This window comes from Antedon mediterranea, chromosome 1 (assembly GCF_964355755.1).
Source record: "Antedon mediterranea chromosome 1, ecAntMedi1.1, whole genome shotgun sequence".
NCBI lineage: Eukaryota > Metazoa > Echinodermata > Crinoidea > Comatulida > Antedonidae > Antedon > Antedon mediterranea.
In genome coordinates, this window is record NC_092670.1 from 33,072,472 (window position 1) to 33,144,560 (window position 72,089).

At 35.6% G+C, this 72,089-nt stretch overlaps 2 protein-coding genes and 7 non-coding genes across 9 annotated transcripts in view; 3 read left to right on the forward strand and 6 right to left on the reverse strand.

Moving 5' to 3' along the window:
* Window positions 1–631, reverse strand: part of LOC140044293 (ATP-dependent DNA helicase pif1-like) — a 654-nt gene extending 23 nt beyond the window's left edge. The window contains exon 1 of the mRNA XM_072088774.1: window positions 1–631. This exon is cut by the window's left edge and continues 23 nt beyond it. Coding sequence (XP_071944875.1) covers window positions 1–631 — 631 coding nt within the window.
* Window positions 632–30,427: 29,796 nt separating this feature from the next.
* Trnad-auc (transfer RNA aspartic acid (anticodon AUC)) lies at window positions 30,428–30,499 on the reverse strand. The gene has a single exon. It is a non-coding gene; the product is annotated as a tRNA-Asp (tRNA).
* Window positions 30,500–30,791: 292 nt separating this feature from the next.
* On the reverse strand, window positions 30,792–30,863 carry Trnad-auc (transfer RNA aspartic acid (anticodon AUC)). Its single transcript has one exon. It is a non-coding gene; the product is annotated as a tRNA-Asp (tRNA).
* Window positions 30,864–31,155: 292 nt separating this feature from the next.
* Trnad-auc (transfer RNA aspartic acid (anticodon AUC)) lies at window positions 31,156–31,227 on the reverse strand. The gene has a single exon. It is a non-coding gene; the product is annotated as a tRNA-Asp (tRNA).
* A 143-nt stretch (window positions 31,228–31,370) lies between these two features.
* On the forward strand, window positions 31,371–31,442 carry Trnad-auc (transfer RNA aspartic acid (anticodon AUC)). Its single transcript has one exon. It is a non-coding gene; the product is annotated as a tRNA-Asp (tRNA).
* A 203-nt stretch (window positions 31,443–31,645) lies between these two features.
* On the reverse strand, window positions 31,646–31,717 carry Trnat-ugu (transfer RNA threonine (anticodon UGU)). Its single transcript has one exon. It is a non-coding gene; the product is annotated as a tRNA-Thr (tRNA).
* A 295-nt stretch (window positions 31,718–32,012) lies between these two features.
* On the reverse strand, window positions 32,013–32,084 carry Trnat-ugu (transfer RNA threonine (anticodon UGU)). Its single transcript has one exon. It is a non-coding gene; the product is annotated as a tRNA-Thr (tRNA).
* Window positions 32,085–32,198: 114 nt separating this feature from the next.
* Trnat-ugu (transfer RNA threonine (anticodon UGU)) lies at window positions 32,199–32,270 on the forward strand. Its single transcript has one exon. It is a non-coding gene; the product is annotated as a tRNA-Thr (tRNA).
* Window positions 32,271–42,318: 10,048 nt separating this feature from the next.
* On the forward strand, window positions 42,319–42,738 carry LOC140044303 (uncharacterized). The gene has a single exon (XM_072088784.1). The coding sequence runs from the start codon at window positions 42,319–42,321 to the stop codon at window positions 42,736–42,738; it is 420 nt and encodes a 139-aa protein (XP_071944885.1).
* Window positions 42,739–72,089: the final 29,351 nt, after the last annotated feature.

Below are 72,089 nucleotides of genomic sequence, written 5' to 3' on the forward strand. Positions count from 1 at the left end.
GGAGTGTTGAAAATAGAACCATCATTGGATGTTTTGAACTGCAGATTTGTGCAGGAATCTCTATTAACTGCTCTTGCACTTCTTCCAATTTGGTGTTGTTTATAGTATTTACATCTTTGTTTGTACATGTTACAAAAAGGGCATCTTTTGGAATGTCAGGGTGGTTTAAAGGTCTTACCCTTTCTTGCAGTAAGGTGATATCATTTTCATTCTGACTTCCAGTCCTTACTCTGTTTAACAGATCAGCATAGACATGATCTTCACCTTGCCTGTGATTAGTTAACAGATGAATTACTCTGAAGGTATTCCATAGTGATTCTATGTAGAAAGAGGCGTGGTAGTCGGATGATATAGGCAAATCAAACACATATTTTCCCATTACAGGCTTCAACTGCAGAATATCACCAAACAATAGGACTGCACATCCTCCAAAAGCCTCTTTTGAAGCTTCCATCAATTCGCGTAGACGAAGGTCAATTTGGTAGAGCATGTCGGCCTTCAACATACTGAATTCATCAATGATGATCATTTTCAGAAGTTTCAGCTGATCTCTCTTTTTGTCTCGTAATTTGTCTGGTAAAGATAAAAACTGATTGTTGAATGGGAAATTGAAGGCACTATGCAGTGTCATTCCATCAATGTTTGCTGCCGCTGTTCCAGTAAATGAGAGTGGAAGAACATAAGGATTGTCAGTATTATCTCCAGATTATCTTAAGAGTTTCTCCATTAACTGCACTACCACATGAATGACGGAGCTTTTTCCAGCACCAGCTCCACCTTGGATTATAAATAAGATTGTTGCTGGTTCTTTTCTGGAGATAATTGTTTCTTTGATGTATTGCATTACTTTATTAACCACTAGTCTTTGTGCATCATCCATTTGTCGAATGAGTGGAAAGAGAGTGTTATCTGAGCTTGGTGTAACTCTCTTGAATAATCCAGTTGATGGAGTGGGGTCCTCAGTTTCAAAAAGGCCTTCAAAATCCTTTGCTGCATACTCAGGATTATCTTCAAGCCCAATTTCCTCACATTCAGCTTTATCTTGCTCATTTTGGGGATCAAGGACATCCCCAATGTCCTTCCTCATTTCTTGCGCTGATTCCATACCTTTTTCAACATTTTCTAAGTACGGCATTAACATTTTTTTCACCTTGTAAAATTCTGATTGACTAAACGTTTTTTGACAGGCATTTAGGTCCTCTTTTTCTTGTTCAAGAGTGTAGCTTGGACCATCCATGGGATTGTTTGTATGTGGATGGAACAACTGAAGTTCAGAGAAAAGATGTTCATGGAGGTTTTTGCTTTCTTGAATTTGTGAAAACGAAGGACAAGCTCTCTTCTTAACTTGACAAAAGATGGCTCATCATGTTGAGTGTTTTTGATCCTGATGTATATAGGAAGATTATTGATTTTCTCATTCTCTTTTATTCTTTCAGTGATGATGATGTTGTTTATGATTAAATTTTCATTTATGTCATACATCTTTGAGGACTCCAATTGCTTGTAGTTGAAGGATTTTGGGACAGTCCTAACGGACTTGTATGGCTTAACAAATTGAGCATAGCATAGATCTTTAATCTCAGGTTGCAAATTACAATCTCTTCTTGGATACTTTTCATACATTGAAGCCTTTTCTTGATATTTTCCTTCACGACCTTCTACTTCAATGAGATTTTTACCATCAACTTGAGCATCATCATCAATTCTTTTCAGAAAATGACTAGGATTAAATCCAGTAGGGGCAAAGACTGCCTCAATATTTGAGTCCTTCAGATGCATGTGTGGGAGAAGTCTGTAGTAAGCTTCACTTTCCCCCATTTGTCTGTGTGTAAGAAACACTGAAGCAACCGTTTTCAATTTGGTCCTTAAATCCTCATTTTCGGCATCTTTTAGAGCATTAATGAGCATATCCATGGTTCCAGAGTCATCCTTGGAATAGTAGTCACTTATGTATGTAATGATAGCATAAAAGTCAAGGCACAACTGAATGTCCATGTTTCCATTCTATGTAGATATCCATTCAGCATTGTAGCTGTTGACCATAATTTCAGCAACATCTCTTTTATAGAAAGGCATGTATCCACGATTGTTGACAGATAAAGCATTTTCATATTCCTCCAATTTGGAGCATACATCAGAAAACTTTTCAATTGAAAAGTTATCTTGTTCAAGAATGAATTCAATTCTCTTTTCTAACAGCTCATCAATTTTAATTTTGTTGTTTGCCATTGCATCATGTACAGCTTTGATTTGAATAACATCTGCCATGCCATTTTCCTTGATTTTTCCTTGAAAATGATGATGTAAATTAGCTGGAACAGAACAGTGTTTGTTGTTATATTCTGCATTTTGAATAATCTGGCTTATTCTCCATTTGTCTTTGTCAAGATTAACAAGTGTTTGTAGTTCTTTCTGTTTGTGTGAACACACTTTTTTCATCTTATCATCATCCTCTAGGATCTCTTTTACGGCATCTAAGACTGTTTTGTACCTTGTCATTTTTGAGTTTTTCTCTTCTTCACTGTTAAAAGCATAATTAGAGGGTGAACTTATCAAAGTTTTTCGTGTTGGAAACTTAGGAAAGTTGAATCTGCAAGTTGTTCCATACTTTCGGCAGGCTTTATTAGTATGGTGATGAACTTGCACTTCTTTCACTATTTCAGACACAGAGGAATCTCTCAGTGACACAGATATAGCATGATCCGCTATCATTGCCATAGAATCTTTGTGTTGATCAGACAGTTCACTGTTGGATCTTATCAGTGTTTTGGCTTGTTTGAAATTTTCAACATGCTGTTTTGGAATCTGGGTTACTTTGTTCCAGTCCACCCATAAAACTCCATGTGTATGTGGAGGTCCTCTGAACTGGAATTCAATTCTGTAGTTGTAGTGGTCAATTGGCAGCAGTGCATGTTTGCTCATGACAATATGCTTAATGAACATTTTTAGCCGATGATTGAAGTTTAAAGTTGAGTTTAACAAGTTTGTTCTAATCATGCTGTGTTTGGTAGGATACGCTTTCAGGAAGTCATCCAAGGATTGTCCATCAACGGTTATCTCTTCCTCACAATGTTTGTTTTCATAGACTAAGTTGTGACCATCTAATATGGATGTAAAGTTTTCAGGCCACCTTATATCAGCACAAGATAATGTAAAGAACATGTCAAAAGGTCCAAGATTTTCAACTTTTGCGTTCAGCTCATATCTTGCATTTTGCCAGTATTTTGGAGTGTTTTTTATTCCATCAAGAACCATGTGTGGATCATCTAATGTGTAGGTTAATTGACCACTACTAGAGAGTCTCTTGTTTCCTCTTTGAAAGGCCAAACTGATATTGTTGTTGATTTGTTTCTTTTCAAAATAGGCATTAGCTGCAAAGATATAAGCTGGATCATTTGCAAATCTGGGGTAATAATTCATTGCCCTTTGAGTGAAGTAAACTGGATCTCTGAGCTTAACTTGTCTTTCCTCATTTTTATCATTTCTCCCATTAGGAAAATGAGTTGGAAATGATAAAGCTTCCCAGTTTTCAGGAAAATCTGTAAAAATTTTTCCCTCTCCTGGGGCTAAGACAAGAGGTTTGTAATCATCAACTTTATTTTTAGCGCTGATTTCTGGCATATTTTCCCCAAAGCAACTGCTGGAGTTATAAATGAATTGGTGTTTCCTGATGGAGTCTTTTTCAATGAATTCTTTTTCTTCTTTATTTTCCTGTTCATCTTGGCCATCTGACACTTTCTAATAGCCTCCACTAGGGTTCTGGTCACTGTCATCTTGATTGTCACACTTAGGCTCAAACAATTCTTTTTCAAATGAATCCATATCACTGAAAGCCTCTTCTGCATGAAGATTTTCTTTACTGGCATCTTTTTCACTTACTGATGAGAAGAGAAAGTTTTCATCATCTGCCTCATGACATTTCTTTGTGTATTCTTCAAGATTTGCATTTACATCCTGATAGAAACGATTTCCCATGTTTTTCATTCTTTCAATGAATTTAATGATTTTTTCACAGTTAACATATTCCTGCTTATGAGTGTTTTTCATGCTCTTTTTTCTTTTCAGCTGCACTGGTATAACATGAGCCTCTTTTGGAGTTTGAGGGAGGTGTTCAATTGTGTGGCTTATTTCCTCTTCTGGTATAGGCACACTGACAGTTTTGTCAATCATTGCATTCCACCTACTTTTTGGCAAAAGTTTTATCTTTTGAAAGATTAGGTTCCGAGCAAGCAGCTGGTTTTCCAAATCTTTTAATTTCAACTCGGGATGATTGCTGATGTCTACTAATTGTAAATTGTTTTGATTGGACATCGGAGCCATTTTGCCTTTTATCATATATGTATGGCAAGTGAAACAAATAAAGTCAGAACTTTGATAATCAGGAGAGTTAAGTTTGTGAGGACGGGGCATTTTCTTTCTTATTATTGGTCCAAGGCATTTCTCTTTATATCCGGGATGATGTTCTTCTAGCTCAGATTCCCAATCACTTCTTAAGGCATGAACACCATTCTTGTATAACTTGCGGTGACATGAAATGCATATGTATGTCCTACCATCTCGAATTGATTCAAGAAATGCTTGTTTCCGTTTGAATGCTGAATCAGCACTTTTCAGTCTACCTTTTTGTTTTTCATCTCCACGTTTCAACTTGAATGACTGTTCATCCTTTTGTATCTTTCTGTCTCTCTTTCATTTTGCTTTTCTTCTGCCCTTTTTTGCTTAAAAGCTGTTTCATTTTTTTGTCTTTTACAATCTCTTTCACTTTGCTTTTCTTCTGCCCTTTTTTGCTTAAAAGCTGTTTTATTTTTTTGTCTCTCAGATTCTCTTTGCTTATGTTTTTCTTCTGCTAGTTTTTGTTTAAACAGAGTTTCATTCTTCTGTCTCTCAGATTCTCTTTGCTTGTGTTTTTCTTCTGCTAGTTTCTGTTTAAACAGAGTTTCATTCTTCTGACTCTTTGAAACTCTTTCACTTTGCTTTTCTTCTGCCCTTTTTTGCTTAAAAGCTGTTTTATTTTTCTGTCTCTCAGATTCTCTTTGCTTATGTTTTTCTTCTGCTAGTTTCTGTTTAAACAGAGTTTCATTCTTCTGTCTCTCAAATTCTCTTTGCGTATGTTTTTCTTCTGCTAGTTTCTGTTTAAACAAAGTTTCATTCCTCTGACTCTTTGAAACTCTTTCACTTTGCTTTTCTTCTGCCCTTTTTTGCTTAAAAGCTGTTTTATTTTTCTGTCTCTCAGATTCTCTTTGCTTATGTTTTTCTTCTGCTAGTTTCTGTTTAAACAACGTTTCATTCTTCTGTCTCTCAGATTCTCTTTGCTTATGTTTTCCTTCTGCTTACAAATGATTGTAAGTCAAATAATACAAAAACTGAGATTATTAAATATGCAGACGACACTGCTCTGATTGGTTATCTGGATTCAAAAGATGATTCAATGACAGGCTTCTTAGACAGTATTAATATTTTTCACAAATGGTGTAAAGATAATTTTTTAGATCTAAATATAAATAAAACTAAAGAGATGGTTTTTGATTTTCGGAAGAAGATAAACTACCTTCCCAAGATCAAAATCAATGGTGAGACCATTCCGGAAGTTAAAACTTACAAATATTTAGGGGTTGAAATTGATAATAAACTTAAATTTGATGCAAATAGTAGGTGCATATACAATAAATTACAAAAACGTCTCTTCTTTCTACGCAAATTAAACTCTTTTAAGATTGACCGTACTATTTTACAACTTTTTTATACTTCTATCTTAAATAGCGTACTTAGTTTTTGCCTAATATGTTATTATGGTAATTCACGTTTTAAAGATAGACTTTTACTTAATAAAATAGTTAAACAAGGCAGCAGAATAGTAGGCTCTGAACAAATTCAACCTGAAGTTTTATATAAGGAATTAGTAATTAAAAAATTGAAAATTATTTTAAAAGACCACGCTCATCCTCTGCACTATAAATTTAACAAAAGTCAACGTTGTGACAGACTCCTTCAAAGAAAAATTAAAACAAATAGATATGGCAATTCATTCGTACCTGCCGCTATACGATTATATGATGAATGATAATATCATTCATTATATAATCGTATAATCGTATTTTATGCGCTAGTTTTATTTTTTGTAGTATTTTAAATCGACTTTTTAGGATTTTATATGTATATTTTGTATGGCTTTTTTTTTTTTTTTTTATCGTATTTTATATTTTATGTACTGTATCCATTTTATATTTGTATGTACTGTACTTTTGAAAAGGCCAACAGAGTTTCCCCATGGGGATAATAAAGTTTTAATTGAATTGAATTGAATTGAATTGCTAGTTTCTGTTTAAACAAAGTCTATATCGTGCCTAGCTTACCTGGATAAACCAACATAAGCCTCTCTCTCCGTCGAGAGGTAAACATTACGAAAAGAAGAACATTAATAACATTAATTTTTCCCCACCCCCGTCGGATAATGGATCAGTCCGCCACCAGTACGCCCTCAAGTGAGACACACCCACTTATCATCGTCATCATTTCTTTTCGTAACGTCGTTGTGTACGTACGTCTTTTTCTGAACACATTCCTGGAATTCCTGAGGAATTTGCGATAAAGACTTTTATACTGTAGACTGGAAGAGAAGAATAGAGCAAGAAAACGAAGCTAAGTGTAGTAGATCGTTATCTTGTGGTTGGATACGTTTAGAATCGTTACCCTTGGCTAGTTGCCAGGAGTTAAAATTTAGCGTTGTAAGCCGTTATCCAGTGTGTTTCACCTGGATAGAAATACTGGAAGATATTTTGTTGTTCGTTAGGCTAGTGGGTAGAAGTAGGTCTGTTAGATCACCATGCCTAAGCAGGAGTGTGTTAAATGTAGGGGTCCCCACTCTACCGTGAAGTGGGACCGCCACTTGGAGTGCATACATTGCCGCACGTGTACCGAGTTGTCGCCGTGCGATGTTTGTGTCCGCTGGACACCGTCCAAGTTCAAATCGCTCCCTAAGCCTAAGGAGCGCACGGAAGCTGTACCACCTCCGGAGGTGGGTACCGCCGATACGGCAGGCCCTCCTGCCGTCGCGCCGGAAGTTAGCCTTCCAGATATGCCTGCACCGGCTGCGGCCTCTGCGGTTCCGGGGGTGAATGAGATTTCTCCGGGGTTACTGCAAGCCATTGTTGCAGCTGTGAGAGCTCTGCCGAGGGATGAGCCTGAGGTACCCTCTCAGATTAGACTTCCTCCCCATATTCCATACATTGATGTTGGCCCACAGCAGACCTCGTTTTTCGATGGTTCGTCCGTCCGGCAAAGGGATTACGATAGTGACAGGACGATGGCCTCGCTCTCTGACGATGATAGAGATAGCTTACGAGAGCAGGCCGGGCCAGGGGAGGAAGGTCTGCAGGCGCTAGTTATGCGGACGGTCCCCGCGGTGCTGTCCTTTCTCGGCGTCGATTTCACGTATCGAGAGCCTAAGCATACTCCTTCGTCTAAGCGGTTTTCCACTTTTGGCGTACGCACGCCCTTTAAGAAGGTATCTTCGTGCCCGGTTACGCCTCTCGATCCAGAACTTGTGGAACGTGTGGAGCTGATCGCTAAGGAGTCCAAGATTCGTAGGCCTATGCCTTATAGCCTGTCATCGGCTTTTCCGGTGCCGCAGAAACAATTCGAACTGTACATCGCGGCGCCGAGCGTCCCGGAGGCAGCGAAGGAACGGGTCCGTGAGGACCAGAACCTGGACCCGTCCAGGACTAATTTTTTGAAGCCTTCGGAATCCCGGACAGAGGATGTCCTTACGTCCGTCGACAGGGCCGCACGCGAGACGCTTAGAGCCGCCTCTATGGCCGGGTACTTGCTATCCTTTCTGGCTGATCCAGAACATCCGCCTCAGGGCGATTCGGACGTGATAGCTCTACTACAGCAGATCATGGGCCTGGTTGTTGATCAACAGGCAACGATCTCATTATCTGCGGCCGCGGCCCGTCGCGTTAACGTCTTGGGTGCAACTGACATCGCACCGACCGATTTCCGTAGGTTTACTACGTCTGACTCCTTCGGGGCGCAGGACTTGTTCTTTGGCTCCTTCTCACAGAAGGAGGATAAATGGGCTCGTGAGAGGGAAGCTCGTCGGGAGACAAGAGCGCGCTTCCCGCAAAAACGCCGAGCTAGCAATTCACGCTCAAGGACAGCCGCACGACCGCCGCCTGTCCCTGCTGCTCCTCAGCAGATGCAGCCTCCCCCGCCGCCACCGGCTCAGCCTATGCAAAGTCAGGCTTCTACATCAAGACAGGCTTCACACCCCCCTCGCGGAATGCGAAATAGGGGTGGCAAAGGCGCCACCAACAGAAGTGGTCGCCGGTATTATAATGTGAAGCGCCGGTGACGGCCCGGGGACGCCCGTCCCTCCAAGCGAGGGCGGGCAGGTGGGGGGTCGCTTGAAACGGTTTTCACGGGTTTTGGAGACCCTGACCACAGACAGATGGGTTCTCTCCACCGTGACACACGGGTATCGTATCGAATTCTCGAGCCCTCCGGTGAGCGGAGGTGCCCGGCAAACGAGGATTCCGTCAGAGCCGGAAAAGAGTCAAGCGCTCATGACGGGCCTCGAAGCACTGCTCCAGAAAGGAGCTGTGGTGCATGTTCAAAAAGAACAACTTACGATCCCGGGACACGAATCCACCGTTTTCCTCGCCCAGAAAAAATCGGGCGATTGGCGACCCATCCTAAACCTCAAAAGTCTGAACAAGCGGTACATCCGGCACACTCAATTCACCAGGGACAAAAAGTAGTGAGCCCTCTATCGGCAGCGAATCGTTTTTGCACACGAGACAGCGTTGACAATTACCCGGAAGCAACTTTGTTTTGAAAAGTAAATCTTAGGTTTTTGCAAACTGGCCAATTGGAACTTTTGGTTTTATTTACTAATGAATAATTCATGAAAACCTTTGACAAGGCATCTACGAACCACGTGATATTGTTTTTTAATCGACGAACCCATTATATTTTTATGAAACAAGGGTGAATTACACCGATGTTTTTTAAACAATTTTAGGCTATTCGAATGTTAAAATTTCGTCTAATTTGTTGAGGCTGTAATAAAACAACGCAATTTTTTGAGAAGGTGGGTTTTATAGTTTCTGAATATTTGATTTTTCAATAGTAGTTAATAAAAAAATCTCGTTGGGGTTATTTTTTATTTTTTTTTAATGGCTGCTTAAACATGTGCCTTCTTGGGTATTTCACTATCGAAAATGGAACATATGGTATGTAGCTAAAATCATTTTTTACGCCATAAGATAAAAAATGTGGTTTTGTAAATTAATAAGGGCAACATATAATATATAGGAAAGCTGTTTTAAATCATAAAACTCTACAAAGCCTCTTTGTTTTATTTATAAATCAATATAGTCTAGGCCTAGTAGTACAGTAGGAGAGCCAGGCTTTAGCCTATAATAGTGGGGTAGCGCGTGCATTATTGGCGCGTGTTCATTGTCAGGCGCGCGTTGTTTATAGGCCTAAGAAAATAAGAATAAATATACAAATATAATTAAATGATTATTATTAATTGAATGTTGTTGTTTTTTTTACAGACCACAGAAGATTGTTCTACATACTTCAATACAAATAGCATTAAATCAACAACAATTTCTTATGAGTCATATTAATTTACTTCTGGCATATAATGTGAAAAAGCACTATTAATACTGTAATTATGGATGTATTGCCAAAAAGACATTTATTTTGTAAAAACTTTAACTTATCCTAATTTACTTATTTAAAGGTTCAAGTGGCAGTTTGTTGTTGTGCAGTAGTTTAATAAAGTTTAAATGTACATTTCAAATTGGCAAATAAATAATGGTAATAGGCCTACTACAGTAATAGTAAATCTTTTGAAGATTAGGCTTAGTACAAATGTTAGCTAAGTTGACGTAGAAAACTTGTCTGATTTTTAAGGTGAAATTTGTGATAATATTAAAAGTTAAAATGTTAATTGGTGTGTATTTGTATTTCATTTATTGCTCCATTATTATAATATAAAGCAGGGAACTGCGAAATTTCATTTTAGCTCCGATAAAAAGTAAACATTTTCAGCATATACTTAAATCAATCATATGTTAGTGACAGGTGACATTAACAGATTTATTATGAGATTACTAGTAAGCCTACTAGTAGATTTAGCTCTATTCATAAAAATATGACATTATATACTGTACATTAATTAATTAGCCTAGGCCTAACTAATTGACTGATTTTTCAGTAATTTACCAAGTCAGCCGTTCAGGCATGCAGACAGTCCCCACTTCACACTAATCTTCATAATTTTAAGAAAAATGAAAGTTGAGCACTTTATTTTAAAATTTATAAGCCCATATTATAAGATTCTGCATCATCCACTTAACAAGAACTAAAATTGAGAGCACAGTGATGGAGCGCATCTTCCGTCGTTCTCGTCGCCTAAGGAAACGAGTATTCCAGCCCTGCCGCGTCTTCCTAGGCCTACGCGCACCGCACTTTCGCTCAAAATACACTATCTTCAACTCCTTATAGAATTTGTTTGAAAAATAACCCCAAGCTTATATTTGGAAATCTTTGAAAATGCATATAAGACTATATTATAGCGTTTTCAGAATTTCATTTAAAAATTGCAAATTAATGTTAGCTATTTTAACAAATTAGTTAGTTTTCACTTTTTTGTTTTCGCCGTATGACTCGCTTTGTTTACGTTTACACTTGGCTTAGACGTTTATCTTAGAATTCGAATAAATTAATCCATAATCAACTAAAATTGCTATTGTTGTGGTTTTTGTTTAATATAAATGTTCTTTATAAACAGAAATAAATCAAACAACAATATAATTTAATATAAACCCGTTAAAAGGGAAATTTAGACAGCCTATAAAACACGGAAGTCAGAACTCGCGTCGCTCGAAATGCTCGGTAACTTTCTATTTATAGCCAATCGAAAAAGGCTCCGGCTAACTTAAACAATGAAAACGGCTCTTGGAACACTTAATGTCCCATTTTCGCTGTTTGACGTGGATGTGCCGGCCCCGCAGGTTCAGGATGGAGACTGTCTCATCTATCCTGTTGGGGCTAAGACGAGGGGACTGGGCAGCCACAATAGACTTGAAAGACGCGTACTTTCACGTGCCTATTGCGCAAGAACACCAGAGTTGGCTGCGCTTCCGCATTCACGATCAGGTATACCAATTCGTAGCTCTGCCGTTCGGCCTCTCAACGGCCCCACGAGTGTTTACTCGTCTAGTGAGAACCCTGGCGGCGTTCTTTCATCAACACGGCATCAGAGTTTTCATGTACTTAGACGATTGGTTGATCGTGGCCCAGTCCAGGGACCAGCTGCTGAGCAGCTTATCTTTTGTCCGCCTCGTGACGGAACAAGCAGGGTTCATAATAAACGAGGAGAAGTCATGTCTTCTCCCTTCTCAGAACCCTCTGTATCTCGGAGCCCAAATAAATTTGGTTACGGGCCGTGCGTGCCCATCCATCGAGCGTGTGGCCAAGGCAAGAACTGCAGTGCTACATCTTATCAATGCTCAGGCTCCGACGGCGTACGACTGGCTACGCACCTTGGGGTCACTGGCCAGCTTCGTCGCCCTCGTTCCGTTCTGCCGGTTAAGGATGCGGCCTCTACATCTGCACCTTCTGGCAGCATACCGCCCAAGATCAGACTCTCTACACAAAGTGGTTCCAACGAATGCGTTCATTATCTCGCATCTCGAATGGTGGCTCGTGGAAGACAGGTTACTTGTGGGCACACCTATACAAAGGTCAATTCCGGATGTCCGTGTGGAAACGGACGCATCCGAAGTAGGCTGGGGCGGTCACATACCGTCTCCGGACATTCGCGTCTCCGGCCTCTGGTCGCCCGAGGAGACGCGCGTCCACATCAACCTGCTCGAACTTTGGGCAGTCGAGCGCTCGTTGGAGGCTCTTCTTCCCCATCTGGCGAATCGCCATGTTCTCGTCAATTCCGACAACACAACCGTCGTGGCATACATAAACAGGCAAGGGGGTACACGGTCCCCCACGCTATGTTGCCACACGTGGACGTTGCTAATGTGGTGTGTAAGACACAACATCCAACTGTCAGCGGCCCACATTGCGGGTCGTCTGAACATAGTGGCGGACGCACTGTCCCGTCCACTTCTACGTCCTACGGAATGGCGTCTCCTTCCAATAATCGCCACCCAAATCTTCAACCACTTTGGGCGGCCCCATGTAGATCTGTTTGCGACGTCAGGCAACACGCAGCTCCCGACGTTCTGCAGTCGATATCGGGATGCACATGCGTGGGCGGTGGATGCCCTGTCCATACCATGGGACAACCTTTGGGCATATGCCTTTCCACCGATTTCAATACTGCCACTGGTCCTGACGCACATTCAGCGCCATCAATGCCGAGTCCTACTAATAGCGCCGTATTGGCCCAGGCAGCCGTGGTTTCCACTGCTTCTAGGCCTTCTGTACGATCAGCCGTTACGTCTTCCGATTCGGAACGACTTGCTGACGCAGGGCCGAGCTCGGTTTGCTCTACCGAACCTCATATCCCTCGACCTGACTGTATGGCCATTGTCAGGGATCGTTTCAGAGACTCAGGCATTCCAGATGGTCCGGCCGCCCTCGCGGCGAAATCCCGACGGGAATCCACTCTTGCTGTCTACAATAGCCGATTAAAACACTTTTTCGAATGGTGCAAGCGCCAGAAGACCGACCCTATGAAAGTGACTTTGGGCCAGGTCTGCGCTTTCCTACATTACCTGTTTGAGTCAGGTCTGCAGGTTCGCACCGTATCCGGCTATCGGTCTGCCTTGGCTGCAGTAATTCCGAATTTTAAAGACGGCTCGACCATCTCTTCATCCCCTGCAATTTCCAGTTTGCTTCGCGGGATGTTTCGAGAACGGCCTCCTACTAAGGCCCTGATTCCACGTTGGGACGTCAATGTCGTCCTAGCCGCTCTTATGCGTCCACCCTTCGAGCCCCTGAGTAGGGCATCACTTTACAACCTGACTCTCAAAACTGCCTTTTTGATTGCACTAGCCTCGTGCAAGCGCAGAGGTGAACTGCATGCTCTTTCTCTGGAGCCAGGGCACATCAGGTTTGAACGGGGTGGCGCGCGGTTGGTTTTTAGAAAAGATTTCCTTGCAAAATCTCAGACATTGAACTTCTCGCCGCCGACTGTGTTTATTCCCACCATTGCTGCATATTCAGGGGTTGAGGAAGACAGACTTTGGTGCCCGGTGCGGGCACTAAAGTTTTACATCAAACGCACAGAGTCCATTCGGGTCTCAGCGTCACATCTGTTCATATCGACAGTTGCACCCTTCCGACCGGCTGCTCGGTCGACGCTGGCAAACTGGGTCGTGGCAGCCATCCGGGCTGGTTACGACTCCACAAATACGCCTCCTCCGGCACATATGCACCAAGTGCGTGGCATAGCCGCTTCATGGGCGCTGTTTGCTGGGGTGCCCCTTCCAGACATCCTGCAAGCGGCATGGTGGCGATCACAGTCCACCTTCACATCCCACTACCTGTCGGATACCTCCGCAAACCAGTCTACGGTGGCAGCTTCAATCTTGAAGCCCAGACACTAGGTATGTATGACAATGTTTACCTTGCCTCCCGCCTCCGACTAGACTCTAGTCCGGTGCTACACTGGCTTATGTTGGTTTATCCAGGTAAGCTAGGCACGATATAGACTACACAAACCAACAGTGGTGTTGGTAGTCTATGAGTGCCGCTTACCTGGATAAACGCCCTCCCTACCGTCCCCTCAGGCAGGTGGTCTTGAGAAATGATGACGATGATAAGTGGGTGTGTCTCACTTGAGGGCGTACTGGTGGCGGACTGATCCATTATCCGACGGGGGTGGGGAAAAATTAATGTTATTAATGTTCTTCTTTTCGTAATGTTTACCTCTCGACGGAGAGAGAGGCTTATGTTGGTTTATCCAGGTAAGCGGCACTCATAGACTACCAACACCACTGTTGGTTTGTGTAGTTTCATTCTTCTGTCTCTCAGATTCTCTTTGCTTATGTTTTTTTCTGCTAGTTTCTGTTTAAACAAAGTTTCATTCTTCTGACTCTTTGAAACTCTTTTACTTTGCTTTTCCTTTGATCTTTTTTGCCGAAAGGATTGTTCATTTTTTTGCCTCTCTGATTTTCTCTGGTTTTGTTTTACTGCTGCAGATTTCTGTTTGTACAGACTTTCATTTTCATGTCTTTTTGCTTCACGATAGTTTTTCTTATTTATTTGTACTTTTTTTTTCTCCTTGACATTGATTCACTTTTCAATTTCTCAAGATCATAATGGTTTCTGCATGTGGATTTTTGTTGCAAATGTCTAATGATTCTTTTAAATGCTCTGTTGCAGCCAATGCACTTTTCCAAATTTTCTTTGGTTGTGAGTTTGTTAGATAAGTCATCACTTTGAATTCTTTGTCCTAGGTTCACAGAGCAGGCCTTCATAAAGATTCTTGTTCCATGAATATCAGTATATGCGCCCAAGCCATTCCTTGGCTGTTTTTGGAGTTTGGATTCAGAAGAGTTTGCAGCTGATGAATTCTGTTCTGAGTTTTCAGACGAAATGCTGATTGTTTCTGTGGAAGATGAAAGTTTTGTCTGTTCATCAACTCTTGAGCCAAGTTGAATGAAGCAGCTTTTCACATTGTGACTGTAGATTCTTGTTTCAAAGTCATCTGAAAATTGACCAATATAATTTTTAGACTTGTTATCAGATATTAAGGTGGATATTTTTTTGAAGATTTGGCATCAGATGTTTTTTGTATAACTTCACTTGAAACATTTGAAATGCTGTCTGGCTCAGTTTTTCCATCATTGAACCAACTACTAATATCTTTTGGTAAATTGGAAAAATAATGTTGATTTTTTTTAGGAGGATGAGTAATGAAAATGAAATTCTCCTCACCAGAGTCTTCTGACAAAACATTAATTGTAGTCTTAACTTTTTTGTGTGTGTTACTTGGACCAGAACAAAGTTGTGTATTTGAGCTCTTTTCAGGAGCATCAACAATTGAAGCAGTTTTAATAAAAATACTAGAGTGTTGTGTTGTAGTGTTTGATGATCGATTTTGGATTGCTCCGAGTTCAGAAACTTTCTCAAAAATGTAAACATAATTGAGAACAGAGAAAACTGAATTTTCTGCTATTCTCTCAGGAAACTTGGCATCCTCACATTTATACCATCCTCCAGCACACTCCAGCAAAGAATAGTAGTGTCCACTATGGAATAGTCCTTGGTGATTGATGACAGCTATTAGTTTGTAATTAACATTCTGTACGGCGATTTCAAATGAACCCTTTACAAAATGATTTATTTTTTTAAGAGCATTGTTGAACCTTAAAAGTTGAATGCACAAGTATGGTCCAGACTCTGTGAACTTTTTATGAACAGTAAAGTTCTGTTCAGATGGATTTGAACATTTACTGCAGCGCTTATTTAAAGTGCTTGGACTGAAATAGCGATTTATCATTTCTTGGAGTCTTACTGGTGTTGTTTCTTTTTCATTCTCAAGAGGCAGATGAAGAGAAAACGATCTGTCACTTATTGGGTCTTGAACACAAGAAGAACAATGAGAAGTTCTTAGTGCATGAAACTGATTTTTCATAGTGAATCTGAAGGGATTTGGTGTGAGGGATAACACCGTTGAATGAGAGTATCCATGAATTCCTTGGCATCTTGCTGTGTGCCTACTGCAAAATCCCCACCAATCAATTTCCGAATTTTAGCAGCACTTTTTATTTCTGAAGTTCCTTGAGCAAGAAAAATATCTTTCAATTCACATTTGAGAGAATGACTAGTCATAGCTTGCACAATATGGTTTCTAATTGAGTAAGTTCTTCGTAGAACTTGAATTATGCTGTTGCAGAAGCAAGCGTTTCTATCATCTCCATTTGCTGTGTTTATGAGAAGGAGTGATTGGAGAGCCATTATTAACTGGAGTTGAAGTTGTTCCTTGAAGACGAGTAAGAATATGATGTTTACATCCACGTCAAAAAGTAGTGAGCCCTCAATCGGTCGTTTGTTTTACCTTATGCGTATCCCCCGCGACTAAAAGTTTGTCTCATGATGCAACGGCCCAATAGAAGCGTTTCATTTCGTTTTTAGACGTGCACGTGACTCTATAGTTCACTATGTCGGTCGGTCTGTCAGTCGGTCGGTCTGTCGGGTATCACTTTGCGTATTTCTGTACTTTTTGAACTGTTTTGATGTACATAAATGTTTTAAAGTACATTATTTTTTGAAAGTTCATTTTTTTCTGAGAGCACGCGACTTATGGCTGTTGGCCTTGTTAATAACAAATTTAAACGTTATTGATGATTTGCAATAAGTTTATTGTTACATTTTAACTCATGTTTTATGACGTTTTCTTCCTGTTTTGTATTTTTTACCTTTGTATTGTTTTCATATTTCTATATATTTGTAAAACGAGCAATGCATTTCCGAAAGGATTAATAAATGAATTTTGACTAGGAATTTAACATATTATTTGACTGTCTTAAATGAATCTTAAAAATTAAGAAATTGCTGTACTATCAAATTGCAGTTATTTAAAGTCCTGCTCATTAACACTACGTCGATCTATATTCAACTATAAAAATAAACCTGGCTAGCGACGAGGGGGTATCCCCATACTTCGGTTTGGGTTTAGCCTAGCAATATTTATTAGTTTGGTATTTTATCATATAAACAATAAAAGCAATAGTATGTTCAACATTTAATTAAAACTATACAATTTTATCAAAGTATTGAAACAAAACATATTCTTATAATGCAATATACCATTTTATCATTATTATATCGAATCTCTTTTTAATACTGAATATCAATCTTTTTATCGTTTTAGCTCTGTAATATAAATTGTCTCTGTATACATATTTGTTTTATCTAGATTTCAATCCAATATCAACATTTTTTATATAATCTTTTAACCTTTCTGTGTAATATCACTTAAATATTCATTGATAAATAGATAGATATAGACATATATACTGTAACCTTCACCATATTGTTTATCTTGCAATAAAAGTGGGTTGCCCCCAAAAAAGAGAAAATAAAAACAATAAAGAGAAAGTTGGCGAATTTTAAATTATTACTGAGTACGCGTGTAGTAGAAATAAATACAAATGTACATGCTTTGTATTAACTAAAACAAATTTGATTAAAAACGAGCGTCTTGATCCGATCTTAAGCTTGGTTCCCACTAGCGACGCAACACAAGGACGTAACGCAACGCAAGTGAATTGACCAATCACAAGTTATGGCTTATTCGCTTGTGATTGCTAACTGTCTATAACTTCGCTTGTCATTGGTTAAAACGCTTGCGTTGCGTTTACGTCCTTGCGTTACGTTCAAGTGGGAACCAAGCTTTAGCTTTATTTGTTATGCTACGTAACATTTATTTACTTTGATAGTCATTGATAATACTACCAAGCTAGATAAAGTCCAGAGCCATAATACAAAGGCTCTGATAAAGTCCAGAGCCATTAAGAGTTACTGCATTGTGTGGATTTTAGAAAGTCACGTGGTAAATTACCGGCCATCTTTGTGTCCAACTATGCCTATGTAGAGTATGAAGTCGAGTCATTTGCTTACCAAATGTATAACATTCACAAGGCTTTAACAATCAATTTGTTTAAACGTTTTGTTAAGAAAATAACTAAATCATAAATTTACTGCGAACATGATTTTAAACAACAAAAAACAATGCATTACTACTATATAGTCTAATCGCTGTACAAACTAAACGCGCACGCGTAGAGCGTGCATGGAGCGCATAGCCAGAGCTGTTCTGAAATTCAATGGATTGTCGTGAGGTGGTATTTCCCGAAAGATCGTAAAATCAAAACGGTACTGGGTATGACCAACTAGCGTTCTTGTCACCAACTAGTCATCCATTCATAGAAGTACTGATGTAGTAGCCTATCTGTACGACCATAGAATGTGACCCGAGACATGACTAACTACGACTTTTAGATGATAGAAAGTTGAGAAAATGTGTTGCGAGTAGTTGTACGATATGAGGATGTTTATGAAAATATGTTAAAGATGTAAACATATTAGGCATATAAACAGTAATGTTTGTCAGTATAAATAATTTTATGTTAATTTAGATATAAGGAAGAAAAGCAAAGAGATTATGAAGCGGCTGTACCTGATTATACAACACTAGTATTTTAAGGTTAAAATACTAGAAATTTAGGCGATCTTGTCATCAGCCTGCCTTGTTTCGATATGCAATATTGAACTTGACCTGACGTGGTTCCACAATATCTGTATATGCAAAATTGTAGAGTGGATAGAAAACTATTAAAATTGGTAATTGTTAAACTGTTTTTAATACACGTTGTTCGTTTTAATGTTAAACTAGTCCTATATTTAAATTGTCTCACATAAAGCTATTTTTCTCTAACAGGAGCATCCCTACCGAATGCTCCACTTTAAGATAGACTTTCAAAGATAGATTATTTTGATCCAAACACACTTGTTATACCTACAATAGATGGGAACAAAGTATAGAAATGTTCTTATATCAACCTATTTCACTTGTAAATCATAATTGTACAGGAATGATATGCTATCTAATAGCAAAAAAAAAACATTTTGATTGTATTTATTATTTTTAAAAAAATGTAATAAACATTTATGCATTTGTTGGTAGGTATCAAATGAATTTTGATAAAAGTTAAAGGACCTGTATACGTATTTTGCTATGTTTTTTTTTTGGTATTTTTTGCAGATCATGAGTTCTTTTCTTCAAAATTGTTATGACAAACTGGACAATATCACGCAACTCAATCAACAGGCGAATATTGCACTAAGTTCAAAGAAAAACTACCGAGAAATAATGGAAAGAGAAACTCAACGATTAAAAGAACAAGGCCAACAGCCATTAAGTCGCGTGCTACAATGCATAGTGATACCGGACCGACAGACAGACCGATAGACTGACAGACAGACCGACAGACAGACCGACAGACAGACTGACCGACATAGTGAACTATACTGACCGAAATTACTGAACATGTTTAAAAATGTTGAAATGTTTAAAAACATTTATATTTTTTTAATTTACACGTGCGTAGCCTGTCACTTTCGACGTGCTCGTATAACGTAATTTCGAGTTGAAAAGTAAGTCAAGAAAACAGAAATCGGGCAAAAAGAGTGCGCAATAACATTTAACGCGCAGTGCGCGCTCAAAAATATGCGCACTCATGGCAATTTTGTAAACGCTTAAAATTGCCTGAAATGTACTCTTATTTCATCGAAAATAAATTTTGAAAATTTTAAGCGCGCGTACGCATGCGTTACATGCGCTATGCACGTAATTGTATTGCCATATGATGATTTATGCCCTGAAATTTATGAGTACCAAATTTTATTTAATTGTGATTCATGGTTGTGAAGATATGATTACTAACGTGATTTCGTTAAATCGTGCGTAGACCGCGTAATTTTTTATTGCGCACCGTGAAAACATAACCACATTGATTCCTGGCCATAAGGAATATACTGTGAAAAATTGACCTAGCTAGATTAAACTGATATCAAGATAAGGTCAGAAAGCGATAAAACGCATAGTGATACCGGACCGACAGACAGACAGACAGACCGACAGACAGACCGACAGACAGACCGACCGACCGACATAGTGAACTATAGAGTCGCTTCCACGCGACTAAAAACATGAAGAAGAAATTAAAAAGCTTAATGAGTAATTGATTAATAAAGAAGACGTATATAGAAGGTAAGAAATCTTTGATTGTGCGCATGTGTACAGGGTAAAGTAATAGGTAATTTAAAAAAAAAGGGTAGATTGATTCTAATGCTATGTCTGCACTATCAAACTAGTTTGACAAAAAAGTGTGAGGTGTATGTATGATAGTGATATGACGTCATCGGGTTCAAATATATGGGCACACCACATTTGTTTGTCACATAAAGTTTGATAGTGTATACAGAGCCTAATACTAAGTTTTCTTTGTAGAATGAATCAGAAACGTGTCGATTGAGAAAGCGTTATCATTAAAATTAAACATGAATTCAGAGCATCAAAGAAAGAGTTTAAGAGAGAATGTGAGATTTTAAACGAAGAATTGGAGAATTTGAAGGAAGAATTGAATAAAGCAAGAAAGAAGCAATATGAATCAGAAGATAAACAGCAAACTGCAAACAACAAGCGTCAGTGAATATTAATTTTGAAAGGAAAAGGTAATTCAAATAATTTACGTTTTAATGATTTCTATGTTAAAGAGTAGTGACGATGGCATTGAAAATAGGAAGCGTCAGTGTATATTAATTTTGAAAGAAAAAGGTTACTTAATTAATTTACGTTTTATTGTTTTGGAATATATAATACAATATTTATATCAATGAATAATACTACTCCAATGTCTCCAAATACTCCAACCTCTTAACAATGTATATTTAATTATACTTTTTTTTTACTTTATATTTCAGGTTGAATAAGAAATGTAGTAAAGTAACTAAATAAAGAAAAGCCTGTGAAGAACTAATGGAAGAGTTAAAGAAAGAAAGAGATGAATTAAAGAAAGTAACTGGAGAAAAAAAAGAACGAATTGAAAAAATGAAAGAATTTGAAATGTATAAGCAAGAATATTTGGATCGATTGGAAACATAAAACACAAAGTAGGTCCTATTGCTATAGATTTTGTAAATTATCAGAGATTAGTGACAATGGAATTGTATTTAGTTTGTATTTACTGAATCATCAACAAACTTCCGAAATTGGAGATAACAAGTAGGCCCATGGACAACTTGTATAATATACAATTACTTAATCATCGATTATTTATATTATTATGAACAATCAATTATTATTGTCATCTTCATTATTTTCATTATCGATAATAGCGATCTTACGTTTCCTGGATTAGCCACACAATTATACAGCTTTCGGGTCAAAAAGTCATTCTAAGTATGCGATAAATGATTGTTAGACTTGTCGTTATTATCAGCTCAATTGTCAAAGACTATTTTAAGATTGTATAGAGCTGTGTATGTTTGTCAGGATTGCCACCTTAAAGCATGGACCTATGATTTTAAAGATAGATAATTAATTTGCATATGGTTATCTTTTTTCCTAGATATAAAAACATTTTTTAAATACAAATAATAACATGTGTTGTTTTTTCATTCAAACAGCAGAATTAAATTCACTGACTAACGTGACAAATGTTGATGCAATTTACCGACCAAAGAAGATCCGTGAAGTTGGATCTTCACTTGCAACATCAGGAATATATTGTTGCCGCGAAGGCAAAACCATAATTAAATAAGGAATCGGGAACCATTACCAGCAAATTTAAGAGGAACATGACGTAAGTTTGAAATAGCTTAAGTACTATCACTATTTAACAGTACAGTAATAATTATGACTACGGTACATAATTTATTTTAAAAAAAACCAAAAAAAAAAGCTTACTATATTAATTGATGTAAAACATACGCCTAACACCAACTAAACTAATCTGATATCATAATTCTAATTCAATAGCCTTAAATATTATTTTAGTTTTTATAGAATCACATTATTTTTTATTCTATATCTTTTCAGATGCCTTGATGTGATGATGTATTGACTAATCATGCAATACAATTATTTAAAAAAATAAAAAATAATCATGGACTGTACACAAATAATTGAATATGATATACTTTATAATGCAAAATAAATGAATAAATTATGAACTTTTAAAGAATATGGATATCTTAGTGTCTAAAGAAATCATAATAATAATAATATCTAGCCTACAGTAGCATGTGTATAGATATACCAAACTTATAGTCATAATATATTACTTACGTTTGTCACACAACGCTACCCACGCTGTTTCTGCACACAAGATGTCATGCCAAGCACCGCTTGAAGGTGTGTGCAGAACAGCACAATCTTCGTTACCCAGTTGGTTGGGTTCACCATCATACCAATCTAAAAAAACGTAAAATATAATTATAACAGATCTAAATATATTCTTGTCATTTGATTGGACGATTGTGTAATTAAATGATCTTCTTAAATATTTACTCGCATATAGAAACATTTTTTTATTTTATATTTTTTTTTAAATTAAATCTGCTTCCATGTGTCTTTGCTTTCTTAGCATGACATAGGTACATTCCGATGTCAGTAATATTCTCAAAAATAATAGTGATATGACAACTTTATGTCCATATGCGGCAATATCCCATTTTTTGTTCACATGAAGTTTGATAGTGTAGAAATAGCTTTATGTAGATACAGGGATTAATCTTATCGTTTAAAGGGTTCTAAATGTTACCGCCGTTTATTTTTGTAAGTTGATAGTTTTGGTAGGTTTGTCTGCCGTATCTAGTAGGACGTTTTATCGACCATCAACACATAACAATCAAGCCGGCTAAAACCCTAAGATCAAAATTTAACTATCGAAAATGTATTAGGGCCTACTGTATTGAAGTTGTTTTATTAAATAATTAATATATTATAATAACGGTAAATTACCTTAATAAAATTGTATAAAACGATACGTGTATAATTCCCAGTAATTCCAGACAGCCACTTAAAATAGCCTTCTATTGCGCTGTCATTGTAGGCAATCCAAGCTCCATCTGTTGTGGAATCTTCAGCAAATCGTTCAAGTATACACAAGCTTTCTTTCGGAGATTTAATTTTGATTAAATCACCGATAAAATGTGTGCATATATCTCTTGTATAATTCCACGTACCAGATGCGTTGGTGACCCAGTAGCATTTTGAAAATGCGGGGTTGTAATGCCATCCAGTTGGACACCCTGAAATAAAATAAATTCCCATTTATTTAAACGTTATGTATAACAATGGCATTTCAGATGTATTGTACAGTAAATTTAAGAGAACATGAAGTAAATTGTATAATGCAAAAGTGGCGATTACAAATTCACGGCCAGATCAGATGTCCTAAACCTTGTCTACACTATCAAACTTAATGTGACCAAAAATGTGATGTGCTCATATATGGACATGATGATGTCATATCAATACCCTCTTTGGTTATACCACTACCATATTATTATCTACAACGAAGCATAAAAAAGTGGTGAACACAAATTTACGGTCATATCACATGTGTGCAAAAATGATCAAAACTGTAGGCCAAACACAATTTTCGTCCCTCTCGTCTACACTTTCAAACTTTATGTGACAAAAAAATGTGATGTGCTCATGGACATGATGATGTCTTATCACTACCCTCTTTGAGCATACCACTAAAATATTTGGAGTTTTTTGTCACATAAAGTTTTATAATGTAAAAAGAGCTTTAGTTTCCGTACTACTGTATATACGATTTTATCCAGGCCGGACCAGTTTTGGCGGCCAAAATTGATCCGGCCGGACAGGTTTTGGCAGCCATAAATGTTCTCCCGGACTGATTTTGGCAGCCAAAACTGGTCCGCCGGACCGATTTTGGCCCGGACTGATTTTGGTGTGACTGACAGGCCTATCTATCTAGGCCTACCCTATAGGCCTATTTCAAACCTCAAAGTGCAAATTTGTTAAATAAAATGGTCAGTCTACCGTAATGTACATTTTTGCCTTCTACGATTCAATTTAATCTTTATTTCGTTAAAAAAATCCAATCTAGGCCCTAGGCTTATAGACGATAGCCGACCGTCGCCGGTGAGAAGGCTAGCCGCATGAATTGGGGTAAGTAGGGCCCTAGCCTAGGCCTAGCCTCTAGCTAGGCCTAACTAAGCCACAATACACACTGGCATGACGGAAGAATATCGTAGTTATCTACTAGGGAATTGTTAATTATACAATAAAGTTATACAATAATTTTTTAGTAAAAGAGATAGGCCTAGTACTACTAACCAATTTAATAACTGTGTTTGAAGTTGAATATTCTCTGCTTGAATTGTAGGTAGGCCTAGGTGACGGTCGCCGTCGCCATCTTCTGATGATGAAGAATCGTCAGAACTACATGTACATGTACGGCCAAATTAATTTCATCGACATTCCATTCAATATTTCGATTGTTAAACAAAATAGTTTCTCCTTCATTCTCCTCAGTTTCGCATTCCACTATCAATGTTTCCTCTTCTAATTCCTCTGACGAAGAACTGTCAAAATCATACGCGATATACGTGTTGACATCCTAGTTTGTACAGTCAGCTCAGGCACGCGAAAAAGTTTCTTCATCTCATGACGTCACTATCAGAGGTTACTGGAAAATGCCGAAAAAACCCGAATAGTCGTGAACTGAGAGCAGTTGCGCGAAATAGCAGAAAACACTTTAATTATGTCCTGAAAACTTTTAATTTATTGTCTGTTTAATATCCATCAAGGGGAACAACTATAATACTAGTCTACTATTTTGCATAAACATCAAATACCATGTTCCATGATCTTTAAAACAGTAATATATTTCATTTACAATATTGATAAAATCAGGGGCTAGTAAAATTCACTTTTCTATATAAAATCCATTAAAACAGTGATAAAATTCAGTTAAAACAGTGATAAAATTCAGTTAAAACAGTGCTGGAAATATAAATCCATTAGACAACATTGAAACAATGATCTAATGTAGGTTAGTGATTATGTTTAATAGCGAAAACTACTAGTTCTGATCAAAAGTGATTTGAACGTAATATTAATAAAATCATTCCGACATAAAACCAAACTTGTTTTTATACTGAGGAGGAAACGTTTTAGATTATAATTATTAAGTCTAACATCACTTACATTGATAACTGGTATCCATAATCATAATCGTAATCATTATAGAGTGTAAAACCAAGTTTCGTATTCTTCTTTCAATATACGAATACGATATGCTTTAGTCTATCATCTATCTACTGTCTTTGTTGTTAAATTACTAAGGACTCAAACAAGGTTGTTGTCATTGTAAACGGTTATTCTTTCCAGCTTGCCTGATAAAAACATCGCTCTCATGTATAATATGTCCCTAATTGAAACACGTGCGTTGATTAGTAAGATATAAATTAAAGGAAATGGAAGAATGAGAAGAGAAAGAAAGAAAAGAATGACCGAAAACAAATAAATTGAAATAATGAAATAAGACAAAGGAATGACAAAAAGAAAAAATGGTAAAAATAAATAGGAAAGAAAAAGAAAGATTAAAGAAAAAAACAAGAAAGAAAATAATGAAAGAAGAGAAAGTAATGAAAGAAGAGAAAATAATGAAAAAAAAGCAAAAGATGAAAGAAAATAATGAAAGAAAAAAAAATAATGAAAAAAAAATGAAAGAAATTACAAAATAAAATATGGAAGAAAGGGAATAAAGATCTTGTCTCATCCAAAGTTATTTGTCTCGTTATTCAGATGAGAGATTAAGCACAAACTTACATAATGCGAACATTCTCTCGATTCTTCATGTCTGTTGTCAGACCACAGCTTAATTATATTTTTTTTTGGAAATACAATACTTTATACTTCATTGACAATATCACAAAATAAAAAAGTAAAACAGAACAAACACATTTATTTTGGTTTTCTGTGCTTCCATGGTATTAATTATCTTGTCTTTTTAGTCACATGCAACTCGGTTGGTCGGTCGGTTGGTTGGTCGGTTTACACCAACTTGAGCAATCGACTGCAGCATTGTATATGGCCTTGTGTTTTGCTGTCCTCTTCTGATTCTGTATATAATATAGTATAATACCAATATTATTAAAACATTCTTTTTCTTAACTGGCTAGCCGTCAATTTTTTTTTTAGGGAGACCTTCAAATGTTGTTACTTCTTGGGGTTTGCCTATTTATTCTTTATATTAAAATTTGTATTTTTGTTGACATTGAAAGAGAAAAAAACAGAAAAAAAGAAAATCAATTTATTTATTTATTCAAAATCTAACATTTTCAAGCAGTCGAGTTTTGCTTTTTAGAAATCATGGTGATTAGGCTGTCGCAGCGTCGAATCAACTGTTTTTAACCTTTCTAACTGTCATGTCAGGAATGAAAGCAGACATTTAATCAATGGATAGCAAAATTAGCTAATCGTCTGGAAACAGTGTACTTCTCTTAGATTGAAACATTCAATTATATAATACAATTTTTATCAGTAATTATTCAAATAATCCAAACTAACAAACTATGTTGAAATGACTCTCCTAGAAATTGTCAGGTAAAACGTTTCAAAAATATATTAATACAAAAAGCATAGATATGTAAACTCACTTTTTGTGTTAAAGATCCTGCTGGTTCTTTGATGGATCGTGGATCGAAAGTTTCATTTCAGTGAATCTGCTTGTAACAGTTGATATCTGACACTTGGATTCTTTTTGTATATATGTCTTGGCTACCATTAATAAAATAAAATGCTAGGCGTGAGTAAACGTTATCTTATCGAGTGATGAAGATTATTTCGAGGTCAGTTTTTAGATGGTAGGCTTTAGATCTATCAATAAGATTTATACATAAAAAAATAATGTGCATTCACTTCTAAACCATGGTTTGTCTTTTAAAAACAATGGTTTGTCTTCGATTAAAAAAAATGCCATAGTTTTTCTTCTACAAACCATTTTTTTTCCATTTAGAAACCATCATTGTCTTTTAAGGGAGACAAACTGTGGTTTGTAAAAGCAGACTAGAGTTTGTTTGTAGTGTCTCGAATGGCACCCGTAGTAGACCTAGCGTTAACTGCACAAGCTTATAATTGTATAGGCATACACATTGTATACGTCTATGTTACTTACATTCAACTATTATTACAAAATTACAGCGCCTTGTGTTGTTACACGCATCCCTAACATTTGAACATAAAAAGGAAATACATCTACTAGATTCGGTGAGATTTTCAATGGTTCTTTGTTTGTCAGTTGCAATAATATCGGCTGAATAGTCAACGGTGGCCGTGGGTTTATTGAAAAAAGTTAATACTATCAAATTGTTAGACGGACATGTCAAAACAGGAGTTTCGATATCCATGGAAAATAAGATGTCTCAGTGACGATAGTGCTTCACTAAAATAGATATTAAATTACTGTGAAACTACAGCTCCCTTATTGACACTAACATATGTCTTCCATACTTACATATTTCACATATAGCTACAAAATGATGTTCACAGTTGTAATCATTCCAACTTTGTCTATTTCGAACCGAAGCCACGCAATCTTCGTTGTTGTCCGAATTGCTAGGTTCATTGGATTTCCAATCTAAATGATCAATAACTATAAAACAAACTAAGCAACATTTTCGCCGTCACCAGCTTCGTCGTCGTCATTATCATCATCATCATCAGGAACTTTTATATTTTCATAATTATGCGCATGCATTCTGCCAAATTTAAGAACTTGTTCAATGGCATTTTGCCGTTCGCTCACAAACTACGAGTGAAATATGATTTCATAACACTGAACAAGTTTATCAAACTCACTATCACCATCATCATCATGTATCACCGTGCTTAAAATACAAGGAGGCGCATTTGGGCCAGGACGGTTGTGAAAGTAACTCCATTACGGGGATTTAATATGTACAAGAAATAAAACCATAGGCCTACTTGTATAGTTTGAATTGCTTCCTGACAACCACTCAAATTGTCCTCTTTTTAAATCATTGTATCCAATCCAAGCTTTGTTTAGTAAATTCCGGATAATCAATTGGTTAAGTAGTATCCACAAGTCTTCACTTTCACTTGAAAATTCAACCAAATTCCCACTAAAATTATAGCATACATCTTTCTCGGAATTCCACTTCGGAATTCATCATCATCATCATCATCATCATCATCATCATCATCATCATCATCATCATCATCATCATCATCGTCATCAAGGACTTTTAGATTTCCACGTCGACTATGGACGACTGATACCCTAAAACGTCATCTTCATAATTATGAGCATGCATACTGCCAAATTTAAGAACTTGTTTAATGATATGATAACTGAAAGGGCAGTGGACATTCATAAAGATGTATACATGTGTTTCATAGACTACACCAAGGCATTTGACGAAGTAAGGAATGAGCTGCATCAGCTATCAAGAACTTAGCAAGCTTGACCTACATGGAAAGGATCTTCGATTGTTGCAAAATTTGTACTAAAATCAGACTGCATGCATGAGGGTAGATGGAGAGTGCAATGACTACACAAGTATTGGAAGAGGAGTGAGCCTCAATAGTTAACTACTTTATCGAATGAGAAGGGTTTTAGAGTATGCGGTAGAAATATACCGCATAAACAATATAAACAAATCAGGCAAAGAACATATATATATATATATATATATATATATATATATATAAATCCAAAGGCAAATTCCTGAAAAAAATGAAAATGCTGTGGGTATCAGTGGCTGGATCTCAATGGAGATACAAAAATAAAAAGCAAAAAGCTAAATCAAAACGATAAAGAAAACAGCCAGAAAAGTTAGCAGAGCTTTCGGGCAACACTAGCCCTTCATCAGTGCAAGTGAAGGAATTTGGATAACGTCATAGTATAAAGCTGCCAAGTGCTGCCTGGGTGGACAGGATTAAATGGTGACGATACCCGACACGTTTCTCGGACAGGCGACGTAATTTGGTAAAGTTATCCAAAATAACCTCCATAATTACAGCAAATTCAGATCAAAATTGATACAAACAGTAGAAAATATATATAAATCCAAAGGCAAATTACTGGAAAAAATGACAATGCTGTGGGTATCAGTGGCTGGATCTCAATGGAGATACGAAAATAAAAAGCGAAAAGCTAAATAAAACCGATAAAGTAAGCAGCCAGAAAAGTTAGCAGAGCTTTCGGGCAACACAGCCCTTCATCAGTGCATGGATTAAAGAATAAAAGGATATGCATCGACGTGAGATCAAGGTTCCTTGACTCTCGCCGACAGACCGCGGACCGCCCACAATGTTATTAGTTTAATTAACCGCATGGTAACAACGAAACGTCCGCGTGCCTAATATATTGTTTACTGCACATGTGCAACGACATTTAACCTTGTTGGCTACGCTTCTTTCACGCGTTCTTTGGTGGCATGATGTTTTAGCGCTAGCAACAATGGCGACGAACAATTTATACGACGACGTATTTAGTTATAACCTGTTACCTTTCTGATGAGGAATTGTAGATGCTATAAATGTAATTAGTATAGGTTTCTGCCGCGATTGATCTAGGCCTACGCTAATGTTTTTATGACATTAAAGTAGCATTTTATGACCTGTAGTAGCCCTAAATAACTATTTGTTGTCTCAGCCTACATGTACAATTACAAAATCAGCAAGGATACTAGGCCTAGGCCTTCTAGGCTTACTAGTAAACCATATGATTTGCCGACATTGATACTGCCTAGGTAGGCCTAGGCTAATATTAAGTGTAGTAGATACAACGTGTAATCATGAGCTATATACTCACCGTTGTCTTACTTCTTGTGTGAATAATAATAGGTACTTCGTTTGTTCGTGATTAAGTTTGCCCTGCGTGTACTTTTCAAAACGACCGATAGGTAACGAATCGCAACTATACATAGCCAGCCAATCCCGGATCAGGGATCGCTGTTTTCATTCAATTAGACCCGGTGATTGGATGTGATGTGGATGACATAATCACTAGCCAATCACCAGGCACTACAATTTAAATATAATCACATCGATAAATAAGGAGATTTATGAAGAAACCACTGCTTAGCCATATATTAAAAACACGATTGTTGTATGGGTGAACACCGGCCACGATAACAACATACATGGTCAAATGCATAATTTAATATTCTATAGATTAACGCAATTTTTAATGACAGAAGATGGCAGGCTAATAATGATAATTCAAATATAAAAATTGCATATTTTATTAATATTACCAACTACTTTAAATTACCAGTCGTAAGAAAGTGAACTTTTTGTAGTCCGATTGTGATGAAACTAAAACAGAATTATTCAGCAATATATTTTTGTTGTCAATTAATCATCGACGCAGACATGTCAATAGAATATTCAGACTGCGCATACAATTTCTACATGGTTACGTTTTGGTCTAAAAAAATGTAACAGTTGAATCGCAGCGGAGACACGGAGTTCAATGAGCGTGTTTGTTTGATTGGCAGCAGTGTTTTAGTATAGGCAAGCGCGTTGTAAAATCGTTTGATGTCACCGTCGATGCATATCCTTCTATTCTTTAATCCATGATCAGTGCAAGTGAAGGAATTTGGGTAACGTCATAGTATAAAGCTGGCAAATGCTGCCTGGGTGGACAGGAATAAATGGTGACGATACCTGACACGTTTTTCGGACAGCCGACGTAATTTGGTAAAGTTATCCAAAGTACCCTCCATAATGTTATATATATATATATATATATATATATATAAACAAATCAGGCACAGAACATTAATTCTAAACCGCCCGGTGATATACTGAAATTTAATTAATTAATTTGAAACGATAAAGATGAGGAAATCTGTGAGAACGAGAAAAAGTCGCCCCAACCGAGACTCGAACTCGGACCGCCTGCTTGATATGCAGATGTCCTAACCATTAGACCACTGGGGCTTTCATGGTATTGTTCGAACTCGATTGGATAGCGACTCTTTAACATTCTCGGCGTGGTACGGCGGAACAGCACTAGTCATCAGTTGTACGCACGCGCACCAGAGATCAAATTGATACGCCCTCATCTTACAGTATTTTTATTCACGAGGCGGGATCTCAGAAGAGATACTTTTATATATATAAACAAATCAGGCACAGAACATTAATTCTAAACCGCCCGGTGATATACTAAAATTTAATTAATTAATTTGAAACGATAAAGATGAGGAAATCTGTGAGAATGAGAAAAAGTCGCCCCAACCGAGACTCGAACTCGGACCGCCTGCTTGATATGCAGATGTCCTAACCATTAGACCACTGGGGCTTTCATGGTATTGTTCGAACTCGATTGGATAGCGACTCTTTAACATTCTCGGCGTGGTACGGCGGAACAGCACTAGTCCTCAGTTGTACGCACGCGCACCAGAGATCAAATTGATACGCCCTCATCTTACAGTATTTTTATTCACGAGGCGGGATCTCAGAAGAGATACTTTTATATATATAAACAAATCAGGCACAGAACATTAATTCTAAACCGCACGGTGATATACTGAAATTTAATTAATTAATTTGAAACGATAAAGATGAGGAAATCTGTGAGAATGAGAACAAGTCGCCCCAACCGAGACTCGAACTCGGACCGCCTGCTTGATATGCAGATGTCCTAACCATTAGACCACTGGGGCTTTCATGAATACTGTAAGATGAGGGCGTATCAATTTGATCTCTGGTGCGCGTGCGTACAACTGAGGACTAGTGCTGTTCTGCCGTACCACGCGGAGAATGTTAAAGAGTCGCTATCCAATCGAGTTCGAACAATACCATGAAAGCCCCAGTGGTCTAATGGTTAGGACATCTGCATATCAAGCAGGCGGTCCGAGTTCGAGTCTCGGTTGGGGCGACTTTTTCTCATTCTCACAGATTTCCTCATCTTTATCGTTTCAAATTATATATATATATATATATATATATATATATATATATATATATATAAATCATACTTTAAATTATAGAAACAGTGCTCATATTCGGAACATGATCTCATAATCGCGTCGAGCATAGCTCATTGGCGAAAGTTCCGTATTTTTTAGTTGTATGAAAAAATGTCTCTGGCGGGATTCGAACCTGCAACCTCTCGCTTACAGGGCGAGTATCATACCACTAGACCACAGAGCCATGTATGGTATTATCACAGATTTTCACCCACCAGATACGTTCTCTCATACAACAAACGCTCTCACAATCAGTGGAGGCTTAACAAGTCAGAATAAATTCCAACTTTAATTCGCAACGGTTTTTTAAATAATATTTTGTATATGTAAATCAATGATGTTGCGTAGCACTGTGTAAATTATATATAAATCATACTGTAAATTATAGAAACAGTGCTCATATTCGGAACATGATCTCATAATCGCGTCGAGCATAGCTCATTGGCGAAAGTTCCGTATTTTTTAGTTGTATGAAAAAATGTCTCTGGCGGGATTCGAACCTGCAACCTCTCGCTTACAGGGCGAGTATCATACCACTAGACCACAGAGCCATGTATGGTATTATCACAGATTTTCACCCACCAGATACGTTCTTTGTATGAGAGAACGTTTGTTGTATGAGAGAACGTATCTGGTGGGTGAAAATCTGTGATAATACCATACATGGCTCTGTGGTCTAGTGGTATGATACTCGCCCTGTAAGCGAGAGGTTGCAGGTTCGAATCCCGCCAGAGACATTTTTTCATACAACTAAAAAATACGGAACTTTCGCCAATGAGCTATGCTCGACGCGATTATGAGATCATGTTCCGAATATGAGCACTGTTTCTATAATTTACAGTATGATTTATATATAATTTACACAGTGCTACGCAACATCATTGATTTATATATATATATATATATATATATATATATATATATATATATATATATATATATATATATATATATATATATATATATATAAATCATACTGTAAATTATAGAAACAGTGCTCATATTCGGAACATATCATTGATTATATATATATATATATATATACACAAATCCAAAGGCAAATTACTGAAACAAATGACAATGCTGTGGGTATCAGTGGCTGGATCTCAATGGAGATACAACAATAAAAAGCGAAAAGCTAAATCAAAACGATAAAGTAAACAGTCAGAAAAGCTAGCAGAGCTTTCGGGCAACACTAGCCCTTCATCAGTGCAAGTGAAGGAATTTGGATAACGTCATAGTATAAAGCTGGCAAGTGCTGCCTGGGTGGACAGGAATAAAAGAAATATAACAAAGGGAGCCAAGGTGGAGTCTGAATCTGAAGAGTAGAAAAAAAGAAGGTAGCTTGGTAGAGATATAAACAATTTTGGAATGAGACTAAAAAACAGCTTAAATGGTGGTTAATATTGAAACTTAAATTTTGGTAGTCAATGGAATAATTTTACCGATCTGGGAGTATGTTCCTAATGTAAATTCCAAAAAGTTTTGTGGTTTTAAGTAGTAATTCCCAGTGGTTTTCTTTGTATTTGCGAGTTTTGTCGCTCCATTTGACATCGTGGTCTATTGCAATAACTCTGAAATTTGCAATCGGGTGACCAGCTGAAATAAAATGTTCGGCTACATGTTGATCAAGCTTTAATTTTTTGATAGCTGATCTATGTTGTGTCATTCTCATACGGAGAGTGTTTTTTGTTTCTCCGACGTACTGTTTGCCACAAATATTACAGTTTATGAGATAAATGACGTTTTTGGTTAGACAATTAATTGATTGTCTTATCCGAAAAATGCGGCCAGTTTGGTTACTCTCAAATTTTTCAGTAGAATCAACCAATGAACAAGTTTTGCAAGATTTGCCGCAAAAGTGACTGCTCAAATTTTGGCTATCATAAGAGTTAATTTCACTCTTAAATTTGGATCGGACTAATATATCACGAAGGTTGGGAGGTCTACGAAATGCAATAATGGATGGTTCCCAAAAAACAGTCCTGAGACGTTCTGTGGACTGTATAATGGGCATATGTTTCTTCTCAATAATAGCCCGTAATGGAGGCAACCTAGGGTGGTAGGTTGTGACCAATGGCACTCTGGTCGAATGTTTTGGGTGACGTGGTTTGTACGTCAGTGTTTGACATCGAGGAATATCTTTTGCTTGTTTTATAGCAGTTTCGATGTATTCCTTCTTGTAATTTCTCTTCCGGAGATGTCCAGTTAGTTCTTCGGTACGATTCTGAAAATCTAAATCTGAAGAACAGATAGGTCTGATACGTAATGCTTGACTGTACGGTATGTTTTTAGTACAGTGTCGGGGGTGACAACTGCTAGGGAGCAGGTACATATTTTTATCCGTGGGTTTACGGAATAGGTCAGTTTTGAGTGTACCATTTTCTATGGTCACTATAGTGTCCAAAAAATCAACGCTACTAGTGGATTTGGTAGCTGTAAATTTGATAGTGGGGTGGCCTGAATTAATATTGAGAAGAAAAGATTCCAAATTATCTTCACCATGGGTCCAGATCATGAAGATGTCGTCAATGTATCTAAACCAAACAAGTGGTTTATTTGGTTGGAGGGACAGAAAATTGGCCTCAAATTGTCCCATAAATAAATTTGCAAAAGATGGCGCCATTTGTGTGCCCATTGCTGTGCCATGAATTTGAAGGTAATGGTCATTTCCAAAAATGAATATATATATATATATATATATATATATATATATATATATATTCGGTTCAATGTAACCGTCTAAAAAGTGCTCAATACGGTAAAGTAGAGCTAAAATATACGTTAAGTCTGGAAAAGAAGTAAAAACTACAGTTTGGTCTCTACAGGCTTGTTTCGTGAGTCGTGCAACTCACTCATCAGGAGACTATAATGAGAACAATCAATTACAACGTTGCTTATAAGCACATTTACTTGTAGAATTAGCATTTACAGGTGATATGTTTTGGAAGGTCAGCTGTTATGTAACAATGCTTTCTGTGCCGGCAGGCGGACACGAGTTCGTTGCGTTTGTTTAATGTCGATAATTCAGGGTGGCGGATGATAAATAATTTCTCTTTGAGGCAGAGGTTGCATTTTTTGTTTGCGCTACTGTATGCTTTAGCAGATTCCAAGATGCGCCATGAGATTGAATAGTCTGTGTTGTTGTCCTTGAGTGTCCAAATATGTTTACTGAGTTCGGTTGAGTTTCTAGAACGTGTATGACGGAATGATGAGGTGTGATTTCTGTATCGTGTTTTAAAATCATTTTCAGTGAGTCCGATAGAAGTTTCCGAGGTAGATTTGTCTTTGCGTGTAACTGTGGCTTGGTATATTACAGATGATTGTAGGCAATTTCCGTTTAGCGAGCATGTGTTTTTCTGTCGGCAGTTGCATGTTTTGATTTCTTGCGTGTTTTCCATGGATGTTGTTTCGGGCTGGTTGAGTATTCTCTTGTTGTGACTGTCTATTATCTGTTTCATATTGTTCATACAACTGTAGCTAATCTTGATGGTGTTTCGGTTGAATATTTTTCTTAGTTTGTTATCTTTTGGAAAATGTTTGTCTACTAGGGATAGGAATTTCTGTCCAATGTTTGTGCTGACTTTTTTGCTGAACGGTGGGTTGTACCACAGAATGTCGTTTCATTGTCTGTTTTTTTGTCTTGTCTGGGTTACCGGCTCGTATTTTAGTGTGTACTGGTATCCACTGTCGTTGAGAGTTTTCTGGTATACAGGGGCGGCTTGGTTGAATGAATTCTTGTCGGATGACAAGGACGAGAGTCGTTTGTTTATTCCGGCGGGTATATTTTTTAGGATGGTCGGTGGGTGGTTACTTTGTTGATGGATATACTGTAACGTGGCGTTTGGATTGGTGTAGGGCTGGTATGTGTTCCTCGATAGGTTTAGTTTGACGTCTAAGAAGTTAATGACTTGTTTGTTTGCTTCTATGGTAATGCGTAGGCCGTTATCTTTGAATATTTGGCATATGTCTTTTTTAATGTTTTCTGTGCTTTTAGGTGTGGTGTTTGTGACGGCAAGGCCGTCATCTCTGTAAAGTCCTATGTTGATTCCTAGTTTCTATATATAAATTTACGTAAGGGCAAAATTCGGTAAATCGCGCCTTACTTCTAGAATTTTTACTCGATGGTATATAAAGTTGGTTCGTACTTTCGGTACTGATTTTAACCACCTGATGTAACCCTGTTTACTAATTAAATTAAGTTAGATAATTAGTTATTGACGATTAAAACGAATTTAGGTTCAACGATTTGCCCCAAATAGGGGTGTTTTCCGATCGTGGTATACACTGTCTAATGGATGTTCATCTTGAAAAATACCCGCCACAAAAATGCGAGGAGGCTTCGCATTTTCCTATCTCCTCCTACGATAATTGTTTTTAATAGCTGAAAACCGGTTGAACAGTTCGAGTACAGCATCATAATGTTGAAGACAGGCCGATTTTCTTTAAAAAATACTATTTTGATACATTTAATATACGTTTTTACAAATGTATTGATTTGTGATGAATGGAACATTCCAAATTATTTGGTTTAACCATAGAGGTTTAGATTTATGGACCCCCTTGGAGAATAAACATAAATAGTATTGCAATGCTGTACAATACTGTTAAGGTATTAACTACTTTTGATCGCAATTTGAATCGCAAATTTCTTACTGTGAGTGTTGGTACTGTTAGATGTAATATAAAAATATATACAAATAAACTTTATTACTGTGAGTGTGGGTAGGCCCTACTGTTAGATTATAAACATATAATATACAAATAAACATTCCAAATTATTTGGTTTAACCATAGAGGTATAGATTTAGATTTATGGGCCCCCTTGGAGAATAAACATAAATAGTATTGCAATGCTGTACAATACTGTTAAGGTATTAACCACTTTTGATCGCAATTTGAATCGCAAATTTCTTACTGTGAGTGTTGGTACTGTTAGATGTAATATAAAAATATATACAAATAAACTTTATTACTGTGAGTGTGGGTAGGCCCTACTGTTAGATTATAAACATATAATATACAAATAAATTAACGTTATTACTGACAGTTGCTTCTCAACGTTTGTATTAATTAATAATTTAAAAATATATAAACGTCGTAGTGGTGTATCGTTACATGTACTTTACTATTTCAATCGACTATGACAGTGAGAGTTTTAACAAAGTACCGTATTAAATCGTAAATGTTTTACTGTATTTAGTGGTATATTATTTATAGGCCTATAACACATTTAAAACAATATTTCGTTACTGAGTGGATAAGAATATATTTTAAAATGTTTCCTCTTTGTACCTATCTTCTTCCCCCATCCCTCAACTCTTAATGTTACATACAAAACACAAATTGGGTTTGTTTAAATGAGTCCAAATAAAAAAATTTGACTCATTTTGTTTCTCTCTCGGAAGTAATTCCCAGGGTGCTAATTTTGGTTGACTACATAAATAATTGTGTATATTTATTCGTTTCTGTAAACGACAATGTATTATAGTCCTGCGGTACGTACATTTGAAATCTCCATTTTTTTTCTCGCTGGAAATACTGTGTATTCGAGAACCATCTGTGGGCACGACCTAGATGGTACGCGAGCGAAGCGAGCGTGCCATCTAGTCTGTTGTAATTGGTGTAACAGGAAGCTTCCAACAAGTTCACACGTTTCTGCGCCATCATAACTACCCATAGTCACATCGAATGCTGTGGGGCCTTTCTTTTGCCATGGTTGCTGTTTGTGTGATAATATTGATTTTCTGGTATGTACGATGATTTCTCTTTTGTCGTTGGTAATATCATCGTATCTATTAGCAAAGTATAGTGCTTTGTTCAGCAGGTCATTGCGGATAGAGGGGTAAAATTCTACGGTTTCGAAGCATATAAAGTTGTGTTGTTGTTTCTTGTCGATGCTCTTAAACCATTCGATGACCGATGAGGTATATTTCCATTGGTTGGTGCGAAGTTTTGTTGTAATTTTGCTGTTAATATGATCGAGTATAGTTTTGGTTATCTTGCCTATCTCGGATTTGGTCGGGTTTATTAATCGGCAAGTCGGTTTGTTAGTGAAGTTCGGTTTGTGGTCTTTAAGGGTTATGAAAGCATCTTTATTTGCAGTTGTATCCACTCTGTCGGCGATGTTCAATTTTGTTGCAATCCTTTTGTTTTTTCTATGAATCGTTTGTACGAGTTCAGGTTCTGCTTTCTTGTATGATTTGGTGATGTTTTCTTCTAGGAGGTTGTCATACGTCGGTGGGTCTAGTTTGTAGAAATTTGTGGTTTTGTCGGCTGCAATTAAAAGTTCGGGCTCGTTTTCAATTTTCTTGGAGTTGGTTTTTAACTTGTTGAGTAGAGGGTTGTCTACGTTTTTTAATGTTGTCGATTGTATCAGATGGAGTATGTCATCTTCGAATTTGTATAGTTCTTCGATCGGTGGTGGGTTTTTGGTAGACTTGAGCCAAATGTTTGCTTGGATGATGTGGTGGTGCCGATTAATATACCTGACCAAATCCGAGATAGGCAAGATAAGCAAAACTATACTCGATCGTATTAACAGCAAAATTACATCAAAACTTTGCACCAACAAATGGAAAAATACCTCATCGGTCATCGAATGGTTTAAGAGCATCGACAAGAAACAACAACACAACTTTATATGCTTCGACATCGTAGAATTTTACCCCTCTATCAGCAATGACCTGCTGAACAAAGCACTAGACTTTGCTAATAGATACGATGATATTACCAACGACGAAAGAGACATCATTGTACATACCAAAAAATCAATATTATCACACAAACAGCAACCATGGCAAAAGAAAGGCCTCACAGCATTCGATGTGACTATGGGTAGTTATGATGGCGCAGAAACGTGTGAACTTGTTGGAAGCTTCCTGTTACACCAATTACAACAGAAACTAGGAATCAACATAGGACTTTACAGAGATGACGGCCTTGCCGTCACAGACACCACACCTAAAAGCACAGAAAACATTAAAAAAGACATATGCCAAATATTCAAAGATAACAGCCTACGCATTACCATAGAAGCAAACAAACAAGTCATTAACTTCTTAGACGTCAAACTAAACCTATCGAGGAACACATACCAGCCCTACACCAAACCAAACGCCACGTTACAGTATATCCATCAACAAAGTAACCACCCACCGACCATCCTAAAGAATATACCCGCCGGAATAAACAAACGACTCTCGTCCTTGTCATCCGACAAGAATTCATTCAACCAAGCCGCCCCTGTATACCAGAAAACTCTCAATGACAGTGGATACCAGTACACACTAAAATACGAGCCGGTAACCCAGACAAGACGAAAAAACAGATAACGAAACGACATTCTGTGGTACAACCCACCGTTCAGCAAAAACGTCAGCACAAACATTGGACAGAAATTCCTATCCCTAGAGATTAGCTACAGTTGTATGAACAATATGAAACAGATAATAGACAGTCACAACAAGAGAATACTCAACCAGCCCGAAACAACATCCATGGAAAACACGCAAGAAATCAAAACATGCAACTGCCGACAGAAAAACACATGCCCGCTAAACGGAAATTGCCTACAATCATCTGTAATATACCAAACCACAGTTACACGCAAAGAAAATCCACCTCGGAAACTTATATCGGACTCACTGAAAATGATTTTAAAACACGATACAGAAATCACACCTCATCATTCCGTCATACACGTTCTAGAAACTCAACCGAACTCAGTAAACATATTTGGACACTCAAGGACAACAACACAGACTATTCAATCTCATGGGGCATTTTGGCATCTGCTAAAGCATACAGTAGCGCAAACAAAAAATGAAACCTCTGCCTCAAAGAGAAATTATTTATCATCCGCCACCCTAAATTATTGACATTAAACAAACGCAACGAACTTGTGTCCGCCTGCCGGCACAGAAAGAAAGCATTGTTACATAACAGCTGACCTTCCAAAACATATCACCCCTAAATGCTAATTCTACAAGTAAATGTGCTTATAAGCAACTTTGTAATTGATTGTTCTCATTATAGTCTCCTGATGCATGAGTTGCACGACTCACGAAACAAGCCTGTAGAGACCAAACTGTAGTTTTTACTTCTTTTCCAGACTTAACGTATATATATATATATATATATTTTATATAGTAGCGTTGATTTTTTGGACACTATAGTGACCATAGAAAATGGTACACTCAAAACTGACCTATTCCGTAAACCCACGGATAAAAATATGTACCTGCTCCCTAGCTGTTGTCACCCCCAACACTGTACTAAAAACATACCGTACAGTCAAGCATTACGTATCAGACGTATCTGTTCTTCAGATTTAGATTTTCAGAATGGTACCGAAGAACTAACCGGACATCTCCGGAATAGAAATTACAAGAAGGAATACATCGAAACTGCTATAAAGAAAGCAAAAGATATTCCTCGATGTCAAACACTGACGTACAAACCACGTCAGCAAAAAAAATCGACCAGAGTGCCATTGGTCACAACCTACCACCATAGGTTGCCTCCATTACGGGCTATTATTGAGAAACATATGCCCATTCTACAGTCCACAGAACGTCTCAGGACTGTTTTTCCGGAACCACCCATTATTGCATTTCGTAGACCTTCCAACCTTCGTGATATATTAGTCGGATCCAAATTTAAGAGTGAAATTAACTCTCATGACAGCCAAAATTTGGGCAGTCACCTTTGCGGCAAATCTTGCAAAATTTGTTCATTGGTTGATTCTACTGAAAAATTTGAGAGTAACCAAACTGGCCGCATTTTTCGGATAAGACAATCAATTAATTGTCTAACCAAAAACGTCATTTATCCCATATACTGTAATATTTGTGGCAAACAGTACGTCGGAAAAACAAAAAAACACTCTCCGTATGAGAATGACACAACATAGATCACCTATCAAAACATTAAAGCTTGATCAACCTGTAGCCAAACATTTTAATTCAGCTGGTCACTCGATTGCAAATTTCAGAGTTATTGCAATAGACCACGATGTCAAATGGAGCGACAAAACTCGCAAAGACAAAGAAAACCACTGGGAATTACTACTTAAAACCACAAAACCTTTTGGACTTAACATTAGGAACATACTCCCAGATCGGTAAAATTATTCCATTGACTACCAAAATTTAAGTTTCAATATTAACCACCATTTAAGCTGTTTTTTAGTCTCATTCCAAAATTCTTTATATCTCTACCAAGCTACCTTCTTTGTTTTCCACTCTTATTCAGACTCCACCCTGGCTCCCTTTGTTATATTTCTTTTATTCCTGTCCATCCACGCAGCACTTACCAGCTTTTATACTATGATGTTATCCAAATTCCTTCACTTGCACTGATGAAGGGCTAGTGTTGCCCGAAAGCTCTGCTAACTTTTCTGGCTGTTTACTTTATCGTTTTGATTTAGCTTTTCGCTTTTTATTTTTGAATCTCCATTGAGATCAAGCCACTGATACCCACAGCATTGTCATTTTTTTTCAGTAATTTGCCTTTGGATTTATATATATATTTTATATATATATTTATGAATTAGATAGAACACGGGCGTCTATTACACGGTGTTTCACGTTAAACGATCTTCAGATAGACTGAACAATACCGTATCTCGAGGTGTTATAAGGCTTTAGTCAGGTGGTATGTAAATTTTCTTGTTATGACAACATTTTGAAATCAGTTCAGACCTCTTGTTTAACAAATTTGTTTTGTTTGCATTTAGATTACATAGCTTTTCATCTAAACAAAGACTACAGCAACGCCCATAAGCCGCGTTCTTAGTGGAGGAATATTTAATTACTTTCCATTTAATTGTAAACATTACGTCATCACTTTTCAAAGACCATACGTACTAGAGAGCTCTGATTCTTTACTGTACGTTTCTTTTTTGAAAGATTCCTTGTGATTGTTAAACCTAGTTTTAAACTGCCCACCCGTCATACCAATATATGTTTTAGTTTCGTTATTGGTTATGAAGTTGGCGGAGTAGACAATTTCAGATGCGAGGCATGAACCATTTAGGGGGCATTCGGGTTTGTTGCGGCAATTGCACGCACTTTCTCGTTCTGTGTGGGGGTTCAGTACATTGTGGTTATGCTTGCTAATTACATTTTTTACACATGTCATACAACTATAGCTTACTTTAACATTGTTCTTATTAAATATTTTATGTAATACGTGTCCATTGGAAAAAATGTTTTTTAATTAATTGTAAAAAGGTTCGTGCGAAATTTGTCTAATTACGATCACAGGTTACACTGGTGCCGCAGACCAAGACGTTTTTTAACTTCTAACGGAAAAAGCAGTCGAATTAAAATGTCTTTTTACCCTCCTGCTGTCATCGACATCGGTATATGCTTCGTACTTGTATTCGCCCGTCACACCGGTCATTAACACGCTCAATCGTCCGGCAGTTTCATTTCTACATTGACTCGTTTGTTCACGGAAGTAAAGGGTTGTATTTCTTTTTTTTATATTTTCATTTTTGTTTCACAATGGCAACCGATACATATTAGTAATTGGTGATTATTACACTAAATATTTGGTATTATTTTCAATTCCCAACCAGACTGAAACCACTGTTGTTAAATGTTTATGCGATGATTTTATTAAACGGCATGGAGTACCAGCTTCTATCCACACCGACCAAGGTGCTCAATTTGAATCGAATTTAATATAAAAAAATTGCAAGTACTTTGGTATCACAAAAACAAAAACCACACCATACCACCCCAGCCTGATGGCATGATCGAAAGATTTAACAGAACCATGAAGGATCAATTGGCAAAGCAGTTATACAGAAGGTCACGATCGGGACAATTTACTCAGGCAGATCGAATACAGTACAATGCGATAGTGCACGAAACTACAGGATATAGTCCGTTTTATTTAGTCCATGGAAGAGAACCAATATTGGCATGCAACGTTTTGTACGAAACAAATCCATCACCTAACCAAACTACTCAAGAGTATGTTGCGGACTTACTTAATCGCAACCATAAAGCTTCCGATTTTGTGACTGAAAAAGTAGCCATTCAAAAAAATAAGCAGAAGTCATTTTATGATCGAAAACAGTCTCAACCTCACAAAATTGGAGAGAAAGTTTGGCTTGATGATCCTGTGAGATGGAAAGGACCATACGCAGTTGTAGAGGTGAAAAAGTTTAGTGTACAAATTGCAAGACAGTAGTGGTAAATATCCCAGACAAGTCCACTACAACCGTTTGAAACCATATATTCAACCATCGGAGAAAGCTGAAACATCATCAGATAACTTCCTGATAAAACCAACAACATCCCGTTAAAGTCTACGAGATCTGGCAGAAGTGTGAATCGACCTTCCAGATTCTTACAAGAATGAACTTTTTATTATTATAGAACTGATAAATACTTTCTATAAAATTGTTGTTACAGTATAACATAAGCATGCCAAGTCAATGCATTTTCATTAGATATGAACAGAATTTGGTTGTACACAGATTTTAAGATAAACGTTAATTGTTTATTGTTTAAAGTTAATTGCTTTTCAATTATGTTTAAAAAAAAGGAATGTAAAAGTTAAATATTTAGTTAGTATTTGAGATCACCTAATTCACATTGTGTAGTAATTTTTCATATGCCAATAATATCTTAAAAAGTAAGAACTGTAGCTGCTCTGAGATGATTTTGATATGTTTTGTATGCATTATGTAAATGTTTGTGGTTTGTATGTACTGTACGCCATTCGTATACTACATTGTTTCATGTTATGTACTGTATGCCATTCGTATACTACATTGTTTCATGTTATGTACTGTACGCCATTCGTACACTACATTGTTTCATGTTATGTACTGTACGCCATTCGTATACTATATTGTTTCATGTTATGTACTGTATGCCATTCGTATACTACATTGTTTCATGTTATGTACTGTACGCCATTCGTACACTACATTGTTTCATGTTATGTATTGTACGCCATTCATGCACTACATTGTTTCATGTTATGTACTGTATGCCATTCGTATACTACATTGTTTCATGTTATGTACTGTATGCCATTCGTATACTACATTGTTTAGTGTATGTACTGTACGCCATTCGTACACTACATTGTTTCATGTTATGTACTGTACGCCATTCGTACACTACATTGTTTTGTGTATGTACTGTACGCCATTCGTACACTACATTGTTTTGTGTATGTACTGTACGCCATTCGTACACTACATTGTTTCATGTTATTTACTGTACGCCATTCGTACACTACATTGTTTTGTGTATGTACTGTACGCCATTCGTACACTACATTGTTTTGTGTATGTACTGTACGCCATTCGTATACTACATTGTTTTGTGTATGTACTGTACGCCATTCGTACACTACATTGTTTCATGTTATTTACTGTACGCCATTCGTACACTACATTGTTTTGTGTATGTACTGTACGCCATTCGTACACTACATTGTTTCATGTTATTTACTGTACGCCATTCGTACACTACATTGTTTTGTGTATGTACTGTACGCCATTCGTACACTACATTGTTTTGTGTATGTACTGTACGCCATTCGTACACTACATTGTTTCATGTTATTCACTGTACGCCATTCGTATACTACATTGTTTTGTGTATGTACTGTACGCCATTTGTATACTACATTGTTTAGTGTATGTACTGTACGCCATTCGTACACTACATGATTTCATGTTATGTACTGTACGCCATTCGTACACTACATTGTTTCATGTTATTTACTGTACGCCATTCGTATACTAAATTGTTTTGTGTATGTACTGTACACCATTCGTACACTACATTGTTTCATGTTATGTACTGTACGCACCTCGTATACTACATTGTTTATATGTCATGTATGTCATTTATGCAACACATGTTTTGTGTTGTCTTTTCTTGTAGTGAGTGATCATAATCTACAGAGTAATAATCACAATAGCCATTTCAATAATATTCTCCCTCGTGTAAGATATTTAGAGAAGTTAAGGTCACGCTATATAGGGCGTTCATAGAAAGAACCTCGTGGGTTGAAGAGGTGAGATACATCATGGCGATGTAAGGTTTATAATAACCCAATAAAGGAGTACGTTTAAAGAGCTGGATGTCAAGATTGTTTATTGACTACTGTTATACTATCACTAATTATGATCACAGGTTACAATAAGATGGGTCTGTCTATAAATTGTAGCAAGACAGAGTGTTTAGTAGGGCGCTACTGCAGTCTCGCACCACACAGTTATATCTTCGACTTCTCACCTAAATTATTTCTCACACCCACATCATACAATTTGGGGCCATCATGTAACATGTTCCCATGATTTAGCCACCGTTAAATTACATTTATTACAATAAAAAATACCTTTAAAAACAGCTCCTTTTCCGGAAATACTTTGATCAAACTGTGGCCATTTTAGAATCAGAAAATTGCCAGAAACCAATGTATCTTTTCATTTTATTTTTTATTTTTAAACTACAGAGTTTGGTTTTATACTAGAACCTGCTGTATCAACACGGCGACGATATGAGTCCGTACATATAACATTTTTTTTTTTTTTTAATTCACAATTTTAAAAATCATAAACCATATATTTTAATTTCATTATGTAAAACACATATCTAAGATCGTCATCATCATAGCAAATACTGTATTGTTATCTCACTGTATTAAAAAATAGAAAATGATTTGTTTTCCTTTTTGTGAAATATTAATTTTCTTTAATAGGCCCTAATAATATGAATAATAATATTAATGAAATATTAATTTAACCTTACTACACCATCTGAAAACATTTCTTGCCTTTCAAAAGTAAATACACATGTGTAATCGGATTTTATAACACTACCCTCTGTAGCTTCTACATTTTTGTACATTTTTGGAAAATGAAGCATACATTCTGGCAATCAATTGTTCAATACCAGATGACGAACATTCGCAGTGTGACAACGAGTTCAGAGTATCGTTAAAAATGTCTTGAAAAGTATTGTTATTTAAAACAAATTACTTCGTAAGTGATCGAACCGTATAGACATGTTACATACTATTATGTTGTGAGTGTGAAAAAAGAAAGTTTAGGTGAGAAATCGAAGATATAACAGTGTGGTGCAAAACTGCAGTAGCGCCGTTTAGTAGTGTCAAAAAAGGAGAGTCCAACATGTAACCTTAGAGCAGGAGACAAAATTCAGCAGGTGTCATCTTTTTACTATATTGGGAACAAAATAACAGATGATGCCAGGTGTGTAGCGGAGATAAAAAGAAGGATAGTCCTTGCAAAATCCGCATTTCGAGAAATAGAAAATATCTTGAAGAACTGTGCTGATGTATGGAAGTGAAGCCTGGTCAATAGCAACTGACCTCAGAAAAAGATTGGAAAGCTGTGAGATATGGTTTCTAAGGAGATTGTTGAGAATTCCATGGACAGATAGCGTTAGTAATGAAGATGTGTTGATAAGAGCTGGATGGAGTGTGCAGAAAGCTACTGAAGGATATTGGGATTAGACAGATGAAGTTCATGGGACAAGTGTTGAGGACTTGGCATTAACTGGACAGACAGAAGGAAGAAGGAGCAGGGAAGAAAAAGAGTCACTTGGTTGGCTAGTATAGCTGAATGGATTCGGAATAGAGGTGAGAATACCAAAGAAGTAGAGTTGTTAATAATAATAATTATTATTGAACATGTTGTCGTTAAGTTGTTGAACATGGAAATAGACAGACAATTGTGGCACAACATGATCCGGCACTTTGAGAGAGTTCAATGACATTTTGCCTGTCGCTTGTCAAGTACGAGTGAAGTATGACGTCATAACATTGACAAAGTTTACCAAACTCACCATCACCATCATCGTCATGTATCGCCGTGCTTAAAATACAACGAGGCGCATTTGGGCTAGGACGGTTGTGACAGTAACTCCATTACGTGGATATAATAATATAATGAACATGATACATATACATAACAATAGGCCTACTTGTATACTTTGATTTGCTTCCTGACAACCACTCAAATTGTCCTTCTTTATTTAAATCATTGTATCCAATCCAAGCTTCGTTTAGTGAATTTCCTATAATCAATTGGTTAAGTATCCACATGTCTTCGCTTTTACTTGAAATTTCAACCAAATTCCCACTAAGACTATAGCATACATCTCTCCCGGAATTCCACGTACCAGGAGATGTGAGATAGTAGCATTTTAAAAATTGAGAGCTATAGTGCCATCCAGTTGGACACCCTACAAATAAAATAATATTCGTACTATTATTGCGAACAAATAAATTTGCTTACAGTCTACTGTAGACCTAATTCAATTCAATAAAAATGCGTATTATTAGGCGGATTAATAAGAATAAGATATTAATAGAAGGTGAGCTCGCTTTGGACGCTCATCCTCTAATAAATGCCGTAGGCCTAACTGGTATTTTCAATACTTTATTTTGTTTTTTTTTTAATTTCTGACATTTTAATTGTATATACTGATTTTACAATACTCCGATGATTTATGAATTTATTTGACTTGAACGTTAACATTTTTTGCAGTATAAATTTTTTTTGCTAAAATCTCCCAGACTTTGTATCAGTTGCGTTCCCTTTATAATATACAAATTTGCACCCAATTTTAATCCTGTGTACAGCTGTGTAGACCTAACAGTTATTTTGACAACAAAATAGATGTTGTCCATTCCTATATAAGATGTCCATGTATACTTAAAAACCATAAAACACTGTGTTGTATTTGTCCCAAAAGCTTCAAACGCGACAAAAGCTAATAACTAGTAGGTAGGCCTGTAACGCGAAATTTGGTCCGGGGCCAAAACTGATCCGGCCCGATCAATTTTGGCGTTGAAACAACCGCTAAAACAGGTCCGGCTAGGCCAAAACTGGTCTGGCCTTCAAAATCGCTTATTTATCCTTAAAAATGTCATAAGAAGCCTGGAAAAAGTCCAAATGGTTAATGTAAACTATGCTTAGAGTAAATATCCTAAATATTACCGTGAAATCGAAAAGAAATTATCGAAACGGAGTGATTCAAAATGTGCAAGGGATAAATCGGCGTTTCGGTTCGGAATCTTCCATTATTCCATTGTAAAAATCGTAGTAGCGTAGTAAAAAAAGGACTTTTCATTCATTGTTGTATTTATATATTTTGATTAAATAAGGTTTGATTATATATTCTCACATATTTCCTCATTTTCCAATTTATCTTATTCGCAGATGATAACAATATTTTCTTTTCTCACAAAAATTTAAACACTCTTGTTAATGTTAATTCTGAGCTTGATAGTTTCTTTAGGTTTAGGCCTACACATCTAAAACTAACTTCATCTACTTTACACAAAAGAACAGCCGTAACAATACTTTTCCTTTTGAAATTATAACCGATGGAAACCCAATATAAAAAGGAAACAATTTAAAATTTGTTTGGGTTCAAATTCAAATTGATTCAAAATTGAACTGGCAAACACACATTGCGATTACTAATAAAACAGTGTCTAAAAATGTTGGTGTTTTAAGTAAATTAAAATATATTCTTCCATACAATATTTTATTTTTGCTTTACAACACTCTCATTTTACCATACTTAACCTACTGTAATATTGCTTGGGCTTCAATTTCTAACAACATTTTGCAGACTGATCCTTGGACTATTCCATCAACATCCAAAATTCACTGTCTCTTTAAGCTTCAAAAGAAGGCTCTAAGGATTGGCACTGGAGAAACCCCAAGATCCCATACAAGGCAATTATTCCATCAGGTAAACACTTTAAACATATTTGATATTAACAAACTGCAAACTCTTGTATTTATGTTTCATGTTATTAATAACCAAAACTCCTTTCTCATTTTAACTCGTTGTTTACAGTGTTTAGTTAGCGTCATCCTTATAAGACGAGGTCATCTACCCGGAAACATTTTATTTATGAAAAGTACACTATAGCCCTCAGGAAAAATTCTTTCATTTTTAACTGACCATTTTTATCGAATAATTTAACTTTAAACATTAGATTATCACGAACATTACTTTCGTTTTAAAAAAAATACAAACAGTTCTTAATCCATCTATTCTTTAGATAGTTAATAAGTTTGTTACTATGGAATTTATTTCTTACTTTTCCTTCTATTTATATTCAATCAAATCTGAATGGCTTTTTTGTTCGTTTTTTTTAGAAAGCAATTTACGTTACCATGTACAATGTGATGTATTTGGCTTATTGAGTTTCCACACATAAACAAATAATTAACCAGGTTTTTAAAATTGTTTTCTTTGTCTTGTCTTGTCATATCTTATGTGGAACAATAAAATGAATGAATAAATGAATGTTATCGTTCCAAATTAATACATTTTCAGTATATCACCGATCGGTTTAGAATTTGCACTGAAGGGTTTAAAAAAGAGGGTTCTCATATAATATTGTTTGTTGAATATTCCATTTTAATCGATTTTGAATTTGTCATCTTCGTGTTTGATTATGATAACGTCGTCATACCAATGATGTGTGTTTCGTAATTTCACCTATGCTACATTGTATATAGTAAATACTGTATATTGTATATGAAACATACACAACTCAGCACTATAATAAGCGTAGCCTATGCATCAGCTCATAGGATGACACATCAACGTTTTGCGCGATCGTATTTTAACGTAACTGCATGCATCTGTTTTAAAATGAAATGTCAGTAAAATTATAAAATGATCACCTATTTATTCTTCAAAGTGAGGATTTAAATTTTAGTTATTCTTTGTCTGCATACATATTACAAAATTTAGATTTCAGAAATACTCATGGTTTCAGCCGATACGATAGTAAATGAATTTGACACGAATTTAGACGAGCACGATATAAAAGAATACTTTTATTGTTTTTTTAATTTATGAGGACTACTGAGCCTTCCTTTCCGCCAAAAAAAAAGAAAAAAAAATGTTTTCACTTATATTTATAAAAATAAAAAACAAACGGTTATATTAAACCAAAAGCCCATTGGCTGTTGGTACGTTTTTTTCAGGAAAACAAAATTGTTTTGATCCATTTTTGGTCAAAGTGAATAACTATTATGGAACATTACCATTTTTCAGGGGAAAATACATCCTCAATGCATCAACAAATGTCCCTCCTAAAACTTTAGGTTTTTTCAAAATTATTTCGCATTTAAAAATAGCTAGATTGTGTCGTTAATATAGTTAAGTTTCGCCAAGACACTCTGTGCGCCATCTATTTCGTGTAGAAAAGTACAGTAGGCCTATAATCTACATGATAATGCAAAAAAATACATTTTATATACAGTATACTCGGTGTTGAACACGTCGGTTCCCACTTGTGATGACACGCAAGTTTGTTCTTAAGGCGCACTATGCGTCGATCTGGAAACTAATTCCAGCTCTTAAAATATTTCCCGGGCCAAATTTGGCAGAATATATTCAAATTATGATTTGACAAGAAGTAAAAAGAACGAACGATATAGGCATCAGCGTTCTGCAAATTTTGGTTATAAATCGGTCGTTTCCTGCGACATATCATCTGTTTCACGGCTTCCATAATTCCGAATAATTATGCCATTATGTCAACGTTCACAAAGATAAAAGCCATTCAAAACAAAGATTGAAATAAAAAATATTCCCTCCAAAATTACAAGTTGCCGATTTTGTTACGGTTCCAATGTGATTAGTGACGATAGTGTGTTCACGTTTAATTTATTTTTTCGCTAAGACTATTACGAAACTCGTGTTCATCATTCGTCGTATAGCCAAATTCTTGAATGTGGGAACCGGTCGTTCCACTGTGGTGTCGTTTGTCGATTTTTGATCTTAGTATTGCTACCCATATCGATTGTTATTATCGTTGTTGTTTTATACTATTAATAATAAGAGGCACTTGGTGGCCACTTGTGTCCCAAAATGTGGACTGGGAAAAAATAAGGCAGGTATAATTTCTTACAAAGGAAAAAAAAAATACTGATAGCAGTAATGACAACAACCTAAAATAATTATACTAATAATAATTAACGTTCTATATTTTATTATTAATCATTATTAAATACGCCCAAGACGTATTCAGTTTGTACATAATATCTAAGATCTTCTTAGACATAATATAAAATTACTAATAATAATAATAATGTTATTGTTTCTCTTTATATAACAGAGGCACAATTCTCAAGAGATGTGCAACAAAATAAAATAAATATAGACTTATCTTAATACAAAATCAAATGCAACCATTTATAAAATATTATTACATTAAAAAGTATATAAACACTAGGTTATAAAAATACATTCAATACATTTAAGCGAAAAGTAAAAGATTGTGTTATGGAAGGATATTATTATAAATTTCATTGCGTTACTAGAGGGCGCTATTAGTTTTAAACAAACTGAACAATAGAATATCCCAAAATCCGATTAGAGTCTCTTTAATTAGTGTTTCGATAATTTCTTTTCGTTTGTACGGTAATATTTAGTATATTTACTTTAAGCTTAGTTTACTTTAACCATTTGAACTGTTTGCAGGCTTCTTAACACATTTTAAAGAATAAATAAGCGATTTTAAAGGCCGGACCAGTTTTGGCCTAGCCGGACCGGTTTTAGCGGCTGTTCAACGCCAAAATCGATCCGGCCGGACCAGTTTTGGCGGCAAAAACTGATCCGGCCGGACCGATTTTGGCCGGATCAATTTTGGCGTGATAACAGACAGAAACATGGATTACACGTCGACATCAATCGTCATTGTAGTAGACCGAACTGCTAGTTATTTAAAACAACGTTACACACTGCCTTCTATTGTACTGACTGCCGCCAAAGAGACAATTAGCGTCAGGTTATATTAAATCATACATATACACGTGTAACTAATCACTACAATTAGCACGCAAATGTACGATGAGTGAATGACCGAGCGGTTAAGACAGTGGAACCGTAATTACGTAGCCATAACATCGGCAGGGGTTCGAGGCTCACTCACTCCATGGTTCTGGTGGTATAACGAGTCTTCTCGGATAAGGACTATAAACCGTAGGTCCAGTGTACACGTCTAGCTCGTGTGCACTTTAAAGAACCTAGTACATCTTTCGAGACAAGTAGGGGGTTACCCAGGTGTATTAGTACATCACAGCCACTGATCACCAACTGGGCCCTCTGGGAGACCAGTCTTTGACTGCTGAAGAGGTTACCCAGTATAAATATAAATTTCAATCAATCAATTTCAATGTTTATTGGTCTTGGTTAACATGTTTTGAATAACAGAGCCATGGGTTTAAGTCATGGTTCTGTAACAACATCCGAACTTATCTTACGACTAGTTAATTTTGAGTATGTAAAATGTTGGATATAGAGTACTGCGGTGCTGACATCGATGTGTAGACGATAGGTAGCGCTGCGTGGTTGCTAGCCAACCAAAAAAGCGTTAAACCTTCCTGACACCGATGGTTTTGAATAGGCTTATTGAATAGTCATTTTAAAACATAATAACTTTCAATAAAAAGAAACTAACATTTCAAAAGAGCACTAAATATTTGTTTTTAATAATTTACGTATTCTTCAACTCCATTTTAAGTTTTTAAAAATCAAGCTAAGATACATAGTTTGATAGAAATACAGATTTATATAGTTTATCGAACGCACTTCTTGGTTGGCTAGCAACGATACTTCCGGGTAATAATTATGGTACAAAAAAAAATACTGCTATACTAAAGTAGAAATATTTTCAAACTCACCAGCATCACCAATGACGTAGTATGTACCAACTAAAATTGACAGTAAAATACGTTTTTTTGGTATCATTTTGACACCAAATACTATAATCGGTGTATATACAAGCAAAAATATCACTGAACTTATTCCACTGATTGGAATTTTTTTGTGCACTAAATAATCAATACGAGAATAAACTAACGAAATGCCAAGGATAAAATTAGACGTGTCATGACATCTGATATTGTTATATCAAATGTACTATAGAATAATATTATTTTGTATCATGTTTTAAAAGCTACTATCATATTACCTCACATCGTTGTATTAATAAACTACTTATAATTAGCACAGGAAAACTGACATGTAACAAAGTATAATATATCGCTTACAATATTAGCTTGTCAATTCCAAATAGTATTAATTACTACTAGATTCATTTATGGTTTGAAAACTGTAGATTCAAAATGAATTATATACTTGAGCAATTACAAAAATACATGTCAAATATGGAGGGCAGTATGATTTTACTTACAAATGTATTGTCCCCTTTACTAATTCCCCCCCCCCCCCCCACAAAAAAAAATATATGAAAAAAAAGATTGTGAAAAAAAGTGGGTCATTTTAAAGTATCATAATAGTTATTAACTTTCACCGAAAATTAGTCGAAAAAAAAAATCATTTAACTGAAATACAGACGTTTTTTTGTTTAATAAAATAACTGACTACTCTAAAAAAGTATGCAAAAAAGTGTTTGCACAAACCAAAAAACAACGAGAGCTCTGAAGAAAGAGTCCGAAAATGAAGTCAAGACGACAGAAGAAAAAACAAAGTGTATTGAAAAAAGAAGATTAAGAAAGAGAAATCTTAATAATATGTATTATAAATATTGTAATTTCCTTGTTAAGCTCTTTATATGGCAAGCCTCAGCTGTCTGAAGTATTCAAAATATTATATTATTATATCATTTTTTTATTATATTATAAATTGCATTGTAATGAATTATACGTTTTGCATTATATTACTTGGTTTTAGCATTATATTATATCTATTTAAAATATATTATGTTACAAATATAACAAATTATTGACTTTTTGTATTATATTATTCGGTTTTGGCATTATATTATGAACATTTACTATTATATTATTAAAGATGTATTGTCCCTTTGACTATAATTCCAAAATATTTTTTTTTTTAATTTCGAAAAAAAGTGGGTCATTTTGAAGTATCATAATAGTTATTAACTTTCACCAAAAATTAGTAAAAAAAAAAATAATTTAACCGAAATACAGATGTTTTTTTTGTTCAAAAAATAACTTTGACTTCCAGTCAAAGTTTTCAATCAAAACATATCCCATAATGCAATGCGCTTGTTTGGCTACTCTGTATGCATAATCATAAACTTCCTCGCGATCTGTGTGAAAACACCTTCTCAAACGTGATGAGTTGTAAACAATCCTAATTATCATCACTAGATGGTAGGCTCGCTTCGCTCGCGTACCATCTAGGTCGTGCCCACAGATGGTTCTCGAATACATAATAATTTCAGCGTTAAAAAACTGGCGATTTCAAATGTACGTACCGCAGGACAATAATACATGTCGTTTACAGGAACGAATAAATAGACACTGTGATTTATGTACTCAACTAAAATTAGCACCCTATTACTTCCGAAAGAGAAACTTGTCACAAAATAAGACCAATAATTGTTTAAGTCAAAATATATTCTTTATCCATTTAGTAACGAAATATTAATTGCTTTCATGTTTTACAAATAATATACCACTAAACACAGTAAAACATTGCGATGTAATACTTTGTTGGAACTATCACCGTCCTAGTCGATTGAAATAGTACAGCACATGTAACGATACATCACTGTGACCTCCAGTCACGTGTAAAAGGCAAATAACAGAAACTTGTAACGCGTTATTGTGTCAAACGGTTTTAACTGAAATTTAATAGAAAAAATAAACAAGAATTAACATCAAATACTAATTAAGCACTGTATTGTACATACTGAAGATTTCTATAGTCAATTCCTTTATATAACATATAAACAATCTTATTGGCCTATTCTGCAGCTGCGCACTACTTGTGCTCAGTCAAGCGTAACAAACATAATTCTGCACGCCGTGATAACTCACATGGTCTATCCATGAAGAATTCTATATTGAAATATAAGTTTCCAATTACATAGCTAATCTAACTACACATGAACTACTAAAATGTTGATCACATAAACTACAATATCGTAGGTAAATCTACCACAGAATACGATGAATGTCAATCATAATATATAAAGTTATAATATAATTAAAAGCTTCCAACTAATCTATATAGTCAGGCGAACAGCGCTAATCGCATCTTTTAGGCTAGCATAATGCTGCACACAATGGATGGTAACAATCAAGGATGATCGAAACTTAAACTTACAAAATAAAGAAAACTATAAAGTTACAAATACTAAATCTTACGTCATATGATTCCTAAGTTATTAATTAAATGTATGATAATAATTAAAAGCATATAAAAACATACATCTATCTGTGACTATGCCTTTTGGAATAAAACATGGTGAAGATGACTGCTCACTTTTCGGAGAAAACAACACAGTAACCTCGGTAACATGAGAAGCAAGGCAATTTAAATAAAGTATGGGACGCCAAATGCGTCGTACTCAAGCTGTAACAATCACTACCACGTGTATATGTTTATATAATGTAAAGCAATTTGTGAAAACCACCTCTATTCGGAGAAAATCATAAATTCGATTTAATCGTCAATAAATATTAAATTATCTAACTCAACTTAATTAGTAGGCCTAATGGTTTTCAATTGTTTCTTAGAGCCAATTCATACTTAAGTTGGTTCCTACCCTACCCACCAAAGTTGTTCTGCGTTTAGGGCATGTGATGTACCGTAGGCCTATTCTCTACTGGTTTTACAACGCTACTCATGCCAGTGAGGGAAAGGTGATGATGTGGGTGGGTTAACTGCAATAATAAAGATTTGTACATAATATACGGCGAGTGAAAACGCTAGCTCATTATCCGTTTAAAAAAAAAATATATCCAACCTCTGCAGCACAGATTGAAAACAAAATTGGATCGAATTTCGAGTATACAGTACTGTACTTGCCTTTACGACGCCTGAGGGAATAGACACTTGTGAAACAGAGATTGGAATGTTCCATTCATCGCAAATCAATACATTTGTATAATCGTATATTAAATCTATCAAAATAGTATTTTTTAAAGAAAATCGGCCTGTCTTCAACATTATGATGCTGTACTCTAGCTGTTCAACCAGTTTTCAGCTATTAAAAACAATTATCGTAGGAGGAGATAGGAAAATGCGAAGCCTCCTCGTTTTTTTGTGGCGGGTATTTTTCAAGATGGACATCCATTAGACAGTGTATACCACGATCGGAAAACACCCCTATTTGGGGCAAATCGTTGAACCTAAATTCGTTTTAATCGTCAATAACTAATTACCTAACTCAATTTAATTAGTAAACAGGGTTACATCAGATGGTTAAAATTAGTACCTAAAGTATGAACCAACTTTATATACCATCGAGTAAAAATTCTAGAAATAAACCGAGATTTACCGAATTTTGCCCTTACGTAAATTTATATATAGATGCATAATGCATACTCATGGTTTGAAATATTTGTTTACTTTCGCTTGCGACGATTTCTCAGACGAAATGTAATCTAATTAATTTACCTGTTAATTACGTAAACTGTTGTTTTTGGCTTGAATTTTCGACTTAAAGTGAATAACTTTAATATTACTTTGATATGGCCAATTTAAATTTAGAATATTTATTTTTTTCATTTTTTGTGTTTCAAGGGACAATACATCTTTAATAAAATACATTATATTATAATATAATTGTATTCTATTAAACCCATTTACCGTACTTTATAACATACAACATTATTATATTATACGGATTCGTTAGTTAGATTATTATTTTGTATGATGTTTATTATACGTCACGGCTTATTTCACTTCTTCTAACTCTTTCTCTCCCTCCCCCTGTTCAATAGCAATCAGCGGCAGAATCTGAATTGTGTGACTGTTGAAGAATAACCAGGGAGTTGTTATTAGTAACAACTCCCTGGAATAACTATACTACTAGGCCTGCTAGGGGATTACAATAATACTACTACAATAACTACTACAACTGCTACTACTTAGGCCTAGCTAGTAGAGTACTAGGTAGCTACTACTAGGCCTAGGCTCTCTAGGGCGTATGTATGATGTCAACTACTAGGCTTCTAGGCCTACTAGTAGTACTAGGCTAGGCCTAGACTTAAGTTGTAGTAGGCTAGGGCCGGGACTGCTGCCTTTGGCTAGGCTACTACTACTACTACTACTACTACTACCAGGCAGCCAGCCAGCCCATGATGGGTACGAGTAAGCCAAAATGTTGGATACAAGTAAACCAAAATTTAGGTACGAGCGAGTTGGCATGGCACGGGTACGGATTGACCTGTATCCTTCTAGCTAATCGTACTAGGCCTAGGCCTCTAGTAAGTCTACGCTACCCAGTCCGGCTACAATATGGTCTATTTTGTTTTATAGCTTTATTGATAGCTGGGTTCAAATCTGGGTTGGGACGACTTTTTCTCATTCTAAAACAGATTTCTTTATCATAATAAAATAATATATGAATTTATTTGTAATATTGTAATGTATACATAATATAAGATTAGTAATAGCCATTGCATTTATTATTATTAATTTTATATTATACGGTTACCCCTTAATTATACTATAGTATAATCTCCTTGTTATATTTTACAATATTTTCTTCATAATTCTACAATTTTGTCTTTCACAGCACAAATTTATCATACTGAATCATCACACACCAAGTCTCATAAATCTCTACTGTATTTGTCCAAGCTACTCCAGCTACATGGCCTCATGCCTTGAGGCTAAACTACACGGTATACTGGGACTACCATCATTCCTGGCTCGTCAACCTGGACCACATAAGCACAGTTTCAGTTTCAGTTTATTTACCATTTCAATTTCTGAACATAAGAGATGAACAACTTATATGGAGAGATAACCGTAAGAGCGAAGCTCGTTTACCGGTCACCCGTTAGTGCAGTGACATTACAGACAACACAGGACAGCAATACATAACAAGACATGTGAACACTTGTGTTTGCCATCCCTTGGATAAAATAATATATTTATATAAATGAGAAAGTTAGATATTATAATATTTCTTTTTGATCATACAATGATAATTTTTTAATTACTTCTTAAGAAGTCATACTACTGATTCAACATAGTGACTTACACCCTTTGGTCAAGGCTTTTTTTGCTCTTATGCTTATTTCCTCCAACATACAGAGTACCATGGAGTAAGAAAGTACATAGGACTTTTTGTATTCATAACTGTTGAATTGCACTCCCAATACATAGTACCTATTGGTATTATATCTAAAAATAAAAAGGCGGCTAACACAGATAGTTCCATATACAGTACTCTCTTATAAATAGATGTATCTCTCCAGTCTACTCCCTAATCTAATAATAGTACTACAGTATTAGCATACTACTATACACTTGTAGACAAGAAGTAAGTTGTATACACCTAGAGGACTTATGGTAGTACAGTCGAACGCCTTCTCACTGGCCCGGTCAACATAATCTATACCTAAATTATTACAGTAATTAAAGTACATTATTACAGAGATTTTTTTTTTTTTTGCAGAAATCGAAGTTATGTGTATAGAAAGCTTACTCGTATTAAAAACTAAGCAGGTTGTACTCTTGAACGCAAACTGGCAGGATATTTTGAAAATTTTTTATTGTTGAAATGAATGGAATCCTAACTTCTTTGCAACAACTGGAGACGAAGACATATTATGACCCTTTTATTTAAATTTATTTGAATAGACCTCCATGTAAATTCATTAAAGGCTATATGTTTGTTTTATATTTTAATATGTAATAGTAGAAAATCATTGTGTATAATGAGGACTATGAATCTGATATTCACTTACATTCTCATCTTTTTTAAATTTTATTTATAATGCTGGTAATGAGTTTAAAATTTAATTATATTGACTAGTTTTGATAATCATTATGTCCTTATAAATGCATTTATATTTCTTTTGTGTAATATAGTTCATATATTATGTATTAAATAAATTGGTAAGGCCCTATACTGTTATTATTTAATGAAAGTTTATATACACTTATTTTATGCCTACCAATATTAGTATTAATTGTTAATATAAATATTTTGTCTAATTGCCTTGATTTTTTGTATAGGCCAATGGCATCAATGTTTTTCTCAAAGCAAATTAGCCTAATAATGCCACCTTTAGACACATGATTCATTGATTTCTGATATTCTGTACTTGTGTATGCATTACTAAAATAGTAGTTAATATATTTTATAATGTATGTATAAACATATATTCATATTTTTTTTAACATTTTTAAATTTAAAAATTATTACAATACCTATCTAATAAAAAAATACCTATCTATCTAAAACCTGCTTAGTTTTTAATACGAGTACTGTTTCTATACACATAACTTAGATTTCTGAAAAAAAAAAATCTCTGTAATAATGTACTTTAATGACTGTAATAATTAGATTAGGTAGTTGGGAGTAGTTTGGAGAGATACATCTATTTATAAGAGAGTACTGTATATATGAGAAACCTATCTGTGTTAGCCACCTTTGTATTTTTAGATATAATACCAATAGGTACTATGTATTGGGAGGCAATTCAACAGTTATGAATACAAAAAGTCCTATGTACTCTGTATGTTGGAGGAAATAAGCATAAGAGCAAATAAAGCCTTGACCAAAGGGTGTAAGTCACTATTTTGAATCAGTAGTATGACTTCTTAAGAAGTAATTTAAAAATCATCATCATTGTATGATCAAAAAGAAATATTATAATATCTAACTTTCTCCTTTATATAAAATTAATATATTATTTTATCCAAGGGGTTGCAAACACAAGTGTTCACATGTCTTGTTATGTATTGCACCTTTGTCCTGTGTTGTCTGTAATGTCACTGCACTAACGGGTGACCGGTAAACGAGCTTCGCTCTTACGGTTATCCTTCCATATAAGTTGTTCATCTCTTATGTTCAGAAATTGAAATGGTAAATAAACTGAAACTGAAACTGTGCTTATATGGTCCAGGTTGACGAGCCAGGAATGATGGTAGTGCCAGTATACCGTGTAGTTTAGCCTCAAGGCAATACCATTAGCTGGAGTAGCTTGGACAAATACAGTAGAGATTTATGAGACTTGGTGTCTGATGATTCAGTATGATAAATTTGTGCTGTGAAAGACAAAATTGTAGAATTATGAAGAAAATATTGTAAAATATAACAAGGAAATTATACTATAGTCGTATAATTAAGGGGTAAACGTATAATATATAATTAATAATAATAATTGCAATGGCAATTACTAATCTTATATTATGTATACATTACAATATTACAAATAAATTCATATATTATTTTATTATGATAAGAAAATATGTTTTAGAATGAGAAAAAGTCGTCCCAACCCAGATTTGAACCCAGCTATCAATAAAGCTATAAAACAAAATAGACCATATTTTAGCCGGACTGGTAGCGTAGACTTACTTGAGGCCTAGTACGATTAGCTAGAAGGATACAGTACAGGTCAATCCGTACCCATGCCATGCCAACTCACTCGTACCCACATTTTGGTTTACTTATATCCAAAATGTTGGCTTACTCGTACCTATAATGGGTTGGCTGCCTGGTAGTAGTAGTAGTAGTAGTAGCCTAGCCGAAGGCAGCAGGCCCGGCCCTAGCCTACTACAACTTAAGTCTAGGCCTAGCCTAGTACTACTAGTAGGCCTAGGCCTAGCTAGTAGTTAACATCATACATACGCCCTAGAGCCTAGTATCAGTATTCAGTATTTATTGGTACTCACTTTCGAATCAGTGGCACACACCTTTCGGTGGTGCGTCCATACAAATATAAACAACAACATATAAAAGGTAAATGATGATAAAACTTAATAAAAACATAATTAACTTACATTGAAAAAAAAAAAAACAAGACAAAAACAAATGTACAGTAGTAATTGCACACTTGAGTAGATACTTAAAAACAATTGTATAACGAGCAAATAAATAAATCGATGCAATAGGTCAGTAGTAGTAGTAGTAGCTACCTAGTACTCTACTAGCTAAGCATAAGGCCGCTACTGCAGTTTTGCACCACACTGTGATATCTTTGATTTCTCGCTTAATTTTTTTCTCACACCCACATCATACAATTTTGGGCCATTATGTAACATGTTCCCATGATTTAGCCACCGTTAATTACCTTTATCATAACAAAAAATGCATTTCAAAACAGCTTCTTTTTTCGCGAATACTTCGATCGAACTGTGGCCATTTTAGAATCAGAAAATTGCCAGAAATCAATGTATGTTTTATTTTCTGTTTTTATGTTTAAAAAGAGTGGTTTTTATAAAGAACCAGCTGTTGTACATCCATATCAAAACGGCGACGATATGAGTCCGTACATAAAACATTGATAGGAACCATTAATATGAATAATAATACTAATAATGAAATATTAATTTAACCTTTATTATTTCGTCGACAGCTGAAAACATTTCTTGCTTTTCAAAACTAAATAGGCCTAGGCCTATATGTGTAATCGGATTTTATAACACTGCCCTCTATAGTTTATACAATTTTTTGGGTAAAAAGAAGCATAAATTCTGGCAATTGAGTGATAAATATAAGATGGCGAACATTTCGCAGTGTGTTGACAGCGGGTTCAGTATTGTTTAAAATGTTTTGAAAAGTATTGTTATTTAAAAAAAATTACTTAGTAAGTGGTCGAATCGTATAAACATGTTACATAATATTATGTTGTGAGTGTAAAAAACGAAAGTTTAGGTAAGAAATCGAAGATATAACGGTGTGGTGCGAAACTGCAGTAGCGCCAGCATAAGTAGTAGCAGTTGTAGTAGTTATTGTAGTAGTATTATTGTATTGTAGTATTAGTTGTAGCTGTCCGGTGGTCCTTGGTCACTGTCTAACTAGCTACGTCTAGGCTAGATCAAAGAATATAATTATATCACAAGAATGAGTAATCCGCGATTTTCCATGTAACAGTAATATTGTCCATGTAGTAGGGCGCCGCCATAAGTGAGGATGTGTCTGGTATGTATACAACTTTTTGTGACGGTTTCACTAATCAAAGGCTGGACCACCGGTAGTATTTTCATGATAAAAAATGTTATCAACTACATGCTAACATCATGTTAAATGCTGTTTGGATATTTAATTGTTCGTTTTATGCAATTTATTTAGTAAAAACTGCCGTATAAACAGTTCACTTTAGCAACCGGGCGCTACGAATGCGTAACCGGGCGTGTTGGTGTTTACGCGTTTTCAAAAAGGATAGTTTAAAAATATTCCTATATATAAATTGTTTCTGGTAAAACAAATAACTGTTAATGAAATTTAACATTTTATCTTATTAATAACATGTATTTTATACTAATTTATATCATAAAAACAATTATACTTAATTTACCGGGCGTAGAGTAGTACGCGGCAATGGTAAAGAATAGGCCGTGTGCTGAGTAACGATTCGTTGATTTTTTGTGTTGCTGTGTTAGGCCTTTTTTGTGAACTAATTTAGCATGTTAGTAAATAATTGTCTGTAAAAGTGAATGTACACTAGTTTGTTAATAAATATGTATTATAAAATAGTTTACAATTGTAAAATATATTATCATAATTCTATTTAATGTGACATGTATAATATCTATTAAATCAAGTCTTATTTAGTATGTATCAAAGATCTTATTATACTAAAGATGGGACACTCTCGAAATTTTACGTGCAATTCATGTAACACACATGGAGCTCATTTTATAGGGCGCCCTCTCGCTCAAACAAGTAGATTTATGGATCAGATATGTCTACTGTATTGTAACTTGTAACTTTTTTCATCACAATAATTGCGGTAGTGTGCGATTAAATTATAATGATAGACTTATTTCCTGTACTTTGTATATCTCTATTTGTTTTAATTACTGAATATTGTTGTTATTATTGAATGTTTATCATCATCCTCAAAATCATCATCTAGGAGTAATCATCACTCACATCACTATACTACTTATTTATGCGAGTCGGTCCCTCTGGTATTAACACTAAGCGCATAATATTCCGTTTTTGTTCTTGATGTGTTCTTCTTTTTCATCCAGCAGCAAAACAGTGCAGATTAGGAAAATATATTAGCCAAAGAGTGTGTTATAAACAATTAAAAAAGAACAAGAAGTCACTTTTTAAAATCACTACTGTACTTCGACTATTTTAGTGCAGTAATTTTTCGGAATATATTTTATAAACAATCATAGGTAAGCCTACAGCCATGATGAAACACATTATGATAGTCAATTCTGAGACAATTCATACTAGGCATACATGTACCCATCATTCGCCATGACATTCATTTATTATTATAATTTATTTAAAACATGAGATAACAATTAGTTATGTTATAGTAGTGTCAGTTTAAAATTAACTCAATAACTATTGCGAAATGATGCACGGGCCACCGAGAGGAAATATAAAAAATGTAGAAACATTGAAATAAAATCATCATATTTACAATTATTCATCATACCAGACCGTCGTAATGTCGTGAGGTGGTTTCCCGATTAATCGTACGATCAAAACGGTACTGGGTATGATCAACTAGCGTTCGTGTTCCCACCTAATCATCCATTCATAGAAGTACTGATGAAGATATCAATCTGTGGTGACAATAGAATGGACCCGAGACCTGGCTATTTTCGACTTTTAAATAATAGAAAGTTTAGAAAAATGTTTTTGTTAAAATAGAAATGTACGTTGTATGTATATAGAAAAAAATGGTTGTAGTTTTCAAAATTACGTTGTATAAGTTGCGATGTGAAAAACTGTTATTTGATCGTTAGTTGTCGTGTACATAAAGCAAAAATATAAATAGCCTATAATAAAATAAAATAAAAATCATTAGTAAAACTTTTAAAAAGAGTAAAGATATAAGGAAGAAAAGCAAAGAGATCATGGAGCGGCTGTACAAGAATATACAACACTAAGTATTGTAAAGTTAAAAACTAAAAATTTAGGCGATCTTGTCAAAGGTCAAGCGCCTTCAGCCTGCCACGTTTCGATATTCAATATTGAATATCGAAACGTGGCAGGCTGAAGGCGCTTGACCTTTGACAAGATCGCCTAAATTTTTAATATAATATTAACTTTACAATACTTAGTGTTGTATATTCTGCTACAGCCGCTCCATAATCTCTTTGCTTTTCTTCCTTATATCTATATTTTTTAATTTATACTAACAAATATCTTTTTTATTAATATAATAATAATAATATATCAAAAATTTATTAAATAATATTCATCGCATAATTTGCAATCTAGGCCTACGATAATTTAATTAATTGATATAACAAATGTATTAAATACATAACATCATTGGAATAAAAAGAACAAATCACATATCTACACATAATAATCATAACATCGTATACTCTATCTCTATCTAACAATTTATTCAATCTTCTATCGACTAAAGCCGAAGTATAGTCGTTATCTCGGGACCGTTCTATGGCCACCACCAGGTAGGCTTACTTCATTAAGGCTTCTATGAATGGATGTACTGGTTGGGAGCAGAAAATCTAGTAGACCATACCCAGTACCGTTTTGATTACGATCAATCGGGAATTTACCTCACAAGGTCAAGTTCAATATTGAATATCGAAACGTGGCAGGCTGAAGGCGCTTGACCTTTGACAAGATCGCCTAACTTTTTAGTTTTAACTTTACAATACTTAGTGTTGTATATTCTGGTACAGCCGCTCCATGATCTCTTTGCTTTTCTTCCTTATATCTTTTACTCTTTTTTAAAGTTTTACTAACGATTTTTATTTTATTTTATTTTATTATATTTATGTTTTTGCTTTATGTACACGACAACTGACGATCAAATAACAGTTTTCACATCGCAACTTATACAACGTAATTTTGAAAACTTATACAACGTAATTTTGAAAACTACAACCATTTTTCTATATACATACAACGTACATTTCTAGTCTAACAAAAACTTTTCTAAACTTTCTATTATTTAAAAGTTGAAGATAGCCAGGTCTCGGGTCCATTCTATTGTCGCCACAGATTGATATCTTCATCAGTACTTCTATGAATGGATGATTAGGTGGAAACACGAACGCTAGTTGATCATACCCAGTACCGTTTGATCGTACGATTAATCGGGAAACTACCATACGACATTATGATCATCATTTCTAGCCGATAATGCACAGACCGGGGCGCGTACAGACCTCCTACAACTTTACCATACCTCAGAAATGTAAATTTGTTACTCTTCTTCTTCTGATTATGTCTCTGTTGAAGAATTTAACAGCATAGAATATGCGTAGGTTTACTTATGTTTCAATTAGCAATGTTTCAATTGCTGGTGAACAAACATTAACTTCATACCAAATCTATGTAACATGGTAGCGATTTTTAACTTTATTTTTCTGATGATGTTTTATGTATGTAAGTATTTGTTAAAGTTAGAAACAAAAATCTTTTCACAAATAGATAGGACATTAACTACATTGTCAGTAGGCATAATTAATCCTCCGAAGTCGGTACTGGTTGATGGGCATATAAGACTTAAAATGTGTTAGGAACTGCTTTGGGTCTTCCAGTTTTCGATTGGTTTCTCGCATCGCACTGTTACTACAGATATCGCACTTACTTTCTTGACGACGTAACCGGCTACATAATTATACTAAAGTATAAGTAGAGTCATCTCAAAGTCTTCTAAGCGGCAGTCGTCGTCAGTGGTGGCATCGTTGTCTTCTTGATCGGCAACATGATGTGGCGTTGATGATGATGATGATTGGGCCATCATTATTGCATCAATTCCATTTAGCTGTACTGTCGATCAGTGTCTTCTAGGCAATTCGAATTCCCCTAACGGAACAACATCCTGTTGAACATAACTTCCTTCAGGGAGGCTCTAAATTCATCTACCATCTGGTTATAGCAATGACCCCCTCTCCCTCTGACAATAGAAAATAAGTTCTCATTGCAATCTTGATTTAGTCTGCCTGTGACCATCAGTATTTGAGATTCTTCGAAATGAATGTTGCACAAGTGGCAATTACGGTGTAAATAGGAACTTGGTTTCCTTCTCAAATCCACGCGTCGTGTGTTCTGGGCCCATTTTGCACACCTGTAAATTAATAATTGTCATACAAACTTTGGCGCGAAAACTCAATCCCTAAAGAATACTGCGATCGTCACGCAAAAGTTCGTTACTTGTTTAAGCGAGGGGGCGCACTATAATTTGACGCTTCTAAAGTGTTACGCGTAAACGCGGGTAGTGTCACATCTTTAGTATAATAAGATAAACGCGGGTAATGTCACGTCTTTAGTATAATAAGATCTTTTGTATGTATACATCCGCCCTTATGAGGGCGGGCATCACTCTCTGGAGCTCTCTGTTACAAATTTCTCATGCAAAAATCGCGGAATACTCATTCTTGTGATATATATTTTTTGGCTAGATCCCCTAGTAGGCATAGGCTAGGCCTAGTACGTAGTATAGTTATTCTTCAACAGTCACACAATTCAGATTCTGCCGCTGATTGCTAGTGAACATGGGGAGGGAGAGAAAGAGTTAGAAGAAGTGAAATAAGCAGCCGTGACGTATAATAAACATCATACAAAATAATAATATAACTAACGAATCCGTATAATATAATAATGTTGTATGTTATAAAGTACGGTAAATGGGTTTAATATAATACAATTATATTATAGTATAATGTATTTTATTAATAATATAATAGTAAATGTTCATAATATAATGCCAAAACCGAATAATAAAATACAAAAAGTCAATAATTTGTTAAATTTTTAAAATAATATATTAGAAATAGATATAATATAATGCTAAAACCAAGTAATATAATGCAAAACGTATAATTCATTACAATACAATATATAATATAATAAAAAATCATATAATAATATAATATTTTGAATACTTCAAACAGCTGAGGCTTGCCATATCTTTACTCTACTTTTATGAATTTACATTCAATTCAATTCAATTTCTTTTTATTTCGGAAATATCATCCATATTAATAAACGTATAAACAGAACAAAAATAAAATAAAAAATCGTAAACTCTAAACTTAAGTATATACATTGTATAACACTAAACGTTAGAGGAGCTATAGAAATATAAATAAGCAACATAAACTTTTCCATAAAATCAGAATATGTTTGGGAAGGAGAAGCGATCCATAGTATAAGTAATTCACATAGTAGATGAGTGTCTATACTATTACGAAAAGGTCTTTAATGCAAAATGGTTAAAAAGCTTACTGATACTAGAGGGTGAGCTCATTTCGTTCGCTCCCCTTCTAGTTAGGAAGTGTAGATGATGGATCTCTGAATGATAATGACTCTGGTAAAAAGGACGTTCTCCTTGTACATCTCCGGTTACCATTATTGAAAATACTTAACATTCGTAAAACTAAACCTACTCTGTTTCACAGTGTCTTAGATGATTATAGTAGTATAGTGTTTATTGTTTGGTAGGGCCATTATAGGGCCAAGTTGGGGAGGCGGAGTTCTTTTGAGGGAGGTGCTTATTTGAGGGATATGTTTTATTTTTTTTGTTTTAATCATATTGTAACATTTATAATAAAAAATCCTCTAATTGATATGAAAAGTGATAAAAAAGAAAATTAAATGCTTGGTAAATTGTAAATATAAGTCCGATGAATTCTAATACAAGTATAACTGTATTAAAAATATATAAAAAAAAAATGCGATTATTATTCTAAGTAAATAAAATCCAAAGTGGTATAATTATTACATGATTTAGTTTAGTTCAATTCAGTCAGTCACACAGAGTGGACGTGTTGTTTGGGAGTCTCCTTGGCTGTAAGATGCCAGTGATAGGCAAACATCCTAGGCCTACACCTGTGGATTATCTTGCCTGAAGACCACACTGCTTATTATTTTATTTTCTACTATCATACTACATTAAACCAGGGAAGAGTTAAATTAACTCTTCCCTGATTAAACTATGGAAGAATGTTGAAGAGAGACTGTATTTGCGAGTCTACTGTAATACCAGTCTTCCCCAAATCACCGACGGAGGATTGATTTGCGAAAGTAAGTGAACAGTCAGTGAATAAATATCGTTAACATTTTTACTAATCTACATTATTTTATTCTCATCAAAGACACTTTTGGAAATAAGTACCTGTATTAACATCTATACTAAATGCAAATTTCAAGTCCACACGCCTCATACCGGACACGTAAACAATACCTGGCTTTATATTCCGCTACTTGTACTACAGCAGCTACAGATTTTATACGCACAGTCAATCATAGCCTCTACCCGTAAACAACATATGATCCACACTCCGTTGAATACTACTTCAACTGCGTGGGCCGTGTTTTGTCCTAAGAATGAGGAAGACGTTTTAGACGGTTTGCAATATGGGCAGAATTATCTCAGGGTCCTAATTGAACACAGATAGCCCACAGTTATTCTTACCAGGTTACTCAATAACTCAGCTACCAGAATTTCAAACAAAATGTCTTAGTTCTCCCTATGTACGTAAGCATATACTATTCTCCACAATACACTCGGATGCTTTATGGCGTATATTTAATATTCTACTGGACCTTCACACGTGTGGTCCGAAAATTAAAAAAAAAACTAAAATGGCTATCGCCACCAACAGCCAACTTAGTTGAAACCAGGAAGTTGCAAGGTGAACCCGTTGACTCATCGTGAACCCAGAGATTACTAACTACCGCGCACATTAAAAATCGACCGATGGACACAAATTCGGTTTCAAAACCCTTTATAATATCTTTCTAAGATAGAAATAATGGAGCAATATCGTAATAGTTGGAAACTAATGTTTTCAAATTTACGTTTCACCCTTCCCTCACTGGCATGAGTAGCGTTGTAAAACCAGAAGAGGATGGGCCTACGGTACATCACGTGCCCTAAACGCAGAACAACTTTGGAGGGTAGGGTAGGAACCAACTTAAGTATGAATTGGCTCTAAGAAACAATTGAAAACCATTATGCCTATTAATTAAGTTTAGTTAGATAATTTAATATTTATTGACCATTAAATCGAATTTATGATTTTGCCCGAATAGAGGTGGTTTTCACAAATTGTTTTAAATTATAAAAACATATTATACACGTCGTAGTGATGTATCGTTACATGTACTATACTATTTCAATCGACGGTGATAGTTTCAACAAAGTATTAATTCGCAATGTTTTATTGTGTATAGTGGTATATTATTTGTAAAACATGTTAAACAATTGTCTCATTTTGTGACAAGTTTCTCTTTCGGAAGTAATTCCCAGGGTGCTAATTTTAGTTGTGTACATAAATCACAGTGTCTATTTATTCGTTCCTGTAAACGACATGTATTATTGTCCTGCGGTACGTACATTTGAAATCGCCAATTCTTTAACGCTGAAATTATTATGTATTCGAGAACCATCTGTGGGCACCATCTAGTCTATATATAAATTTACGTAAGGGCAAAATTCGGTAAATCGCGCGTTATTTCTAGAATGATTACTCGATGGTATATAAAGTTGGTTCGTACTTTCGGTACTGATTTTAACCGCCTGATGTAACCCTTTTTACTAATTAAATTGAGTTCGATAATTAGTTATTGACGATTAAAACGAATTTAGGTTCAACGATTTGCCCCAAATAGGGATGTTTTTCGATCGTGGTATACACTGTCTAATGGATGTCCGTCTTGAAAAATACCCGCAGACGATAATACGAGGATGCTTCGCATTTTCCTATCTTCTCGTACGATAATTGTTTTTAATGGCTGAAAACCGGTTGAACAGCTCGAGTACAGCATCATAATGTTGAAGACAGGCCAATTTTCTTAAAAAAATACTATTTTGATAGATTTAATATACGTTTATACAAATGTATTGATTTGCGATGAATGGAACATTCCAATCTCTGTTCCACAAATGTCTATTCCCTCAGTCGTCGTAAAGGCAAGTGCTGTATACTCATAACAGAAATTCGATCCATTTTTTTTCCCAATCTGTGCTGCAGAGGTTGGATATAGGCCTAGATTTTTTCTAACGGATAATAATGAGCTAGTGTTTTCTGTCGCCGCGGGCGTATATTATGTGCAAATCTTTAAACCACCCCGGGAACCACCCACATCATCACCCTTCCCTCACTGGCATGAGTAGCGTTGTAAAGCCAGTAGAGGATAGGCCTACGGTGGTACGAAGGATCAACAACAACTTCGGGTGGGTAGGGTAGGAACCAACTTAAATATGAATTGGCTCTAGAAACAATTGAAAACCATTAGGCCTACTAATTAAGTTGAGTTAGATAATTTAATATGTATTAACGATTAAATCGAATTTATGATTTTGCCCCAAATAGAGAGGTGGTTTTCACAAATTGTTTAACATCATATACATAATATATATTATATACGTCGTAGTGTATCGTTACATGTACTGTACTATTTCAATCGACTAGGACGGTGATAGTTTCAATTACATCGCAATGTTTTACTGTGTTTAGTGGTATATTATTTGTAAAACATGAAAACAATTAATATTTCGTTACTAAATGGATAAAGAATATATTTAAAAATTGTTCCTCTTTGCACCCATCCTCTTCCCCATCCCTCAACCATAATGTTACATACAAAACACAAATAAAGTTTGTTTAAATTTGACTTAAACAATTGGTCTCATTTTGCGAAAAGTTTCTCTTTCGGAAGTAATTCCCAGGGTGCTAATTTTAGCCGAGTACATAAATCACAGTGTCTTATTGTCCTGCATTATTGTACATTTGAAATCTTCAGTTTTTTAACGCTGAAATTATTATGTATTTGAGAACCATCTGTGGGCACGACCTAGATGGTACGCGAGCGAAGCGAGCGTACCATCTAGTTAATCATAATTTATATAGCTAGAGAATGAGCTCGCTTCGCTCCCCCCCCCCCCTACCCCTCTAGGAAGTGTAGACGATGGTTCTCGGAATGAGAATGTTCTCCTTGTATGTTTTTCTGTCGGTTACCATTATTGAAAATGCTTGTTATTCGTAAAACTAAACTATTCTGTTTCACAGTGTCTTAGATGATTAATAACATTTTAAAATATAGTCTTTATTGTTTGGTAGGGAATTTATAGGGCGGAGGTGGGGAGCTGGAGTTCATTTGAGGGAGGTGCTTATTCAAGAAAGAAAACATTTATACGAGTTGCAACATGGGCAGACATCTCGATTCCAAACGGACACAGATGTCACACAGCCGCAATTACGGCTCTTTCGGACATGTAATATCTGGTAACCACCGGTAAACAACGGTAAATAGCCACAACTGTACACATATATAAATGTAAAAAGTAAATTTAATAATAATCTTTGACAAATAATTCTTCCTTTTATAATCCAAACCCCCCAAAAAATACCACAGCAAAAACCCAACCAATTCTCAAACAATGATACAGTATCCCTATTCCCCACACAATTTATACCCTTTCCCAAATTCCCAATTCTTCCAGACAAAATATCAACAATCTTCTTATTGTAAAATAAATCCCAGAAACCTCCCCCTCTAAATACAATAATATCACAAGATGAATAATTAAACAATAATAAATGTCCACAATATCGTTCCTTCTTGCCTTTTCTCCTACGCTGACACAAAAACAAATTCGAAAGATAAAAGTTAAAACGATTCTGCAACTAAACAACTCCCACGCCTCTGCTCCCGTTCTGCTTGTATTCCCAATTATAATTCTTCTCAAACTGCAACTATTTTCTGACATAAATAAATGAAATATAAAGTTAAAATGTTTCTTGATGTCTTTCTGTACTGCCTTATAGTATTACTTCCAACTCACAATTTATTAACTTCATGTATATCACCTTATTTCCTTTCCGCTTCAGCTCTATATCACCATAATTCTTTCCAACCAACACTTTATTAACTTCATATATATCACTTTACTTCCTTTCTGCTTCAACATAACATAGCCCTCCTTCTCTGTCTCCTCTCAATTTTCATCTCCCTCAAAATTTCCTCAATTATACACATACCACCACCTTATCCTTCTCAACCAATCAGCAACTCACACACCAACTCAACTCTTACACCTCTCCTCCAATCAGTAACCTCCACACACTCCTTCTCTGCACACAAACACTCTGCTCCACTGGCTTCAAACAAAAGTCTCCTAAAACAAAAGAAAGGTTAAAATAATGAAAACAAAAGGAAAAGTAAGAATGACTTGCAAAATAAATACAAAACTTATGTCACTTGTGACAACAGATAGCCTACAGTTATTCCTGCCAGCTAACTTAATAAAACTCAGCTTTCGGGATTTCACTCGATTAATGTCTTATCATCAAATCTCCCTATGTAATTGTATAATACTATTCCCCACAATATATTCCGATTCTTTATGGCGAACAGTATATTTAATTTGATCTTTATTAATTTGCAGTATAATTTTTATTTTTTAACTACTGTACCTTTCACACGCTCGGTCCGTTCCTAAAATAAACAAATCAAAAAGAATGGCTATGACTATAGCCAACTTAAGCTCCAGTCCTACTATCTGTTTTTTTCTTCCGTCTTCCAAAGGGACACTGTATTGGTTGATGGAAAGTGCCTGTTTCCAGTCACCTTTAGGGTCAAATCTATTATTTTAACTG

Bases quoted from the DNA above. Each gene is read 5' to 3' on its own strand.
- LOC140044303 (XM_072088784.1), top strand. From the start codon at position 42,319: ATGAAGGATCAATTGGCAAAGCAGTTATACAGAAGGTCACGATCGGGA.